The sequence below is a fragment of the Hippoglossus stenolepis genome, chromosome 2, assembly GCF_022539355.2.
Source record: "Hippoglossus stenolepis isolate QCI-W04-F060 chromosome 2, HSTE1.2, whole genome shotgun sequence".
NCBI lineage: Eukaryota > Metazoa > Chordata > Actinopteri > Pleuronectiformes > Pleuronectidae > Hippoglossus > Hippoglossus stenolepis.
The window spans coordinates 18,876,188-18,941,327 of record NC_061484.1 but is presented as its reverse complement, the minus strand read 5'-3'; the positions used below and the strand labels follow the sequence as shown (position 1 = coordinate 18,941,327).

Genomic DNA, 65,140 nt, shown 5'->3' with positions numbered 1-65,140 from the left:
GACAAAAAACGTTGTTGTGCATTATAGTGTCTTGTAATTTTTATTGAAGTTGGTTCAATATTTTGTACGTGTTGATGTGTTTAAATGTATGAGTTTTGTCTGAATGTACAGAACAACGTGTGCCTCACTTTGTCAAGTGATGACTATATAATATTCTTTGCTGTTTCTTTCAAGGGTAATTGGTCTATTTCAACCTGAGCCTTCACTACGTATTTTTGACCCTTTTTTTTGTGTTTGATCTGAACAGACCTCAAGTTGAAAATAACTTGAATTGTCCTTCAAACAAACACAATAAAATGATAATTGCTAAAATGACAATTATTTTGGTAATTTCAATGAATCTTTAAAGTTCTCTATCACACCTTTCTAATTGTAAGAAGGTTTTCATAGCTCTGCAGTGGTCAGTACTGATGTATTTGCTTCATGTTGCCTCATTGCAGCAGCCGATCCAGTGTCATGAGAGTTTACAGATCACTTTACGTGCTTATGATCTTTGATTAAATGTAGCTGTGGCTTGTTGCAAATGCAGTGAAGTACAGGAAAGAAATACTGAGCAATAGTGTTTTGTTTTGTGCTACTTGTCTGAGACAGTGCAGACTAATAATGTAATAATCCACAACTTTTCTATTGTTCGATTGTATGGAAGCAAACTGCCGTCATAAAACAAAGATATTTTACTGCCGTTACCCCGATCACAATTCATTGTGTGTGAGCATTTTTTGTTATTGTGATGTACTTCCATATCAACCTCTGCGCTGCTTGAGTGGGGTGTTGGCAGCATGTTACTGAAAAGAAATAGAAATGTGGGGGCAGATACTCGCCAGTGTCCCAATGTTGGTGCCGTTGGTAGCCTACTCCAGTGTCGCCATGTTTTTTACATTTTTTACAGAATTAAAAACAGGAGTACTGTGGTGTGTACTCCGGAAGAATACTCCAGTAACATGCACACTACATAGCACATACAAACACATGGGTAAAAAGGAAGTAAACTCTGGGCCTTAGAAACTTCAAATACTCAATAACTAATGTATATTTATATCTTTGCTCAGCAGCTGCTGTCAGACCACTGCGATGCTGTGGGATACAATTGAGATCAATACAAATGTTGTGGATTAAAATGTTACGTTGACCATTAAAGTTTCAGTATGTGTTGTTGTTTCTGTTTTGCTATTCAGAGTTGCTTAATAAACCATTAGCTCATAAATTCCCTGTGACAGTGTGAACACTGCAGCTGAAGGAGTCCCTGCAGGGGAACCAACCGAAGATTTACAATCACACAAACTAAATTACTTTCATGTCCAGTTAATCATTTATCCGAGCAGGCTGCAAGATTAATAAGCCTGTTACGAGTGAATTTCAGAAATGATCAGATCCACAAATACAACTTCAGCTACAAATACAAATACAGCTTCAAGATTCAGTGCATGAACACTGTATCAGAGGCCACATAATGTGACCAGGTACAGAATTAGAAATAACCTGAAACAGTTTCACCTGATTGACCACACAAAGAGTGGGTGAGCTAACTGAGTGAGGTTACCAGGTTTAATCAGAGACAAAGATGTAACGATGGACGACATGTCACCACTTCCTCCCGTTGCACCAAAATGAAGCAATACTATTCCGGTCATTTTGAGTCTGGGCAGTAGTGAATGTACTGTAGACTGTAGGATGGAGGTCCTGTCCATTCACACGCTTAACCAATCATGAGTCAGCCTCAGCTGTGGATCATGAGGTTTCACCCCATTTTCATTGCATCAAATAAAACCAAACTTACTTAAACAAATGTGCACCTGACCATATATCAGTATGATAACAACAATGACAGAAAGCATATTTGAGAAAAAATGTATTTGATGCATATTTTGACTTTTTAGTTTGGTCCATGTCCTTTCCACTTACATGGTTTATAATTTATACACCAACCAGCCACCAGGGGGTGTTAAAGATGTTTTGGCTTCACCTTTTAGGAGCTTTCATGTTGTCCACCTTTTTTCTGAGAATATCCAGGCTTAATCTGAGCTGGGGTTTTGTTTTTGTCCCTTTTTTAAATTACAAGCTACTCTTCCTACATAAAGTTTGATCTCACTTCTTCCTCATAATATCCATAGAGCATGACTTCTTTTTAAGTTATATGTTCAACAATAGACTCACATAAACCGTCATCAAACCACAAGGTCTATTTTCCCTTATCTGTCAGTATTTTTGAGAAGCATCAAGCTACTGCAGTGGTTTCACACTCTTCTATCATTTAAGCTTTACCGTCTTCCCAGTTGATTGAAATGAAGTTAATGACCAGAAACAGCAGGCAGCTGTTGTCATGTGGCTTCTCACAGGGAATCTGTCATCACTGAAAATAGCCCCATTTGGTGGCACATCTTTTTTTCCCCCCTTCTTATTAGTAGAAGAACCATAGACTGTATAGAACGCGGTTTAATTACTGCAGGTTCTTTATATAGAAGGCATCCTGGGAAATGTAAGAAACGACTAATTGAAGCCGAAGCAGACGACAAAGGCTGAGAGGGAGAAAGCAAATACAAGAGAGGATCAAAAGATTAATGACAAGACATCACACACAGGCATCAATTGTTATTAATGTCAATATTAATGGAGTGCATGAAAATATATGAGGGCATATTTTTATTTTTTGAGAGTAAACTGAGATTAAAGACCAACAAGAAGATGTCATGGAGTCTATAGATGTTCAATGTACAAAAATTGAATATTAAAATAAGAAATAAAAGATACATTTAGAAAAAATACATTCAATCACATTTAACACATTTTTTAAAATGTAAAGTAATGGAAAAGAAGGGATGATCAGACCTCATCCCTCAGCGTCTAATTGTTTAAACTAATTTTAGCGTATGTGGCAGGAAAATAAATTGCACGAGCACTTACATGCCAGGGTTTATAAATTATTCATTCTGGTTTTAATAAACTATTCTTTTACTCTACAGTGAACATCATTGATTAAAACAGTGGGCACTGTGTCCAGGGGCTTGTCTCTGGTCTGTTCGTTGACAATAAATCTTAGACATGGTATCTATTCTATTAGATTATATGAATGTGTGTGTAAGCACAAAAAAATATACATATATAAATATAAATGTGTGTGTGTGTGTGTGCATGTATATTATATATATAATATAGAGACTATTACATATTCAATGTCACCAGAACACTGTTGAAGCAGCTGCTACATCTTCACATCTTTTACATCACAGCAGTGACATGTTTGCAAGTGAATGAATACAAGCGAGGTTTTTTTTAGAATAGAATAAGATAGAATAGAACAAAAAGCCTTTATTGTCATTGTGCAAGAGAAAGCAGCAGTACAGCAAAATTAGAGATGCTACTTCTGAAAACTATGAACATTTATAAAGAAACAAGTTTAAAATCCGACACAACCAATATATACAAGACTTATATTACTTTGAAATTAAAGACTAGTTACCTATTAGTTATGGCACAGAATGTCAATATATCATATTTATGCATTAGTAGTTTTCGATGGCCCAATGAAAGACACTTTTTTTGTGTCTATTTGATCAGTTTATATTTTGATCAGTATCTTCGAAACAGTAGATAAGATAAGAACAACTTTATTGATCCCACGCGGGGAAATTCACTCGTTACAGCAGCAGATTGTCAGAATGACGTAGACAAGAGAACATGTGAAAGAATAAAAATATAAATACAATCAGCAATAAAATATAAAATAAGAAATTAAATTAAATAGAAATACAGATATGTAATATACACCAAATTTGTAGAGAAATCTACGCAAAGTGCAGTGGCTCAGGATGATGGCACGAGGAGGAAAAGTGTTCAGTTTAAAAAATTCAGACATGTCTTTGACACAGTGTCCTGCAAAATAGCAGCCTTTCCAAAGAAGTGCTGTTGTATTGGTTCTGCACCACTAAATAAGGTGATTGTCACACAGAGGTCCATACTACATATGGTGCAGGAGTAATGGTCTGCTGGTCTGTGTCAGACCACTTGGCAGGTCAGTCATTTTTATTTCAGCCTCTTCACCGGTGTAATGGTAGAGGAGGAAAATGTCATAAAGCCGTCGTTGTGGCTGAGCACTGCTCGTACACACAGTTAACGACTGGTGTTTAAAATAGTTTACTGCCTCTGTCCTTCTCAAAAGAAACATTTTTATAGATGCCAGTAATTTTTATGTTCACTCTAAATGAGCTGTTTGATTTCAATGCAAGGAATGTTAATTCCTCTAATGCCAGCAATTTATAACCAGAAGCTTTTTCCTCCTTGAGTAAAATCGCTTACAGGTTTTTTTAGTGCCACTTTTAACATTTTACGTTTGTCACCAATAAAGATTCTACTGTGTCACCTTATGTTTTTTTTTTACCTGTGCCCAATATTTCATCATATACTCCCATATGGGAGTTATTCAGAATTGTATTAATTCGATGTGTTGTCAAACTTCTCTTCCGGTATTTGTTGTTTTGCTTCTATGGACGTTGAAAACATTGAAATTTTATGGTGGATTTCAGACAGACTGTATGCACTTTAGGAAGTTAGCATTAAAAACCAATTAGCTAAGAGGCTAATTAATTCAATTCAGTTGTTTGACATGGTTGATACTCAAACAAGTGGATTGCGGAAACAACGCATAAGTCCCCGATCTGAAAGAATGTATATGTATGTCCGTTGTTTATCATATTTGTTATTTAGTTTTGTAATCTTTTTTTTATTTCCGCATTGAATCTATGTTAAAAAAAAGTTTTAAAAAGGCTTTTTAGTTTTCAAAGTTCATTCATTCATTTATTTAATTATGTGCTGTACTTACTTCAGGCTCCTGGTGTATTTTTGTTATTTCTGTTTGAGGTTTATAACTTGTCACTGAGCTTAATGTCACAGAGATATATCTAAAACCTCAACTTGTCATCCAGGATGTGTGATAGAGTTAATTTGAATCCTGTTTGTGTGTGTGAGTGTGTGTGTGTGTGTGTGTGTGTGTGTGTGTGTGTGTGTGTGTGTGTGTGTGTGTGCGTGCGTGTGTGTTACCAACATATCCTCTGAATCACGGCAAATATGCGATAATAAAAGTGACATTCCCTGCCTGATTTGTCTCTTGGATATGCTTTGTACTCTGGAATCTGACATATTAGATTCATGGCTGAGATGTCACTGAGCAGTGACGTGAAATCTATCAGGTGACTCTTCCCACTGACGCAGGTGGTTAGTCATGACAAGTTTTTCTCCTCCGATCTCACTCCCGAGGACCATTTTCAGAGGAATGAACACAACAAAAAGCCGTAGAGATCTCTTATTCTTTATCTACGGGGTATAACTCTGCATGAGCATACGTTACAAAATATATTATACTACAGGAGAGCATTAGCCATCTTGTCATTTGTTCAAAAAAGGGGATCAGTGAAGCTGTGAGACCACGATATGTGGAAGTGCCTCAGTTGCTAAACCTGTGATCATCCGCTGAAAGTGAAAAATGAAGTGATGAACTCGTCCTGACAGGTAATTTTCCTTTAAAATGAACTTTTGTGTTTCATTGTAATGGATCTTGATAAAAAGCAAATACGTGTAAATATTGACTTCATCTCTTCTAGTATTGACTGTGACTTCAGACACATTTATAAGGAAATGTTGCCGAGTGCTTTGTGGTTTTAAAAAGCATAAACACTAAATCAATCACCGTCAGCTTGAAGTCAAAATATGTAACAATTCTTCATTGAAATGTGTAAAAACAATGAGGACTGTGTTGAATATTTTGTTGACTTGTTTACTTACATTATTCAAAATGTTTACAACAATGTTCAAACCCAGAGAAATCCACAGTTTTATTCAAAGTAATGGGACATTTCATTTTAGTTGCTTATTATTTGTGTCACATCCTCTTTATCCGTGCTGTGCTCTGTTACAACATCCAGAGCAAGCAGCATATAACTAACCAAAGACACACTGAGTCTCATCAGGTAGATTTTCATCGTGGTGAAGACAACAACTCCCATGATCCCACGCTGCTTCAAAGTAACATATTGGAAGTTTAATGAGCTTGATGTGAAAGACGTGACATTTTGGTGAAACTAGAGGGTGCAACATGTGTGTTTTTGATATTAGTCTGACCACTGCTTCTCCTGCTGTAACAGGTCAGAACCTCTGCTGTGAAAAAAGGCCTGGAGGGACAGATGTAAAAACAAAAACAAAAAATCCTACGGTAAAACACAGACTTTGAACCTTCCTCAAAGACCTGCTGCTCTGGGGTTTCACCAGACAGCTTGTGAGTCAACAGGTCGCAAACACAGAGGCTTCAACTCTCTGTTAATAAACCAAACCTCCAACTCACACAGTGTAAACCCGAGGTGCAGACCTCCAGCTCCTGAGCTGGGTTTTTATTTCTGAGTGATGATGCAAGAAGGTAAGTCGATCATTGTTTGAAAAGGTTAACTTGATAAATCTCTTGCGTGTTCCCCAGTTTATAGAGTTTTTATGCTGAGCCAAACTATGCGGATAAGCCCATGAAGCTGCAGATGTGAGTGTTGTATGAGCCTCTGGACAAAATAAACCTTTCTCCGCTCAGACATTTGGACTTGTCAAAACAAAGATGTAATGAATAACATTAAAATGGCTCCATTCCACTTAGCTATTCTAGTTCCAGGGACATAGCAATTTACCTATGTGAGCAGAGCTGTCATTATTCTTATTAGTCACGCCTGCTTATGCTGCTGTGACAAGACAAAACGGCCAATGGAAGGAAGGGCTATTAATAGGGAATTTAAAGTGTGTAACTGTGTCTCTGTATGTGTGACAAAACCAGTGGTGATGAAGAGCTTAAATTAAACTGTCTGTCTTCAGAACTTTGTTTGGAGAAAAGTACTTGAGGATCTGCTCACGGGTTGTGGCCCCGGGAAGAATGTTTTAAGCTCTGCTGCTTCTTCTTGAGGAGCCTCATGATCACTTGACGTGAAAGTAGGAATGTACACACTTCAGTGTGATTTAACTCTTGCATGATGCCTGTGATTATTTTAAATTACTTGGTTTTGTCAAGTGAAGTTGGTCAAAATATAAAACTACAACTTTGAATCCTCCTTATTGAAAAATGGGGATGAATTTGCTTCACTTACGCCCAGTGAATATGGTACTTCTAATACCATAACAACCAGGCCCTAAGACATATAATTCATTTTTAATAAGCATTTGGCTCATGTATCTTTCCACGGTGAGATTTAACAGATCAAATCTCAATTTGTAAGAATGAGACGTGTTCTGTCCTGGGAGCAGAAGCGCTTCATCTTGGGAGTGTCTGCAAATGTGTGCAAACTTCAGCGACCATCAAAATGCATTGGCCATATTTCAAAACGACACTAAATGTAATAAGGAGATTGCAAAAGTTATGTTCATAAACTTCACAAGCAGCTTGAACGTCGTTATAGCTGCGGGGAAGAATAAGGGGATTACGATCATCTGTCTTCAGAGCCCATTTTACCACATACTGTGGAATGTGAATTTGTCATATACTGACAACTTTAAAGGATTCCTCACAAAGCTGTTGGCAGGCGTCATGTTGTACGGGTAAAGTTGGCTAACCGAAGCTCCTTTGACATTGGACAAAAAAAAAACAATAACATCCACAGACATCTTGTGTGTAATGATAGCCATCCAGTCCTCAATGGCCCTTGCAGGACTGTAATATACACAACCAATCATTTCATGTTAACCAACCTGCCTGTGCTTTCCCTGCACACGACAACACGGGCATACGATGCTGAAGTGGAGATTATGACCAGAGCTCAGCAAAGGGAGTTGTCACAGTTCAGTTGTCAGTCATCAGGCAGTTAGCTTTGACAGAGGGCTGAAGAGAGATATATTTTCAAAGTGAAGCATGCTCTTTCAAGCTCTTCCATGATTACCAACAGTAGCTTGAAGTGGTGAAAGGTGCATCAGCATTTGTTTCTGGTCAAATGACTCTGCAGGGGTCGCAGGGATGTGATGGAAAGTCACCAAGGTTCTTGATCTTCAGGCCAGACAACAGAGCCCTATTTATTGCATCAGGGAGGCTAAAGACACCCGAAAGAGAAAGGTCCCTGGTGGATGTGACAGGGCGTTCAACCCACCACCCAATTCTAGTGTAATTGTTTCTTTTGCACAGCGTGAGGGGAGGGACTGTGACAAGAGGTTTGCACTCAGAGCAATAAACACAAGGACAGCTGCCGGCCCGAGTGATGGTGTGACCAAAAGGTTTCTGAAGGAGTGTGCAGACCATCACATGAAAAAAAAAACTCTCCCAGACTGTTATACTATATATATTGTATATTATATTATATTGTATACAAGAATGGACGTCATGATATCGGTCATAAAGCCCCCCCTCCTCCATGTTACTGCCGTGGACATGGACCAAACTAAAAGTCAAAGAACACTTTACATACATCCTTCTCAGAGATGGTAACTGACATTTTAGGTATAGTTCTCATCACACTGAAGTTTCTTCAGTTTTTAATCAGTTATTTAGTGGTATAAAAACTGTGTGAAACGTAATGATTGACAGCATGTATCGGAGGGACCTCGATACGGTGGCTCTATTCTACTGTGCTCTATTAAGGACATGTGCAAGATGGCAGCATTCGTGATATTTCGGCTTCATGTCTGGATAGTGGGAGGAGAGTTTACTCAACAGAGCAGCCAGCATACATAAAAAACCCATCCCACTATGGACATCATCAGTTTGATAAGCCGGCCCCCTGGTAGCAGCCTCACGTCATTCATATCACGGACAAGCAGACTTTTTGCAGCAGAGATGGTTCGAACACTCGCACAGGCAAAAGTAACGCTTATCATTTTAAACAAAAGAAATGACTGACTAGGTCACTGGACTGCAAAACAGGCAAAAACATTTCCTGAGTGAGCAAGATCACTTCAATAATAGGGGTTTTAAGATAACAATAAAATAGTTGTCCTTGGTTTTATCAATGTGGGCGGAGCAAATCCGGCCATTGGGGCCCCACAAACAGCTGATCAGGTCAGTCCACAGAAACAAACATTTAGTGAGAAACCCCTTTAATTCTATGATCGGTTGTGAACAGGAGACTGTAATGACACCATGGTCGGAAACCCCCTGACTGGGCCCCATGCCACCAGCTTTCTGACTTTCAGTTTGTAGAAGTTGTACGGCTATCATATAAATCAGCACTACATTTTTCGTTGTCTACATACATGAGATATAATATGTGTTTAATAATCGGGCGGCAGAGCTGAGGAGGCAGAGCAGTCATCTAGTGATAAGGAGGATCCCAACTCGATGGCTCCTGCAGAGTCTGTTGAAGTGTCCTTGAGCAAGACATTAAAACCCCCAAACAGTGTGTGAATGATTGACAAACATTGTCCCCCAGTTGTAGGTTGAAAGAAAGAGCCAAATGAGCAAATGTAATGTAATAAAAAAAAAAAGACACTCTCCACTTAGTTTCTTATTTTTGCATTTTATGCGTCTGACTTTATTCATAAAATCCAAGGACTCAATCACTTCAAGGACCCCATCGCTACGATATTGATTTGCTCTTGCACGTGTCCGTTCCAGATCCAGTCGGCCTGCACTTGTGTCTTGGTTTGCAGCAGAGCAGAGGAAAACTTTTTTTCTGTGACCTTCTCGGCCGTATCAGTCTCGCCTGCCCGAGCAAAAGAGAGCTACTCCCTTATTCTGTCATGTTCATTATTAGCAGGGCTCGCGGTGCAGATTGTGCTCGACTCTGCCGGTGGAGGTCAGAGACGAGATGTGATGAGGTGTTGGGCTGAGCAAAGCATGACAGTTATTTCAAAATGATTTTAGAAGGAATCAAACTGGTGGTTTATTCAATGTCAGCTCTTTTTTCGGTGAATCGTGAATCGTAAATCGGGAAATAGAAACATGCAACAATGGAGGGATGTTGTTGATCCTGTCTCCCAAAAAAAACACTCTCACATTTTTAGATAAAAGATATATTGCTGCATTCATTATATGTGTTGAAAGTATTTCTATTCCTTGTTTTTAAACCATGTTGTGTGTCCCTCTTTGAATGTGGCTTGCCAGCGTATCCCTGGCAACACACTGAACCCTGTTTTGAACCTGATAGCTTTCCCATCCGTTTGAATGATGTGTGATAGAAAGGGTGGGTGTGAATGGGTGAATGGGACTTGTACTGTAAAGCAATTTGAGTCGTCGTTAAGACAAGAAAAGTGCTTGAATGTTGCACATTAAGGATTTTCCCTGTGACCATTTTATATCCAATTTGATTGGAAAATACATCTTATGACCCAGTTCTAATAGAGCATGTTTTACATCCTGTAGTGTGCTGTAAAAAATGTTTGTCTATGTCAAAGTTCTGCCAAGTTAAAAAGCCTGAAGCCTCTTCAACATCGCTTTTCTCATTTTATAAATAATTTGAAGACATTATTAACATCATAATTCTTTACCGTGCCCACCTTCAAGTCTTTCGATTTCATATATTTTTTATCCAGATTCTCTACACCCCAGATTTCCGAGCACCCAAACTTTCACCCTATTGCAGCGTGATTCAATACCTTTTTTGAATATGTTTTAGTTTTTTCATTTCATAGTTATGAAATCTGTTGTCTTCAAATATCACCGCCATTTATTCCTTGAACAAAGTGGTCTGAGGCTTATGGGAGAATATATTTCAGAAAGGCTGGGAAACAGAAATATGTGATGAAATACAGTAGATTGTTTTTTATTTTAAATACCATCCTTATCTCGATATATAGTTGTTAACGGTGACCAGGGCTGGATTTTTAGTCTTTTGTGTGATTATGTTCCTTTGAAGCAGCACTCAGAGATTGTGTTTACTCTTCTCTCTACATGACACCCCCTCCTCAGACCTGAGAGCTTCAGCCTCATCACTCTTCTCAAATAATACAGCTGCCACCCAAGTGTCTCATGCCGTGAAGACGCTGAGATGTTACAGCTCTGTGTGACCTGGTCGTTCTTCTTCTTTTCTTCTGTACCTTCCACTTGTCTTCTCTGCAAAAACAACAAGAAAGTCACTGGAGAATAAAACAGCGTCTCAAAGCTTTCTACGTAGAATTTTCATGTTTTCTGTTTGTCACTCATTCCCATTTTTCAATTTCTGAAATATGCTCTAGGAGCAGCAGTTTTAATTTGAAATCCACCCACTGAGTTCAGAGCTGCACATTTTCAGTAATTTGCCTTCATTCTCTCCCTTTTAGGAAATGAAAGGGATCTTTTCTTGTCTTGTGCTTTCATTTCTTTGGCTGATTGCTGTTGTTCAGCTTCCACGAGTCATTGCTCCGGCACAATGATGAAATCTGTTTACTTCAAACTTGAGACAGAAAATGAATTAGATTCATATTAGTGGGGAAGTAATAGAAATATGTTTCATGAAATATGGGAAGTAAACATGGAAATATTTTATGTGATGCTTAAATATCTTTAAGTTATATTCAATTTGTAAGTTATAGGTGGCGTAAATATTTCTAATATATTTCTAAAAGGAGATAATACTATTATTGTAAATTAGCCATAACATTAAAACTGGTATATTGTTTATTTTTTTACTTTGTGTATTCGGTGTATTTTTGAATTTATCAAGAAATGAACCAATGGAAAAAAGTTGAAAATACAAAATTAGTTTTCATCATGACAGGTGATTTTAAATTATTTTTTTCATAACAGGTCACAGATCAGCCAAGATGTCAAAACAAAGTGTATGTAGTTTTGAAAACATATATTGAATTTCCATGTGATAACAGTTTTTAAGACTTTCTTAAATCTAAGGAAGTAAAGCAGTATGTTTTTGGTTTTTTTAACTGTCTGATAGAAGGTGACTAATAAAGCCCAGGAGCCTTGTCTGATTTCTCACAACTGGAGCAGCATATGGTCTGACAGCAACATAAATCACCACTGGTTTTCTAAGTGATTACAATCAGTGTGATGAATAGACTCCAGAGTACAGAGACATTGATTTTTGCATAGAAGCTCTCAGAGTCAGGAGATGTGTTATATGTTCCCAGCGCTATGTGGAAAATGAAATGAAGGAGTTTATTAAAAAATATATATACATCCCTGCTCTTTTGGAAGTTTTCCACTTAACTTTATTTTTTCTAATAATTTTTTGCTTTTCCCTCAAAAAGTGTCAAGCTTGACTGATTGAACACAAATGCTATTCTTTAAAGACACAACTCAGCCTTGGACCCTCTCACCTTGAGCTGCCGCCTCTATTTTGGCCTCTTACCAAGATCCCTCAGTAATTGTTATTAAATGCCAAATGGCTCACAGACCAAATTTAACCTAGACTAAAGAAATGATCAAATGTTGAAAAGAAAATAATGTTTTAATATAATATACTCTACTAGGCAGCTAGAACTTCAGCGCTGATTTAAATACCATCCAGATACACACATTTGCATAAATATACAGACTCGCTTTCTTCCTTAAAGTTTATATGAGATTATTGATACCACCCTCGTGCCTTATTTAAAAACTGTAGAACGTTAGAAGTGAGATATTGTTTGTATATCTTTTGTCTGCCTTCCTAAATTGCACAGTCCATCCATGTGCCAACAACAGCACAGCTTCATTAAAAAGAAATTCACTGAAGTAAGGCTGTGACGCAATGAGAGAAGAGTCAAGTACAACATTTTCATGCTGAAATTCACAACTGGAAAAAAAGTGGATGGAACTAGAAAAAGGTTTATTCGTGGTTGTTGCAAGTTGAATATTTTTGTCTTTTGATTCTTTTAGGACAGTTTACCTGTTACATGTGATACAATGCATGAAAAAGGGTCCTTAAAACCACAAATTAGAATTTTTAATTGTTTAATTTGTGAATTGATTAATCAAACAAGATTTGATTTGTGTGCACTGTTGATAGTGGTCAGGGGATTTCAGGACAGAGTCAGAGCCCCTGTTTCCCCATTTTCTGTCTTTATGCCGAGTTCTCACAACCTTGATCCAGCTCCACCTTAAACGCCCACGGCAACGATCGTCCCTTCCAAAGCTAATCACCCAAAATGGGGCAGGATGCCTTCAAGTTCCTGACACAAACTTTTGTTGTTGTAGATTGTAGAAAGGTTCGTTTATCGCAGGTAACTGATCTGCATAGTCCACTCTCTGTTTCATAGAGCTGAAGCAGATGTGTGCATCAGCATGAAGATAGCCTGTCACATGGCCGTGTGAGGGGAAATGGCAAATAAGTAAAGGCCTGAATTGACGGGATTATTCATTAAAGCTGGTGGTATGTTTCTGTTTTGGCCAAGTGACATTTTCAAAGCTGGAATCAAAATCAACATTGCTCATGTTCCAAATGACCACACTGATTGAACCAAGCCTGCAAACAGTCGCTCTGTGACATTTGGGTGGTGATTTTAATGCAACAGGAGAAATACAAACAATCAAGCTTGACTACAGTGTTGACACAGACCTGCGCTGACAGAGTCCAGCTCTGGAGGATTAGAAATTGTTGATGGGATTTTCCAGAGAATCCATGGCAATCAAAGTCAGTTCTCATGGCCATGGACTCTGCCGGGTCTCCGGACGAGACACTGAGCCGTCAACGCTGACACTTACATAACCTGTCCTGTCTGAAACCTTTCAATCGCTGAGGTCATCCGAAATGGAAATTCATACGCCCTCATAAGTGAAACAGACTAGAAGGAAAAAAGCGAAAAAGATGTGAATGTATTGCATAATACAATTTATAAATTTGCTAATTTGTGCATGGATCAAATGTGAAACAGCATTTATGTGTGTACAGATACAGTTTTTACCAAATCCCAAATATTTACCCCCTTCTGTCACATCACGACCTAGAAAACATTTTACATTTGTTTGCTTGCTAATATTCTAAGTCCAGTAGGTGGCAGTAATGGCCCATCTAAGCTGATTTGCCAACTGCCAACAAATCCAGAAGAAGTCTTCATATATTTAAACACTCTTAAATGTTTCTCAATGCTGTATATCTAAATGTGCTATAAGAAAGTAGCTTTATATAAAGCCAAGCCATTTGTTGTGGCTGGGGCTCAGGAAGTAGAGCGGGTCGTCCACGAACCATAAGGTCGGCGGTTTGATCCCCGTCTCCCCCATTCTGGGTGCCAAAGTTTCTTTAGGCAAGATTACCCCTGACGGCGCTGCCAGCATTGTATGATTACTGTATGAAAGAGAAAGTGCAGCACATGTATGAATGTGTGTGAACGGGTGGATGGCAAAACTGTACAGTGAAGGTCTATGAGTGGTCATCAAGATTAGAAAAGCTCGATATAAACACAGACTGTTTAACATTAAACGAGAGGTGAGGTTTACCCAGCGTATCACCCGTCCAACATACAGAGACCAACAACCATTCACACCTACAGTCAATTCAGAGGCTCTGGACTGTGGGCGGAAGCCAAACAAAACCAGCGCAGACACAAGGAGAACGTCCACAACGCCACACAGATACAGATAGATCCTGAATTTGAACCAGGAACCTTCTTGCTGTGAGACGGCACTTCCGCCATGCCACCCCTGTGAATTATCTAAATTATAGCTGTACTTGCTCCCGGCTAAAATGTTCACCATCCTGAAAGTGTTATTTTTGCAGCTTGTTGTGTTTAATTGCATTTAATTACTATGACTCAGCACTTATGTATGAAACAGAATAACTGGGACATTTTCATTCATTTCCATTCGTTTCTTTTTACATATCACAGTAAAAGGGGAAAAGAAAAACAGAGACAAACAGATGCAGGAAATCTAACACATGGAGCCCAAGTCTCGGTCCTGTCTGAAGAGCCTGTTGCTGTTTGTTGTGTTTGCTCTGACAAAAGAAATATGAAAACGATGTGACAGATATTAGATTTATTGTGCATCTAGTTCACCTGAAGGAAGTTGGCCTCAACACAATGATTATCTCACGCACTAATCACTGTGTTTGCTCAAATTATCATTGTAATTGAATTTCATCAGGAGGAAATTATGTTCCTAGATTGTGCTTGAAGCTATTTATATACTTCATACTACTTCAGTGGCAGTGATAGCCTCCTCTTAATGTCCTTCCACCTTTTAGTCCGTGGGACAAATCTATTTAGGGAAATTAAAAACAACAGCTTCCTTACAGGTAGAAAATACACAAAAGGCCGGATTTCAGATTTGACTGATTATCAGAGAGGTATACAGCCAAAGACAATTACTAATTCATCCGCTTTACATCCCCATTTATTCACATAAAAGACCAAAAGGGTTGAATCCTGGTTCTAGGGTCAACATTCACACCTATACGGTTCATTTAGATTCTGTGATGCTTGTCCTCAGACTGTGGGAGGAAGCATCCACACGCAGAACCTTCTTACGCTGAGGTGAGGGTGAAGTAAAGTGAGTGTTATCTTGTTTTAGTTCGAGAAAGGTTTTAGTAATTTCAGACATTACTGACGGAGACTGCTCTCCACTGATCAGATTGAGATGCAGCCAAAATTAAATTCAAGCACAATAAGCAAGGCAGGAGAAGATTAAAATTTCTCTGCAGCATTTTGCATTAGTTTCTTTCTATGTGTTAAACAATAATTGTTCTATTGCTGGCAGCTCGCTTATCAAACCTGCTTCATAACAGTTTATGGATTTGGACATAATTATCTTTTACATAATATGTCTCAAATATTAAGATATGGATATTGTTCAGGCTTTTATACCCAAATAATTCAATTTTGATTTCCTCCTATGCTGCTACACAAAAGTGCGTGATGTATTCTGTGCTTGTGAACTAAAACTGTTTCAATATCACGAAAAGATAGTAAATAATAGAAAGACATTGTCCTGAAACATGTCAACGTGCAAAGCATCCCATGACATGTATCATATTCTCCGCAAGCGAGAGCTGTGAGCTCAGACTCCTTCCACTCATGGAAGCTGCCACCTCCTAAAGGAAAGGAGAGTAATAGCACAAAGTCCAACCTCCAGGTCAATGCAGGTGGCTTCTCACCCTTGTCCCACCAGAACACGACCATTTTTACAGCTGTCTTTTACACCTACTCTCCTGTGAGTAATACAGATATGTATTACCTCAGATAAGTCCGGTATTCATACTGCTTTAAGTGTACGAAAGACTCAAACATATATCCTTTCTATTATATTTGCTCATGTGTAACCAGGTCTCATCCTTAATTTTCACTCTCAGGAACAAACGGCTCAGAAAGACACCAAATTACCTTCGATCCCATGTTCAGATGAAGAAACTAAAGAGCTCTCTGGAGACAAATACTGTAGTTTAACCCCTCTTTATAAACTGTAATGGCTGTATTGTGTATTGACTCATTTGCTGTAAATAAAGAGTGTAGATCTTACACAATGTGTTGAGAGACTGTTTAGGATTACATGGATACATAGCCTTAAGGACAAAGTGCTTTCATTTTCTCCTCCAGCTCAATCAATAAGTTATTACAGGCTTTCTTCAAGTCTCTTACAAAGCAGGATCTGCAATAATGCAGAGATTGGAGAAAGGGCCCCTCCAGTGATTTAGGATTTGCAGTTACACAAACAATAGGTCACAATCAGTGCAAAGCCATCATCTCTGGCTTTGTTTAGCTCCCAGCATGGTTCCTCTCCGTCCCTCGAAAAGATGTTGACCTGAAGGTTCGGGGTGAGAGGCAGTTGAAAGCTCTGTAGAAAAAGAAAATTAACTGAACCTTGAGTTGATATGTTTTCCAGCATCTTCGACCATCCTTGAAGCCTTGACTGTTTCTAACTCACTTTACTACAAAGTCTTTCGGTTGCCTTCATAGTTGCAATGCTCAAACATCCTTGATGATATCATACGTCTGAGGCCAAAGCCGCGAGTGTCCAGAGATTTCTGGCCGTTATCCACGTTTGGAGAAATCCTCATACCTCCTCCATCTCTCCCGTATGACTGCAAAAGTTTTTCTTTGCCTTTCGCCTCTGAGAGCAGGTAGGAGGGTTTTTTGCATTTAGGCATGATTTTGACAAAACTTTGTACAAAATGGTTTGTAATTATTCCGTAGCATATTCCTCCAGTGCAACGAAACACAAAATATAACAGTTTCTGCCAGATATGTGAAATGATATCAATGTATAAAATCGGTCAAATGGTGCATGTTAAATTAAGAACAAAAATGTTACAATAAACTATGAATACATTATACATATATTTTATGTTTTGGGGTGTGGTTTGCACACTAAACTTTGCTTGAACAGTAGATTAACTTGTTGTGTCACAGTCTATTAGTTTCTTTCTTCTCTCTATCACGTACAGTGTTTTCATCATGAATTATTTCCTTGTCTTTTATATTATGAGGTGTACTATTTTAATCATGGGCTATTTACTTTACTATCTTATCATGGGTTTGTTGTACGGTTAGTTTGTGGGTTTATATGAGGCACATGATTTTTTTTGTAGATTTGTCATTATATAAGATTATTTTAAATTAAATTAAAATTTATTTTATTTCAGGTTGCGTTGTAAGAGCTGTGGAGGGACAATTAGCCTATACAGCTAACTGGCTCATTTACAGTATTTTGTACGTCTTCCCTATCAAAGAGATTATTAAGGACACACAGTATATAAAAAAGTCATTTGAGGCTCCATAGTCAAATTTGTTTTGAAGATATATGCATGATATTTTTTGATGGGAGACCTTGTTGGATATCTCCAGCTGAGAGCAGGAATCTGGACTCACACTAATACACATGTGTCACTCTGATGAAATACATAAATGCAAACTGTGTAACCCATTAGGACAATTTGCAGGAAAAACAATCAGCTCCTAGAAAATGTAATGTACCACATCAACAAGTGACCAGGCCACCCTGCTGTAATGGAGCCGGCACTCTCTCTGTGCACGTTATTGTCCACTGATTGAAGTGTATCCTCAGTGTTGCATCAGTCTGACTCCGAATCCACTCATCTGCGGTGATGAAGATGATAATGGTGACTTCACTCCCCCATGGCCTCGTTCAGGTAGAGCCGGCGGGTTGGTCAAGCCTGTGGCAAACCTTAAATTGTTTCATGCATATTTTATCATTCAGCGGACACATGCAGTCTTTCAATCGACCGTCTCAGATTGTTTGTCGTCGGTGTGACCACAAGAACAAGACACATCCACGAGCTCCCGTTGGTCTCCAGTGTGGTGCTTCTGGTTCCATGCACAGTACATTCTATTTCTATGATGACAGATTTGCATCGTAAATAGAAAATATTATTCTGGATCTATTCATTTATTTTTGAAATTTGCACTCTAACTAAACATGTCCATCTATTCTTATGCAGGTTGAAAATATCACGGAAAATGAAATAGGACTTTAATCTCATTAAATGTTTGCATATCTATCCTTACAACAACAGTTTTATACACGGTTCACCAAAATGAATGCACCATGCAACATCATTTCAATTGTAAAGACTGACATTTATGAGGCTGTTGAACTCAACTGTGTTATACAGAGATGCTTTTCTGTTACTTAGCCAACGCCCATTGATGTATAGGGACAAAATAGTAGACACTGCAACAAAATTAATTCAACAGCACATCAGGGAGGCTGTGGCTCAGTGGTTAAGGCGTTTGTCCTTTAACCAGAAGGTCGGTGGTTTGATCCCATTTTTCCCTTGGGCAAGATACTGAGCCCCAAATTGGCTTCTTATTGAGAAAGTGCGAGACATTGATGCACTGTATGGATTTTTGTGTGAATGTAAAACTGTACTGTAAAGCACGATATAGATACAGATCATTTACCATTTACATCGGACTGCAGCCTCCAAAATAACAGCAAAGAATAAACATTGCTCCACAACAGTGTCAATACAACTTGAACTGAAGGCAGGACTTATCACAGGACTTATCACAGGACTGTATGATAAAACCTAACCTGCCATATGGTTTCACAAATTCATGTGATTCTCAGCATAACACTAAGAAACTAGTGATGGCAATAACAGACATATATTCAGTTAAGAGCCGTAGATCTCTGAGCACAAAGAAGCAGTTTTGTTTCTATAAGTCAAATACTGAAAAACTTGAAGCCAATGATTATCTGACTTAGTTTTTTTTTTAAAGACAGTATTCTCAATGTATAAATGCTGAAGGATTTGCAGTTTACACCAAATTTAAATTAATTATTATGCTCAATTTTACATATGAATTTAATTTACTTTTAATATTAAAATGTTCTTAATATTAATGTATACAAAATGTTCTTTTCTTTTTCTTTTTTAACAAATCATTAAACAATTCAATAATTAAACAGGGCCCGTACATTGCAGACCTTTGTGCAGAACTTAAAGGTCAATTTCCAACGATAGGGGATTTTATCATTATCAAGAGAGTTCACACACACACACACACACACACACACACACACACACACACACACACACACACACACACACACACACACACACACACACACACACACACACACCACAATCATCTGATGCATGTTGACGTGCAGTGAAGTTATATAAACGGCTGCTGTTGCAAAAGAGAATGAAAAAAGAAAAGACAGGACAAGATAATGCACACATCATGGTTATTGTGGTTATTATGACTTATAGATCAATACCATTCTATAAGGCTGGAGCTTCTAAAATGAGCTGAACATTATGGAACAGACCATACCAGTCTTAAAGAATACACATGTATTTGACCGAACACGAGTTAGTGTCTAGTTGACTCAGAGAAGAAGCGTCTTCACAGTAAACAACTCAGTGGTGAGTCAAATAAAAACCGTCGGGTCACTATCTTGCTCTGTATTTCATCTTCTCACCGCACAGTCACGCTCACTTCCTGGTTGTGAACCAATAGCAGAGTCAGACCCAGGTCACGTGTCGGGCTCTGCTTGCTCATTGACGTGCACAATATCGAAGCTGAACCACACGGTGAGTTTCCTCAGTGAGTTTTTACTGAGTTTGTTCTCGACAAACAATCCGTGAATGTGACTTGTATCAGTTGTGCAGCACTTGTTAGATTGTTCACCGATAGCAAAGACAATCGATGACCGATTATGACCGACAGATTTTCTCTCAACTGCTGGAGCTGATAAGTTTAGAAAATATTTGTTCTGTCTGTGCTGTTGATAGACATCAGCTAAAAGTTGGTTTGCAGTTTCACACTCTTCCCTCTGTGGAGAAACTCATCATTTCATAATGGACACATGTTGATTTTCGCAGAAACTGAAGGGAAAATAAATAACTCATAACAATTGTGTGGGTAGAATTCATTGCTGGACTGTTGTACCGACCTCTATCCAATAAAACAGATATAGATTGAAAAACTGCACAGAGACAGTGTGTGAAACACAGAAGATCAATTCTGTGCTGAAATGACTGCAACTGGAAGATCTCCACTTGGTTTGTGTAACTCCGACTATGAAAGCCTCCTTGTTACCTCAGATATTTATATCACCCTGACTGGATTTGACAGCTGCCACTATGAACAAGTGGACTTTTTTTTCCCCTTCACTGTAAGGCATCAGTCTACTGTGCTCTGCTCAGAGACGTCCGTTGAGAAACAGCCTGTCAATTATTACATCCTGGTTGAACATTATTACAAACCTCAGGTGTGAAGTCAGAGGAGCTCCTCTCATTCTTTTCACTTCTACTTATGACTCAGTGTTGTTACTTTGACACCAGTCGATTTATTTTTGTTTCTTACATTGTTAAAGTTAGATTTTCTGGAGGTGGAGCTGTGATACTTTCCAACCATCGTGGCTTTGGTGACACAGTGTTACATGATGCGTGCTGTCCTTGCGTGGCCTGGGTTTATAATTGAACCTTGATATCTTACTTCCTGTTAAACACCACAGACATTTTTCTTCACGTAGAATTTCCTGTATTGGAATTTAACGAATTTTCTTTGAGCGTTTCTCGTTTCATTCGGACGAAAGAAACCTTCGTAAAACACACATTAGCAAATATCTAATGAATTCTCCGGACGTGTTCAATTTGACAAAAAGAGCTTTTATATTGGAAATGAACCTTTTTATTTCTTTTCTTGTTTTGATCACAGCAGCGGTGGAAGGAGCGCCATGGGCCGTCTGGATGGGAAAGTGATTGTGTTGTCGGCAGCGGCCCAGGGGATTGGACGTGCTGCTGCAATAGTAATGAGCTTCAATAAGCACTTCTCACTGATCTCTTTCATAGCAAATCACTCTTAGAAAGAGAGTATATTTTATGTGAATGCAAATTGAAGATTACAATGTCGCTGACACTGTGCGATGCTATCTCCTGCACCGAATAATCTGCAAATGACTGATTGTGTGTATGTGTACAATATGCTGTGACACCACATGGACACACTCTAAATAACTGAGCAGTAACAGTGATTTCTTGGGATCAGACAAACACGGGGTCAAGACAATCCTCCGGCCAAAGAGGAGGAAAAACAAAACACTCGTACATCTCCCACACGTACTCGTCAAGATTGGGTCATCATCGCCTCCATTCCCTTCGAGTGATGTCTTTATGTGTGCGTGAGACTGTGCCTCGTAGCACAGCGGGTGTCGTGTCACGTTTGCGGTGGAATTCAAATGTGTTTACGCTGCGTCGGATCATTAGTCGTTTAAATGACTTCCTGTTAAAGGCTTCATTTTGTGTCTCGTGAGCATTTTCCACCAAGACCTTTAAAATGTTGATTTTTTGGGGGGGGGTTCACTGTGTTCTGTGGTTAATGATGCATTCACTCCATCAGATACCAGCTGACCAGAAATTAAATGGATAGAAATTTGAGAGTGGAGAGATTAGATTTGAATATATTCTGTATCTATAGATAGTTGGTAATAAGTGGTGACCTGAATTATGCCTCAGTGACTGATTACAAATCAGGCAGCAATTCAGATTTGATGAGCAGAAAAAAACGACCTGCCTCCCATTCTTCAAAAACTATTTATTTCGCAAAATAGCCTCGGTGTATTTTCCTTGAATCAATCATCTTCTTTTTGAGGGAATGAAAAGGTCACAAGGGTCAGCGTTAGGGGTCAGCGTCATCATGCTCAGACGTCGTGTAACTGCTTGTAAGTGACTCATGTTTTTTAACTGTAGGCGTTTGCAAAGGAGGGAGCTCAGGTCACGGCCACAGACATCAACGGGGAGAAGCTGAAGGAACTGGACGGTATCCCAGGTAACATTATCCTCTCTTGGTCTGCAGCTGACACCTGCTGGGTGACCAGTGAAGTGCAGTCAAGATGGCCGAGCCAAACACGTCTGTGTTTAAAATCCAAAGATTTTGCAGTCTGCTAGAAGACAGAATTTGTTTCCCTTCAAAATGTATTTTTATTGATTAGTCGATTATAGATATATTTGGTTTTATTTCCTGTTGATTTGCTAATGTAATTAATTAACAACTATTTTTAGCTGCACCTTTTTTGCACTTTTTAGGTTATATCTGTGGAACGCCGTCAAGGAATCCTTTCACTTGGACTCCCATACATTATTATGATTTGCAGAAAAAGAAAACCCAAACAGAGTCACACACTCATACATATCAGGGAACCACTTATATATATCACACCAAGAATTATACAATCTTGAACTTAGACACGTTTCTGCAGACTTGCATCGGACACATAAAGAGGAGATATCGGTAAAGATTCTATGCAATTTACTTTTTGAATGATGAAGCCTGTGTATCACCTTGAATTGGATTAATCACTGCCTGACATTGACAAGTGATCACTGTTAAACCATAAAAACTAACGTCAACAGGATTCCTGATTTGGCAGACGTGGAGGAGCAGGTTGATTTCAAGAATTTGTCTCTACCAGTCCCTGCTGGACCAGGATTGAATAAACACTCTTCCCTCGCTCCACACCTCCATACAGTAACAAGCAAAGCCCTTCCCCTCTGATTGCTTTGTGTAGAGCTGTTGAGTGGTGAGCAGGAGAACACAGTGGTTGTAGGCAGCAGCTCGGTGTGAGTGGTTCTTATACCTCCCCTGGTTTCCTTAATTTAGAGGAACAGACCATTTACTCAAGGCTGCTGAGTGTAAGGAAGTGGGGGGAAATAAAAGAAATGTTAGGTGTTTCATCTAAAGTAAAGTATGTCTGTAGTAAAGTCTTGATTCAGATCTCCTCCTCATCAACAGGGATCAAGACCAAGGTGGTTGATGTGACGAAGAAGGAGCAGGTGGAAGCTTTGGCCAAGGAGCATGACCTTGTAGATGTGCTGTTCAACTGTGCTGGGTACCTTTTCATTCATTTTCATTTTCAGTCTATTCTTTTCATGGAGGTCCACAAACAGCAGAATACAATGAAAAGTAAAAATGAACATAATGGATAAATAAACACAATAAGAGAATACAATTGGAAAAATAGGTAATTGTACATCATAGAAATTACAGAAATAACAAAATATAAATCCTAACCACTGTGTTTCAGAAAGTAAAAACCCTGCCCGTTTATCCAGATCGGTTCCTAAATGTGATGGGCTCTTACTTCCCAACTTCTCCACAAAATTGAATGGCATTGGATTCAGTAGTTTTTGAGTAATTCTGCTGACGGACGGATAATTCAGTTAAATCCAGTTTAAGCCACCAAATCACAACATAAATCATGTCAAGACATTTTTAAATCATAATAGACCTCACAATATTATAGAGAAACCCGACAACGAGTGGACTGTGGAGAGAACAAACTCCTGTGTAAATGGCAATGAAAACATAACCTCCTCCATATCTCTGTATGCATGGTGGCTCCATCAGACAGAGGTTCCTTAACTACATCTCCAAAATCCCTGTACCATAAGGTTTAGCCTCGACTCGACCTTTCGTCAATCTTCTTAAAGTCTCTGAACTGGCACCTTTTAAGGCTCAGTAAAATGATGAGTGGGCTAATGCAGCATTTTGACCCATATTTATTTTTCTTCTGTGATTTGATTCTGATTGACGGATGAGGTCCTGTATTTTATGAACACACTAAATACTGTCATATATGTGTCAAAAGACTTTTTATTTGTCGTGCACCGTACACAGGTTTGTGCACCACGGCTCCATCTTGAGCTGCGAGGAGGCCGACTGGGACTTCACCATGGACGTGAATGTCAAGAGCATGTACCTCATGTGCAAGGCTTTCCTGCCTAAGGTGACCTTTGACCCCTTTACCCAATACTTAACACTGTTGATCCTGTTGTCGAGAGATTGAAATAAGGTGGCGTCGTAAATTGAGTGACATATGCTTTTTTTTTGTTCTCTTCCTTTGTTCGCTGGGATTAGCTGCATTACACTGAGCCTGTGACATGATGGGCGGCGACTGCCCGATCACTAATCCAGCTTTAGCGGCAAACTAACCAAACTGTCACTGTGGGGGAATTTAAAACTCGGATGATTTATCTTTGTGAAATAAAAATGTAAAGGCTAAGAATGTTATGTGATTTTAATCTTCATTTGAACAATTATAACCTTTTTACATGGCAACTTCCTAATTTGTCTTGTCATTCTAGATGTTGGCAAAGAAGTCAGGAAACATTATTAACATGGCTTCTGTTGCATCAAGTATAAAAGGTAAAAGAATAACCCACACATCTTTTCACTGTAGATGTCTGCAGAACAAATATCAAGCCTAATTAAAGGGACATTGAAGTATGACCAAGTTCAGTGTAATCCTCTTATCTTAGATAATTGCTTTCCGTGCGTGTATGTGTGAGTGACATGTGTTTCCTTGGCACAGGTGTTGTGAACCGGTGCGTCTACAGTACCTCCAAGGCCGCGGTAATTGGTCTCACCAAATCTATAGCGGCTGACTATATTGACCAAGGCATCCGCTGTAATTGTGTTTGTCCTGGTAAGTTTTCAGCACCACATAAAAGATACTGTTCTTTTATTCTCCTGCAGTTATTACTCAAAGTTGGGAATATTTGAAAGATAACATCCTGTAGACAGACAGAGGAAATTAAATTGATGTTTATAAGAAAACTCAAGGGCTTGTAATGTTTGAGAACTTTGTGTAGGAGATATAAACCTTGAGTTTGACCCTCCTGAACAATTCTAAAAAAAATGTACCAGGGGTTTTAATGAGTACTACTTCACTGACCTGAATTAAACCCCCTAATTAGTCAAAATGTATCTATATATCTGAATTCAGTTTTGTGTTTTAATGAGGGTTTCAAAAGAAAATCCAGCTCTCTCTTTTATATTTCCTCAGGGACTGTTGATACTCCATCTCTGAGGGGGCGGATCCAGGCCCAACCTGACCCCGAACAGGTGCTGTACACCGGGTACATCTTCCACTAGAATAAATCCTGATGTCTGGGTATTGAGGACAAATGTAACCCCTCTCTGCAGGCTTTCAAGGATTTCATGGCAAGACAGAAAACTGGCAGAATGTGCACAGCTGAAGAGGTGGCCTACCTGTGTGTGTACCTGGCCTCAGATGAGGTGAGTGTTCGGGGTTGGCACAGAAACGTCATGCATGCATGTGGTAAACTGGCAGTTATGGAGAGGACGTGCTCAATATTAATTTTTTTATTTTTCTCCTGTTTTTGCTCCTCCACAGTCGACCTATGTGACAGGGACGGAGCAAATCATCGATGGAGGTTGGAGACTGTAAAAAACATCATGTTACCATTGAAGCAAATCCCTTAACTTAAATAAAGTTCATAAAACTTCAATCTATGCTGCAGATGTATACGTGTAGTGCCAAAATAGTGTCACGCTGGCACATGTTGAGAGGCATTGTGATAAATTGGCTCCATCACATCTACATTGTAAGTGTGTGTAACACCTATAAAATAAACATATCCATTTAAATCAGAATCGTCTTTATTGCCAAGTATGTTTCCAACATACAAGGAATTTGCTTTGTTGTTGTGTGCAGAACAAATATATTAAGTCGAAAAATATGGGGGTTATTAAGCAAAATAATAATGATAATAATAATACATTTTATTTATATTGCCCATTTCAAGTTTAAGCAGTGCTTTCCTAAGACAAAAGAGTAAAAATTTAAATCAGAAACTCGTTAAAAAAATCCTTGTAGGACATTCAGGTGTTGCAATTTGACAGCATAGATATTACCAGCACTATATATCTCTGATACATCAATATATTGATAATATTATAAAACACATTAGATAACTAAAAAGATAATTTCATGTATCGAATATGTTCTGAAAGATTTAGTAAAAGCTTATAAATACAGACTATTAAACAAACAAGCACAATTAGATTTCTAAAAACAGACAAATTAAATAAGTGTATCATATGTAACTTCAAGTCAACAGTACATGAAAAGAGCACGTATTGGACTTGAAGGAGAAAGGTAAAGACATGACTGATAGTGAAATGTCTAAACATCTCCAGCAATACACTTTGATGACTTTTTAGAAAAATCCACGTATGAAGATATATACAAAATTCTGCTGATTGATTAATACTTTACAAAGTAATTTATGTGTAATCAGTATAATATATATATATATATACATATATAACATGTATAACATGTAATAAAACCCCTTCAGCAATAAACTTAGATGACTTTGTTTTGTTGAATTTTTATAAATATGTACAATATGAAAATATTGATGATATATTAATTAACATTTTACAACGAAATATCTCCCTCTCTGTGTGTGTGTGTGTTCCTGTACTTATATCTTTGTGAGGTCCATATTAAGCGTAGACCCCACAGAGTGAGGACATTTTGACCGGTCCTCATTTTGTCAATGGGCTGTTCGAGGGTTAAGACTTGGTTTCAGGGATAGGCATTTAGTTTGGATGGTTAAGGTTAAAGTAAGGGGCTTGGAGAATGTTTTATGTCAATGAGTGTCCTCACTAATACAGACATACAGACATACAAACGTGTGTTATTACAGTGACAGATAATAAAATGTCAAAACATCCTCAGCAATAAACTTGGATGACTTTGTAAATTATGTGTATGCACATAATGAAAATATGCAGAATATATTATGTTTATGATTTGGCGCTTTAAATTGAACTGAATTGAACACCTTTTATTTTATCTTTTTGCCATGGACTTTTGTGAGGAACTTTGTAACCTTGTTTAGATAAGTGCTACATAAATAAAGTTAATATTATTATCATATTATTAAATTGCATATTGATTGATCAATACTTCACACAGTCATCTGTGTGTGTGACTGATAAATAAACGAGTGTAAAACATGCAGCAACACACTTTGACTTTTCCATTGAACCTCATCACCCCCCCTCTCCTCCTCCCCCTCCACCAGCCTCCTGTGCTCGGTACACACTCATCACTAATCCGCCTCATTCCCATTCTCCAGCTGGTCTGATCCACCACAGGGACTCGAACACGGTACGGTTCACAGGAGGTGACCATGTTCGCGGTATGAGGTGAGCTGCTTGTTCTTTATTTCCTCTCGAATCCCCCCGGACTCGACCGTGTGACTCCCGTCAGGAGCGGAGGCTGCAGTTAGCCGCTGTGTTTTTAAATGGGAGTGGGGAGTTTCAGTGACAGCTGGCTGGCAGGAAGCGCTACTTCTGGTGCATCCGTTATCGGACAAACACTGATCATTAGTTGTGTCAGATTTAGTTTCACTTTTACTCTCAGAAATGAAACGGTGCGAGCCTCCCGGGTCCAATGTGCCGTTGACGTCAGTCTGCGTTAGAACCAATTCATTCATTTCAAGAGGGGATAAACCAACGAGGGGAGCAATGCGTCGTTTCCAGGGCAACGCTATGTCCCACATTAGCTTGGTGTGTGGAAACGGAGCTAGCTAAATGTCGGCTAAATATTTTAACTATTTTTAGCAGACATTAGTCAGCTAGCTAGCTTGTGCCACTGACATGTCCGATATTGGATCTGCTAGCGTGAGGCGAGGCATGGACTTCCCTCTTCGGCTAATTCCGGTATCGTTGGCGGTGGTTTCAGGCGCCTCTGCCCCTACGCGTGTGTGGGTGTGTGCGTGCGTGTAGCTTCATCATGACACTGAACCAACACTCCCAGCTCAACCAGCCTCCACACATGTAGTCTGCTTAGCTAGCTAGTTTGCCAGCTACTTAGTTAGCTACCGAGGGCTAGGTTTGTTGTTGGTTAATTCTAACCTACTTGAGCTAACGCTAGCTACATGCGCCATATGGTCGAGCTGTAAGCATTGATTAGTGTGGTCTGTTCCCAATTGGATTAACCAGCGTCTGTCGCCATATGCAACTGTCAAAACATTGTAGTAACGTTACTTTGGGCTCAATTCATCTGTGAGTGAACATAACGTGAAGTGAAGTTGATCAGATAATAGACGAGTCCGGTGTCAGAAGTAAACTTTACAGCCCAGGTACTTAGAGCTGCCACATCTTAAAGTAAACACAGGTCAAAGTATGCGCTGTTACACAGATCCTCAATTAGACGGTAGTCACGTGGCTTGAACTCAAATTAGGATCACTAATAGTTTGTGCTTGTGGAATAGTGTAGTTTGTACAAAGCTGTAAGTGTGAGCAAATTTAGTGCAGCTTCAAATTAAAATCTGGATCTAGTGTAGTAGTTGCAGTATTTTGTATCTCATGTTCAGAGCCAGTGCAGTATTTGTATGATTGATGTCAGGGCCAGACATTTTTTCAGGATAAAAGATTTACAAATCTTTAAAACATTCAAACCATTTTTGTTGAAATATTGATGAACATTATATTGCGATATTTACCCACAAAGCCATAGCCCCAAGACTGTGGAGCCTTGGCAGATGTATTTTTTTTTACCACCCAACCCTAGTTAAAGTAAAGACATCTTGTCTTTTAAACATGGACATCTTGGAAATGGAGTGGAAACAGAGCAGGGTATTAGATTGTACTATTCCACATGATGCCAATTTCCACACCTGCATCAACATTGCTTTTTTACATTATTAAGTCAACAATCATTTGTTTTCCTACTGATAAAACCCGCGCTGTATGAATAGGAGCCTGATGTCAGAGCTGGACATACAGAAGCAGAAGTGAAGGAACTGCCCATCAATGGCCAGCCCCGCCCCTCAGCTTGATGCACTGTGACAGAGAAGTGAGTGGAGCGCAGAAATATTGTAGCTAATTGCCATGGAAGACACTCAGGCCAAACCTGCCAGCCCGGAGCAGAGCCCAGCGCCCAGTCCTGCTCCCAGTCCTGCTCCCAGTCCTGCTCTCAGTCCTGCACCCAGTCCTGCACCCGGCCCACTGCTGGACAACACCGCGGTAACTGGAGCAAACCATGTGGAGGTGATATATTTTATTAATAAGAATCTCTTTCAATATTTGCTCTAGTGTGATCTTGTTTTTTCAGTTTTAATTGCTTTAACAAAACTATGCTGCCAAAATGTAATAGTGTGGTTCTGTTGTTCTAGATGATTTTTAAAAATGTTTTTTACACTCACTAAATAAGATATTTTTAGAAACGCAGAAACAATGTGACTCTTCTTCTTTCTTGTTGTTTTATTGCCACCATATTTAATTATATCCCTTTGTAGCCTTGTTAAATTAGTTTTCTGCCCTAAATCATTTGCTCATCATTTGTGAGAATATATAGAAATCAAGTCAGAGTCTAGACTTTGAGGCAATGTACCCACCTTTGCACTATGACAAATGGGGAGTTCTGTGAGTCACGGGAATCGAGCTTCTTGAGCAAGGTCATATCTTTGCTCTATTATTTGCAAAGGCAACAGTAGCTTGTAATCTGCTGGTATGACGTGCCTCTGTGTCACCAGTGCTGATTGGGCACAACAGAGGGATTTCACAATTAATATGCCTCATCTAGATCTTAAAGTTTTCTCATCTTTCCTTTTATATTTTTTGTCAGTGTGACACCATAGTTTTGATGTGCTGTTTAAAATGCTTCATTTATTTGGGTTATCTTCTTTACCCCAGTTACTTTTTAATCTGCATATTCTTACAGCAAGTGATAAGAACAGTTTGAAGCTTGTGTGCTAAAAATATCTTCAGCACACATTGCCTTTGTAGACATGGTGTTCAGGCCGCTACTAAAACATGCGGCCACTGACCCGTCCTCCTGATTCTTCTCCTCCAGCACCTAAATGTGAACCAGATCCAGGTGGTGGTGCGACGCTGCTCCAGTCCACATGTCACAGAAGAGACAACCTATTTTCTTCCCCGAAACCCGGTGGTGGATGCCGGCACAAACACAGACCCACCAGTGGTCTGCTGCCCCTTGCTCCACAGATTCTGCCCATGCCCTCCAAGAGGCCTCCTGGCTTCTCTCATTACCAAAGGTAACAAGGCAGTGGAGGTGTCTCCTGTTTGTTGCATGGTTTTCCTTTCTTTCACTGGAGATTTGGAAAAACTGTCTGTTACTCCCCAACTTCTTTCTTCATGTAATGTGTAAAAAATGAAAGATTGTATCATATCTATGTTGGCATTTACATCCCCTGACTTCAATGTCTTTCTCCTCTGTCCCCTCCAGTCATTTTGGCAGCTGTGCTCTTTGGAGTGGTTTGGTCCATCACAGAGGACGAATGTCTTCCCGGAGGAAACTTGTTCGGCATCACAATACTTTTCATCTGTGCGGTCATCGGTGGTAAACTGGTGGCTCTCATCCATCTGCCCAAACTTCCACCATTCCCACCACTGCTGGGTAAGGCAGATAATTCACTGTTTAAACCTCCACCAGAGTGATATTTAGTAACACAATATATTATATTGCAGTGTCAGGATAAAATGACTTATACACACAGAGAAATGTCAAGAGGATCAAGTCCCTCATGCTTCTGCTGCACTGGACCTTTTCTTTGTTGTATTATTTGTTGTATACCATATGATTATGGTCCTGTTAACTTTAAGAAGCCGATCAATGATCCTCCTTTTTATCCTATTTGTCTGTGGTAATGGTTTTAACATAACATAATGCAATGTGAATTCCTGGTGTTAATTATTAGGAAACGGAAGATGTCGAACTTCTCCCTATGAAGATAAAAATCACGGAAACTGGAGCCGCTCCTCATTTGTAAATAGAATCAAAGGGCAGATTGAAGTACAACTTGGAGTTTATTTCTCTAAACTTCACCGTCCTGTATTTGTTACCAGTTCAGTGTTTATTTCTATATTTTGAAATATCTTCTGGCTTCAACTGTTTGCATAGTATAACTATAAATATTCTTAATGGGTTTATTATTAGGTTTGTATATTGTTAAAACTTGAATTATCAGTGGTGTAACTGTATTTTCAGTTCACACTGAGCCTCCTGGTCTCAGGTGTCCAGTTTAATCACCGTGAGTTCAAAAAGCAACATGGAGGTTGACTCTTGTTCCGTAGGTGCATGAGACATCAAGAATAAACAGTGTTTCTTCGTGGTAGAAAAGCTCATCTTTCCCCTCACACCCTCTGCTGGGTCGTAGGTATGCTGCTGATGGGCTTCATGCTGAGGAACATCCCAGTTATAACAAAGGGGGTGTACATTGACTTCAGATGGTCGGCGTCCCTAAGGAACATCGCTCTGGCTGTCATCCTCGCCAGAGCTGGTCTCGGGTTGGATCCCACGGTATGACTCACACTCCACCATTGGAGCCCAGTGTATGCATAATAGAAATCTTTAGAAAGATTCAGTGACTAATCTCATCCCTGTGCATATGGCTTAACTATACAAGGTCTCATAGTATTGGCTTAGTTAACCAGTTTTTTTAAGTTGTACAACTTATCTGACAGTAAAAAAAAACACAGTATTACTGTTCCAGTGTCAAGTCTTTTTCTCCATTTGATTTGTTTCCGTCTCAAACTCCTGAATCCTGTCTGTGTTTGCTGCCAGGCTCTGAGGAAACTGAAGGCCGTGTGTATGCGTGTGGCAGCCGGGCCCTGCTTGATCGAGGCTTGCACCACAGCGGTGGTCTCTCACTTCCTCATGGGCTTGCCCTGGGTGTGGGGTTTCATCCTTGGGTAAATACACATTATTAAAATACATATATCAGCAGATATATTGGTATCAAAGTTTTCACCCCCTATAGAATAGGCGTCAGCTGCCAACAATCCATATCAGTTGGGTTCAAACTTCAACTTATTTTTTGTGATTTTTTTTTAACTCAGTGGTTTGATAGTAAGGACAAGAGGCCAAAGCTTTTCAGTTTAGTGTGCATTAGCCCCTGGGAAACTTCATGAGGTCTTATTTATCAATCAATCAAAGAAAAAGTTGGTCGGCTTTCTTAGACAGAGCAGGAGGCTGGTTACATACAAAGCAGTTATTTAATCAGACATACAAATGTTTATCTTGACCTTACAGGGTCTACTTTTTCTGTAATATTTCTTATATATCCCTAACAGAGAGAAAATAATTGTAAAGTTATTTTTAATATACATCTCTCTTAGTATTTCTATTATCTACTGTGTGAACAGACTGTTCAGCTCTCTGTGGTGCAGGAGTATTCACCGATAGAAGATGGTTATAGCATGAGCATGCTGAGCTTTAAAGATAAGATATGGAAGGTTTACTAACAGTGAAAACATTCTGCTTCCTAAGCACCACCAGATCACCCTCATATCAACACAGTTTATTGCTGATTAATGTTGTTTGGGTTTGATGATGGTACAAATACATCAACTCTCAACAATAAGATGTGTCTGGGTTTTTTTTGTCCTTGCAATAGTTAAAAAAACCTTATCAGCATTCGTGTGCCTCAGTAGTTGCAAAGCAACTTGTCACACGGGGCTTTATTCACCAATGACCTGTTCCTCCTCTGAGTACTTTGCTTATCGTTGGTTGGAGGGTGGATAGAGGCCAAAACAAATATTTTTTTAATACTGACCAACTCAAATGTCTCAAACTCAGTTTTGAGGCCACGTTTTTTTATGATTAGGAAAATCATGTGAATTTTTTAACACCCATGACCAAGGCGTCATTCATGAAGGATCATAACCGTTCTATTAAATTTGAAGCCTGTAACTCATGTCAGACACACATCCTCGGCTTCAGTGTCTCCTTTTTCTATCCCTCCAAATGTATTCAAAGGCTGATGATTTCTTTTGCAGGAGAAAGTAAACTGATAAACACTCAATCTCCTCCACTTTGTAGTTTTGTGTTGGGCGCTGTGTCTCCAGCGGTGGTGGTTCCCTCCATGTTGCTGCTGCAGAAGGACGGTTACGGCGTGGAGCAGGGCATCCCCACGCTGCTGATGGCTGCAGGCAGTTTTGACGACATTCTCGCCATCACTGGGTTCACCACATGCTTGAGCATGGCCTTCGCCGAAGGTAACCTGCGGATGTGTGTGTTTGCGTGTGAGGAGAAGTGAAGGGAAATGAATCCAGTGGGTTTTTTTTCTTTGAAACTTAACACTATCTTATCTCCAGGGGAGTGGCGTCCACTGTAGTATAGGTCGACACTGAGAGGCACATGAAATAAGTGACTTTAATCTGTAGTTTGCCAGGAGCTCAGTAGAGGGTGCAAGTGAGCTAGTACACAAAGTAAAAGTATATTTGTACATTTTGTACCACAGTGTAGAGTCTTTGACCTGCATATAAAAACCTTAAATAAGACCATATATTTTCACAATGCTTCTGCCACACATCTAAGTCAGTTAATTTTCTTTTGTCTTTTGTATATTTTGTCTGCTGCTACTTTCAGGCTCCACATGGTTCAACCTCCTGAGAGGTGTAATGGAGGTGGCCGGTGGGACGGTTGCTGGGATTATTCTTGGTTTCCTCATCCAATACTTTCCCAGTGTTGACCAGGTAGGCATGGTCTCCCAGCATGACTGTAATATTATCTACTTTTACAATTGCTTATCAAACAGGCTCCACAGTCTGTGTAAGAAACAACTTTGAAGAACCAACAAATGCTTGAGGAAAATTTAACAAAGTGTTTCACTTCTGATTATAATCTGTGAGGTCATCAAAAGCCGGCTCATGAACTCACATGACATTTTCTGGAGTTTGCATTTCAAGTTTGCAAGTTCAGCACGTCAAGATTATTTAGTATCAATGTAGGACGAACACTTAGATGTATGAATGTTGTATGTCTGGATTTCACCAAACTAAAATATTCAGTGTATAATCTCTTTCCCCAGAAACATTTGGTGATGAAGCGTTCCTTCCTGGTGCTGGCTCTCTCCGTCTTTGCCGTGTTCGGCAGCAACGTCGCTGGATTTCCCGGCTCTGGAGGCCTCTGCACCCTGGTGTTGGCATTTCTGGCTGGACTCGGCTGGGGGAAGGAAAAGGTTATAACATATGCATATGGCATCTTTCACACACATAGCGGTACTTATGAGGCCTCTTATTCACAGTTATCCATCTTTGATCATGAATTTTTACGTAAACTTGGCAGAAAAGAAGGCTACAGAATGAATTGTTAAAGCGTACCACTTTGGAACCTGTTGTTAAGAAAAGATATTAATCAGCATATTGTTTTTAATAACCATTGTTAAAAAACAACCTCGCTATACATTTTGTGTGTTCTGTGTTTCTTAAGGCACGTGTGGAAGAAGTGGTCGGGTGGGCGTGGGACATTTTTCAGCCCCTGCTGTTCGGACTGATCGGAGCAGAGATTCGAATCTCTCAGCTGGAGGGACACACTGTTGGTGAGATGAACACAAACAGACATCTAAATAAAACACAGTGCCATGGCTGTTCTGCGAGGGATTCAAATGTGACTGGATAATCACATTGAAAATGTGTTTGCATAATCAAAAAAGACTCTGGCAGAGTTTTAATCTCTCCATCTGTACATTCTAAAAGCTGAGCCTGTGTTGGCCCTCATGTATTGTTCTTCCATCGTGGTTCCAGGATGTGGGTTACTTAAGCAATAGATTTGAGGTGTCTTTTAGAAAATCACCTTGTTAATGCTGCTTTTTGGTGATCTATCTCTAATGTCAGTATTACTTACATTAGAAAAAACATGCTTTACTACCCAGAATTCACTATGATGAGAATTCAGAGCCTCAAGCTGATACACTGAACTTATTAGGAATGGTGCACATTATATTTGTGCTTATGGCTGTATATAAACTAAAGATTGACTAAGATCTAAGGTGGAACACAAGAACAGTTTTAGGGAAAATACCTCTTGAACTTTCTCTTTGGCTAATGTGCGCGTGTGAGAGGAGCAGATGTCTTGGACCTCAACTCCACACTTGAGACCGCAGGCTGTTTGTTCACCTTTCCCCAGTCACTTTCCCCGCTACACTGTGCTAGTGTTGCGCCCACGCTTCTGACGCAACATTAACATAACCCACTCATGACATCGTCATCTGACTCTTGCTTTGTTTGTGTCTAGGTCTGGGTATAGCCTCTCTGCTCATTGCCCTCGTGGTTCGACTCCTGTTCACCTTTGTGTGTGTGTTGTGCGCGGGCTTTAACATGAAGGAGAAAGTGTTCATAGCCATGGCGTGGATGCCCAAAGCCACAGTGCAGGTACGTCAGTGCTGATACATTTGTCAGCAGGAAAATGATCCTTTGGGAATGAGTGTCTCTTTTATAGAACTTATCAACAGATGTTTTCCTTTGTAAACACAGATTGCAATATAATAACATTTCAAGTGTTTCCTCATGGTGATGGTGAATTTCTTTGAGAATCAGCAGCGAAAAAAAAAACCCTGCTGTCGTCTTCTCCCTCATCAGGCAGCTATAGGCTCCACAGCTTTAGACATGGCCAGGTTAAGGAACGAAAAGCAGATGGAGAAGTATGGCATGGATGTGTTGACGGTGGCCGTGCTGGCCATCCTCCTCACGGCCCCGCTCGGAGCGCTTATTATAGGAATCACTGGACCGTACCTGTTACAGAGACCGAAGAACTGTGGTGAGCGAGTCAAACCCAATTTATCAGCATTTTACTTAGGTAGGTAAAGTCCTACGTTTCAACATTTCAACTCAGTTGATCCCGCCTCGCTTCCTAGCTGTACACGAGTAGTGAATGTGATTTTCCCTATAATGCTTTTCCCTACTTCTCCTTTTGTGATAGATGTGTCCGCTCACACAAGGATTTTTGCATAGGTATAGTTTGGCTGTTTACCCTGACGCTCACGCCTTCATGTCTTTTACATCTACACAACAGTGGCTTTGTTGATGTTAATGTGGGAATATCAGATTAACCTCAGTGCTCACGAGCGCAACTCATGAATGTTGACGACTCCAATGCTTGTTGTTTTGTTTGTAGTTCTTGTACGAATGTTATCAGACTTTTCACTTGAGCCTTTCTCATTATATTCTCTTCCTCCGCCTCGTCTTCACCCTGCAGGCACTGGAGCAGGAAGCGACGATGATAACGAAACTCCTATCACCTATGAAAGTACACTCTGACACTGCCAGTCTTGACCCAGCGAGCGAAAGGACATTTAACAACAACACTTCCGCCGTGCGCTCACACAAAAGCGGATATTTGAGCTTTCTTTTGTGTGTCTCTATACACTGGTCACCTCCTGATGTTTGCCATCCTGCAGGAGCACATCAATCACGCTGTATTTATAGCCCCTGGTGGTTTCCAGGCCTCGGGCTCTAAACAAATGACCCACATCCAAGCGTCTGCACTGTCAAAGCTGTAATGCTGTGTTTTAATATATGCAGGGTTACCTATCTGAATGTACTGACAGTAGCAGTATTTTATTTATTTTTCGTTTTAAATTAGACTTCTCGGTTACTGACCCATATTTAAGTCTTTTGTTCTTCTGCACTTATTTTTACAGCTACGTGTTTGTGTATTTTATTTTTATTGAAATATGTATTAGCTGTTTGTCTTGTGATGAGAAGGGTTTGTCTAATTTACTCAGGAAAAAGATCTAAATAAGCCGCAATACTTCGTTTATACATTATGCTGCTATCATGTGCAACATGGCAGTATTTCTGCTTACATCGTCATATGATGATGTCCACATTCAAAACAATCATGGTAACCCAACTTTTTATAGTTTGATCAAGAGTAGATTTAGATTTTTTTATTTCAGAAGAATGCAGTGTGAGTTGTTTTTGATTCGTTTGAATTTATATGGCCTCATTTCAAAGGTTCTCAAGTATTATTAGCCAGTTTGATAATTTTACAGAAATGAGCTTTAGTTTTTTACCAAATATTCTTTAAATAAATGCTGTAGTGAACGTGCAACATGCTGTATATTTATAGTTTGATGTATGTTTAAGAAAGATTATAATTTATCTCAGCGATCATCAAAAATCAGCACAGGCATCCAGCAACCCTGATGAACATGGTTTCATAAAGACTTCATATGTTTAAATTGTTGAATTGATTCCTTGACTCAAACTGTTCCCATTAGTCTATTTATATAGTATGTAACAAAGTACATTTACTTTGTTAATGTACTTGAATAAATCCCCATGTATTTGTACTTATTGTTTAATAAGTATATTTATTTTCAAGTACATATCAGCAAATCTCTGTACTTAATGCTTACTACATTTTAACAATGCATTGAGTTACATTTGAACAGTGTTTTTATATTAAAGTAATCAATGCCATGAGGGGAGTTGGTCCATTGTTCCAATCAAAGCTGGCAGGTAACATTGCATCCATATGGATTCAGAAGAGGCCGCCACTGAGATGATGTAAACTGTTGCATTAGTGAATAGGCTTCACTCGGCAACTACTTTTACTTTTAATAAAAGTATATTTAAAACATTTTTGTCCATTTATTCGTACTTGTATGTTTAAGAACTTCCTCCACCAGTGTCTGTAAATAAGCCTGAAATTGTCAGATCAAATAATGTAATCAGCGCCTAAGGGCCCGTCTGTCCTCAGTCGTCAGGTGAAAACAGAAGAGAGGTAACTATTAATTGCAATGTTCCTTATTGTGAATAATAAGTAGGGATATTGTGTTGTTAAATTCTTTATGCAAACCCACAACCCTAAGTTTATGAAACACTTGAGAAAGGAAAAGAAAGAAATGAATCTCTTGGTTTAAAGCTTTGCCTATAATAAGGAACCTCTGTGTAAATATGAGCCTGAATTTAAGTTTTACCTGGAAAAACATTCAGTAACAGACACATTTAAAAAAATAAGGTGTTCTCTGATTCCTTGACATTCATACATACTTATTTCAACTCCAGGTTAAGTGAAGTGTTCCCCAGTTGTAACAGATCCTGCTGAGTTAAACTATTGAGACTATTTCTTTGCACATTTCACATTTGTATTGCAGAATGAATGAATGAATGAATGAATGAATGAATTTCAGCCTTACAAAGGTTCATAAACACACACACAGTCATTCTCAGACATTATGATGAAAATACATATCTGACAATACAAGCACTTTATGTATAACATATTGCTGACGAATTAAAAAGTAGAAAGGCTCTAGCAGGAAGTCAACTTTATACAGAGGCTAGAAAAATAAACGGCGTTTAGAAAAAACCTTGGCGGGGCCGTGAGGCTAAAACTGGATATTACTCAACAGTGCAGTTGTTTGAAATGTTTGAAGGCAACAAAGTGTAAAACGTGTGTTTAGTGGCTATGAACAAAAATACATTTGAAGAATAATAAGTAGCTTCCCATACACACAATAACTTATAAGGACAGCGTTTCACATCCTGACAGTATGTAAATATTTGGCACACGGAAAAACGGAAGCGAAAGAAAGAAAGAAAGCTTTGTCCAAAATGAAAGCTTGCTGTGCAACATTTTGATGACAGGATGAACCAAGTTTGCGCTCATGGCTTCGAATCATTTAAAGTCGTCACAACGTTGCTGAAATTGAGCTTCAAGTTTTCCCCTCAGTGGTCCCGAGTCTCCCGATGGCTTCTAACTGATTCCAAAAAATCTGAGACATGACTTTAAGTGAGTTGACAGTCATATCACAACAGTGAACAATGGCCACAACCAAAACAAAACAAAACCCTTCCTTACTGCACAGGAAAATACAGTTTTCACACTAACTGACTGTGGAAGTAGGGCCACTTCACTCTGGAAGTTAATATTTCTACAAAACATGACACCAAAGCAAGATCAAGATATGTAAAAACAAAACAACGGAAAAAAAAAAACAGACAAAACTACAAACTGTTAAATGAAAACTAAAGACTGGGGAGGGGAAAGGAAAACTCCCATCAGCAGTTGATTATAGAATCTTCTTTTTGAGTATGAGCGGTCCCACGTTGTCCCCGGTCAGCTCATTGTGCTTTAAATGTGACTTGTCACAAACAGGAAACTAGAAACAGGAAACAACTTATTAGCCGATCAGTGGAGCATAAACTCCTCAAGATGACAAAAAAACATAACAGCAAAGTTGAGAAAGTCAACTCACAGTTTTGGAGCGCCAGCAGCGACAGTAACACACATTAGCGCTGTTCAGGTCCTCGATGTCTATCTCGTTCACCACCTTGGGGTTTTCTTTCTGGATCTTCAGGTTGATCAGGCTGTCTCTCTGCTTCTTCTTCTTGGGCAGGAATGGACGGATGGTCAGGTACCCCAGCAAAGCCAGGATGCCCAGGAGAGGCAGCAGCCGGAGCCACTCAGACACTAAACACAAACACACACGCACACACACACACACACATTGATTATTTGTTTGAGTCATTTTCAAGCAAAAAGGCCAAAATGGTTGCAGGGAAGATTTGCTGCTTTTCTTGTCATTTACTGTCGACTGTTGGTCGGACACACCACACAATTTTAAGGACATCTTTATGGACTTTGGTAAATAATAACAATAACATCATCAGCATTATTGTCATATCAACAGACTTAAACACACAACCTCACTTTTATTCCCACTCCTCACCCTGAACACCTGTAACTTTGTTGCACGGGTACGATCTCTTGTGAAAAGTGTCAAACTGACTGAAAGTCGCAGCGTAAACGCTCGGAATCAGGTCCAGCAAGTTCAAGAGCAAAGCTTCACTGTAGATCAGTGAGAAAGACTTCGAAGTCATTAAAAACCATATTTCGCATATTCAGGGAGGAAACGTTTATAATATGAAGAATTTCCAAACAGAGCTTGGTGGATTAAATGTTAAAGCAGCAGCTCTTCTGGTTCAGGAAGCCAGGGATCATGGGTAATATCCACTGTTCTGTTGTGTTTCTGTTCAGTGAGTGGGACTACACGCAGTGAGAGCGCCCATCAAGAGGTTGATAGACTTTGTTTTTTCTCTACATGAAAGGCAATTCACAGAATGAATCACCAAATGCAGCTGCAGAGGGCATCTCATGTATGTGTGTATCATACAGACACATCTTACTCCTAAGATATTTTATGACAAAAATGTGAATTAACCACATTATATAGACCACAAGCATATATAAGCAGATGCTCGTGAGTTTTACCTCTAATCCACTTGTCTCTGTTTTTCTCCCTGAGAGCTGATTGCAAGGTAACACACTGTATCTGCTGCACCCGCTATAGAAAACCATTCCACCTCTTGTCTGTATTTCTGCTCTCTTGGGTTTCATCTGACACCGAGCAGGCGAGCAGGCGGTCTTTGGGAAAAACCCCTCGTACAGTTCACCATACAGGGAGATGACAGACAAGTACAGCGCAGTGAGGATTAACCACAATTAGCTACGAGTTAGACCGCTCAGCTCCAGGAGCCTCTGATAATACTCTTATGGCAATTAAAATACTTTCACTAAAAAAGATTTTGATGTCTTATGGGACACTGCTAATCCTTAATCTCTTTGAGGAATTATTATATTCACTTTATTTTACTTGTAGAGGACTTAATACGTCTTACAGCTTCTAATCTGAACTGACTAGTACCGAGCAGGCAAGCAGTAATGGGTTTATCTACATGCAACACCACGAAACACTGAACTTAAAACTGAAGCCCACAATGTGAGGACTTGAGCAAATCCTAATAACTTCATACCACAGTGATTTAAATGTTCTTCTCTGTTTTCTGTTGGTTTCATATATGTCTAAATGAATCAGATGCCTCCCTTTCATACTTGCAATGCAGAAGTAGCTCTGCTGTTGTGACTTTTTTAGACTATTTGTAGTTAAATGTGACACATTCCAAATGTCTGCTTCGACCAAAACGTCAAAGTGAAACGGTCGATCAGCCCTAACACGGACTTCCACTGCTACATCAACTCACTTTCCTGCAACATCTGTGAAAACATTTAGTATTTTCTTATTTCAGTGTGATGTGTGATGACCCTTGCTGAGGAAGAGTTGTAAAACAGTGAATGCATTGGCTTTGCATTTTGGGTTACAGGTGCACGGTGCAATGTTATGTGATGTATCAGAACTTGGTGTGGTCCAGTAGATGTTTATCACCTAATCTCCGTTTTCCAAAACATGTCTCAACTGAATCATATTAATGTCAAGTGAAACAAGGATTGCTGGATAAAAACAGAGCGGCCAGTTATGACTAACTTCATGTATGTGTTTAGCAGAAAGCCTGAATTGGATCATGACTCTGATAACAAAACTTCGGAGGTTATGATTTCCCTGCTGTTTGTTTATGTGTTTGTTTGTCTGCCTGACAGCCGGATGACTCAACAACTATAGAGCTGATTTGCATGAAACTTTGCGGAGAGGTGTGGCATGGCCCAAGGAAGAGCACGTTACATTTTGGAGCGGATCCAGATCAAGAGACCAGGATTCTTTTTTACCACTTTCATTAACACGGTGAAATAAGGCCCAATTCATCAAGTCGTGGTTCATGTCCAGTCACCTCAAGAATGTTGGTATCAGCACAGGTAGCATTCCAGCACATCAGTTCAGTGCACACTTGAAAACAGGTGCAGCCATGTTTTTCTAAACTTTCAGAATCATTAAAAAAAATCCAACTGGACCTCCCTGCTGCGCTTTGCTTCATACAGGAGAATCACTATAGATGTTTTTCCTCATGCATTATCTAACGATATATTCATAAGTTAATCATTTGGTCTGTAGAGCATCAGTAAATCGTCATTACTTCAAAAACAGCCTGAGCCAGTGACATCTTCAAGTGTCTTGTTTATGCCTGACCACTGGTGCAATGAGGGAAAACCCACACATTCTCCATTTGAGAGGCTGGAACCGTTCGTCTTCTATGTGTAAAGAGTGACTTTAACCATCACTTGAGTTCCTGAATGTAGACCAACTAATGAATCATTCACCTGCTCCTTGCGGTTCTGCCTTAACTCCTACTTGTCTTTTGTAGGGACCGTGACTCCAGATGTGGAGAAGGTACAAACCGAGGAGAAGCCCATGCACTGTGTATCACGTGATGATCTTTGTGCTGCAGGTACACAGGCTTCAGTCTCCCAGTGGTTTCAGACGAGCAGGGTTAGCAGCAGGTCACATTTGCAGCGGAGGAGGACATGTTGATAGTTCTACCACACAGACACTTGGTGGTTAAGGTCACAACTGTGTGCACAGTTCAACACGTGTGCAGAGTCTCTGACAGGGACCACCTTAAGACCAGGACTGAGCTACAGTGCATCTGAGCACAACTACACAATAAAACCACTTTTAAAAGAGAGACATAACTCACGTTGAAGGGGACGCACACACACCAACAACACAACTGTGCCTGCTGTTTTCGCCTGTAAGCTAGCTAGCAGCCCTGTGGTGTGAAGTGTCCCTCTCCAGACATCTCCACAGGACAGTCACAAGTTCGAAACCTGCCAACTAACCTGTTAAGCTCGCGAAGCCCCCGATGCTCTCCGGCAGCGGAAGCCTCTTGAGATACGCTGGAAGTTGGACTTTAATTATCCTGGAGATCGTTTCCAGAACCATCTTGATGCGATGCTTCAGGTTTGACTTGTTTTAGTTCCTGAGGTTCGCTGGTGTCATTGCGCTGAGAATCGAGCGCAGGCTGTCACCGGTGCGTACGCTTCTGCCGTAAGAGTGCGACGCAGTCTATGGAGGCGACCGCAGGAACAGGCGGAAATGATTTCGTGAATATGCGTAACAGCGACCTATGACGGTGTGCGATGTAACCAATGAGCGTTGGAGGAGTTGGTGGCTCCTGATTGGGCAACTTGAATCCGGCGTGACAGAGGTGGTTCCTGGTACTTCAGGTGCTCCTCGTAAAATTAAATTTTATTCAAAAGACCTTTTAACATTTACATAATTCTACGTACTTCATTTGTATATTATTTCTCTGTCAACGTATTTTTAAACTTTCATTTCTTCCACCCCTGTAATCATTTAAAAAGTTTTATTCTTAACCGTTTAATCTTTTTAATTTTTCTCGAAATCGTTTTAAAGTATGCTTTCTGATTTTAAACACCTTTCTTTTAAATGTCTCTCTGTGTTGTTTTTAATGTCCCTCTAACGCACCTTGAATCTACCTCTGTGTAATTTAAACTAAACGTATTGATGATTTTAAGTTGTATTAATAATTTATAACAATATATTTATAATTTTTATTTATTTATACTAATTTATAATTTTTAGAAAATCAAACAATTCTAAAGTACGGTAAACACAAAGGTCCAAAGACAATGGGTGTTAATGAAATAAATAAGTATGTATTGAATGTTTTATTTGAGTTTACTGACAAACTGAGATATATACTTTATGTATTACCATAGATATTATCTTGTTTACATTATAATCCGTAAACTACAGCCAACAACCTCTCTGCAATCATTTGATAACTGCTACATATTCACAGTTATGGGTTTGGTTAATTTAGTTTTTCAGTTGATATAATTTTTTGTATCAATTGGACGAAGAACCATTCAATTTGCTGGAACGAATTTCTTCATGCTCAAACTGCCACAAACTCTCTGTGCCATGATATAGTATATCAATACTGTGATACACTGTAACATTACAGATGGACTTCATCTACATAATTACACATTCATATCTAGGATAAAAACCAGATGGACTGGATGGAGTCAAGTTTGTATGGTTTTTTTTATGGTTTAAATACTTATTACCAAAATGCAGTGTGGAGAAAAAAAAGTTAAGTTTTACTCACACAATGTGATGTGTTCTAAACACTAGTAGCTGAATCTACTTAAAACTTATATTAAGTGAAGTAAAAAGTTGGCTGTAAAACGTCCTTATGGTGGAAGAACAAACTCACTAAATATTAGGGAAAGGTCCAGTAGCTCAACCTGACATATTTACAGTAATATTAGTATAATATGAATGATAATATGAAAGTGACAGTATACATTTCACACAGGAAACACTTGTAAGGTAATTTGTCAAAGGAATTTGTCCTATGATTGTTGTTGTTTTTTCATTTAATATTTTATGCCTGATTGTCAAATGTCGGTTTATCCAAAGGTGTTCAATGTGACGTCCGCAGAAATGATTCTTGGGACTGATGCGCCCTCTAGTGCTGACAAAGGTTTCTTTCAGGCACACGCTGGAGAACTTCACTTCCCAGAAATGATTGCGAATTTAGGCAGCTCACTTTATCGCCTGGAGGAATGGCACTGCCTGTATTTGTTTCATGTACTAAATTCACAGCTCCCCCTCCCAAAAAAGAAAATTGAGAATAAAAACGAACCTCTTGGAGTTCCTTGTAAAAAAAGACATATTTTAAAGCAGATTCCACGAGGATATCTGTGGACAGCTAAATTCCAGAGGTCGGGTCCTCATCCTCCGGTGTCATTGGTGAATGACCGAAGATGTCTCACAGCAGGTTGTTTGCCAGGCTGCTCTGTAAGTATATCAAACTAATCACTGTGTTAACCACTGGAAGTGTCTGTCTGTGTTGTTTCTGCTACACGAGCTCATTCGTTGTCTCTGTGTTGAACACTAGCTGAGCTACACGGGCTCACATAGAGCTGCACCGGCTAGCAAAGCCCCCTCAGGTTGGCTGTCACCCAGCTAGTTAGCTACATTAGCCTTCCCACTGGACTACACTGAAAGCCAAGCTAACTAGCTAGCCTTTTTCGCTAACGACCAAATGTGACCTAAGTGTGCCCTGCAGTCAGCTTTACACTCAGGCCAAGTGTCTGTCTTTGACCTTGCTTGTCCTCTCAACTACATACATCATGTCCATCCACTGTGCTGTTGTTCTGTCAGTGAAACCTGAGCTCAGTTGTCCTCCAGCACTGATTGTTGTCTCCAGGCTTCTCACAGCTCCACAGATCTGACAACTCTAATTTTAGACGGTGCTTCGACAAGGGCACAGTTGGTGTGATTTGTTTTTAAATCAAGAGATGCGAACATGTGGTCCGAGACTCGGTCAGATTGTCCTGACAATGAGCTGAAGTGGGGAACTGGACTTTGCACTGTGTCATTGATAAATCGTCTCAGACTGAGGCACTGACAGAAGAGCAAAGTTCAGCCAGACAGGGGGAGACTGCTGGTTTGCGAGTCAGGCACTTCTGTCAGATAGTGCCCAGGTAAAATCACAATACGTCTCTGCATAAAGATGAGTCTGTGGAAACAAGTTACTTAGATTTGAGATCATACATGAACACTCACCAGACACTTTATTTTATACAAAGTACTTGTTGGTGATTTAAGTTGCATGTGGTTTTCTTTCAGAGGTGAGCCTACTCACATATGCTGAAGGACACAGCTATTTGAATTAATTGTATTTGTCGTCTTAAGGTTTCAAGACATGTGCAACAGAATAGTCAACTCAACAATAGCTGATGATGAGGTTGTTGCACCCAGTGTCCCCTTTGTTTTATTACATTCCTGCAATATCATCTGTTTTTGATGCAAAGTCTTGTTTTACAAGCCTAAGGCTGAAGCTAATCATTTTTCAATTACTGGTACATTTTTGTTATTGATTCAATTTAAGAATACGTGTTCACAAGGCTCTGGGTGAGATTTGAATAGCTAGTCAATGTTTGGCCTTTATGTAATCTATTACCTAAACCATTAATTGTTTATATTAGTGTTCTAATCTAATTATCTGTCAACTGATGTGTGGAGCAATTTTAGAATTAGCAACTATAACAAATTATGTTTAGTGAAGCCTTATATTGTGGATTTGCTTTTAACAATGTGTTAGATTAAGGGAAACAAATACTTTTAGCCATTTATACCAGTTTTGGCCCCAGCATGTCACAGTCTGTCTTGTCAGATGTTGTAATTGGTGCAGCATGTTCCTAGTTTTACATTTACTGCAGGGCTGCTATACAACTCTTTGTGTGTGTTTCATTTGTTTCCCAGTAGATGCAACACTCTCTATACAGTAGAGCCTCTTCATTTGCACTTTGACCTAAATTTGTCTTGTTGTTTTCTGAGCCTGGGCCTGTGGGACATGAAAATCTGTCTGCAACTGATTAAAAGAGTTTATAAAAGATGTGACAATGAACTGAACCCCACAGTAAATATACAGACCTGAGAATCAAAACAGTGAGATAAGAAAATTAGGATTATAACACATAGTCATTTTATGTAATGTCAGTGTAATAAAAATAAACCCTGTTTACCGCTGTAAACAATGTTTAACTGCTCCATTATGAAGCAGCATTGTTCCGCTTCCAAACATGTTTTAAATGCATGTAGTTACCCGGCAAGTTTCAGATAACAAATTTCACAAAAAGCTTGAGGAGACCGTTGCAGTTAATTATAGCAAAGTACTTCAGCAGTAACGTGACACCTTAACAGTTCCACAGCAGAAGCAACCATCTCTAATTAGAAATTATGCAAAACAAGAAAAACACAAAATGTGGTCACAGGTGCAGTAAAGTCTAAAGAAAACCTGCTGCTTAGCAACAATAAATGACATTGGAGCAGGAAAGACACTGTTGCCAAAACACACCAAGTATTGAGTCCAAAGGATAATTTTTAGTAAGAGAATTGAGAAGACTGCTGTTATTCTTTTAAAGCTTATACTATTTATTGTGAAAATAGAAAATGTAGAAAATTGACAAATTGCATTTTGACTTCTTTTTATTTTAGTCTTCAAATCATTTTCACAATATTTTTTTTATCTTCATGTGAATTTTCTGACCTTGATTAGTCTTTGCCAAGTTTGGTATGAGGATTTGATTGTATAATGTTTTGATGATTTATGTTGACATCTGCCCATCAGTGCAGCAGAGTGGAGTCAGGCACTGTTATACGGGAACAAGACAGAACCTCTACATCACCAAGGACACAAAGGTCATCTGCCAAGGATTCACAGGGAAACAGGTTTGTAAAGACAACTTCATCATTATCATCACGTTTTTTTTATGATTGCTTCACATTGGATTTGATTAAGGTCATTGTGAAATCTCAGAAAAACACACAATTCCTCTTTTTGTGTTCCTGCATGACTAAGGTCACAAAAGAAGAGAGATTTTTACAAGGTCATTATTTTCACTACGTTTTTACTCAAAGAAAGATGTTAGTTCAAGACCCAAATATTTCTCAGAGCACTTTAAAATATGTTCAACACACAGCACTCTCCACTCTTAAACAATCAGGTCAGATGAGGAAAACCTACTCCTCTGTTTCCTCAAGAAGAGCAACAAAAAGTACCAGAGGAAGTTTCATTTCCATGCATAACACTTGTGAAGGACTCCTTCACAAGTGAAACAAAGTCCTCCAGGACTTTTTTGTCCCTCCTCTCAGGGACAACAGTAATGAGAGTATATACAGTAAACTGAGTAGACACAGAAGGGTCACAATAGAGAGCACAGAGTTAAACATAAATGCATTTTAAGATGTTAAGAATCAAATAAGTGTTGAGTATAATTTAAGTAGTTTCATTCAAAGGGTAAAAGTTTAAGAGCTTCTTTTTATTTGTGGTATTTTTACCTCTACCAAAAGGGTTATGTTTTTACCCATTTGTTTGTTTGGTGGTGTATATACATGCATCAGGCATATTTAAGGCAATGAATTGCAGTGTTTCCCATTAATCTTCTAGACTGTGGTGGCTCTTCATGTTTTAATTTGTCCTGCAACAGTTTCCAACATGTTTTTAATCACCTCATAATAACATAAGAAATCTCAAACTTGGTGAGAGCAGCGCTATTTGCCACATGCTCTCGCTATTGTCCGTAGCATTTGTACCGTCCACGCAGGCAGTGAGTCAGACCTCAAAGTTTCAGCTGCAGTTGTGGCATCAGTGCAATTCTTTTGCTCACTCAAGGACTTCTCTTTCACTCTTTAGTCTGTGTACCTATCACTCGGAATCTGTTGCACGTGAGAGTCACCGTTGTGCGCGTGCAATCGCATCTCCGTTACCGCCACAGAGTGAGTTATTCTATGGGAAAAGCTGAAGTGTGTGCAATTTGCAGCACCTTGATTGAATTCAAGGGGACGATCAGGCCTTGGCAGGGATATGCGCTCTACTGAGTGCCGTTCCAGTTGATGATGATACTTGTGATCTCAATAAATGCTTTAAGCCTGTCATTGGATCAGTTGATAGTGTTGTACTTTGTTGTAGTTCACAGTTTTGAGAGTTGTTTGATTTAATGGCCTGTGAATCAGGTTTGTTCTTGTTTTTGGGTGGGGAAAAAGGAACTTTTCAGTTTTACTTTCATTTTCATTCATTTTTAAATTTCATTTTTCCCCCTTGACATCCGTTACTCATTGTTTCAGCCAATAACATCTTTGCATGACGGATTGTTGATCCGTCCAGTCATTTTTCAAGAGCATGAAGAGGCTCAGGTAAATCAGTTTGAACGGTGTCCAGTCAAGGAGAATAATAAAAAAAAAACTCTTGGCAAGCGTGTTCAACAAGCCAGAAACATGGACTTTGCAGATTTATATCCTTACCCCCCCTGTCCTTGTTCACAGTCCATTTTTCATCTTCCACTTTCTCTTCAACATAATAAAAGATTGTTAAATATAGTTCCAGTGAACACTCCGGGTAATTAGAAACGGATGAGAAATGAAGAAAGTGCTATTCAGTGCACATTGTCGTTTCTTGCTGGCTTGATAAGCAAGCCATTTTTCAAATTTATTGTCCCAACATTTGCGATAACGACTGGCAAAAACAGCAAAGTTAGCACGGGGAAGGAGTCTATTATGTTGGGATTGGGGGGGGGGGGTGCTGATTCATGGCTTCTTATTCCTCTTAATAGGCCAGTTAGGATTTTTACATTAGGATCATTTAATTGCACTTGTAGTTATGACCCTTTGCTACTTAATCTACATTGTTTCAGCCTCTATAACATAATAATTAACTGACGACAGAGTGACGGGATCTGAGCAGCTGAAAATCACTCGCATGATTTTATCTCCTAAATATATTATACTTCTTTCATTGTTATTGCTGCTTCATTTTATTATTATTTTTATTTCAAATGGGCCCTGATGGGGATTTGTACCAATTCCCAAACAAATAGGCTCTCTTTACTCATTTTCTTTGTATTAACATCACATGAAGCTACTTTGTGACGGACTGAAATGCTCTAACTGTGGCCGCCACGCCAGGTTCCCTCTTGCGTGGAAAACACAACGTCTTTCTTGGGAGATGATTTACCGTCACAGTTGGAGAATATCCAAAGCCGCTTGTGATTTGTTTTTCAAATGTTCTGCGAGGAGCTTAAACTAAGCCTTACATCATTATCCGTCAAGAACATTTTGATTCCTCCTCATTGACTATATTTACCCGCAGTTACATCCCTGGAAGAACCCCGCTATCACTTCTGTATCCGTCCCTTTTACTCGGGAGCACAGGTGATTAATCCTGGGTGGCAGCATATTTCCTCCTTCTTCTCTGTCTGTAATGATATTTCAAGGTTGACGCTGCAGAAGTGGCTGTACCCCACTTCATTACACACTCGTACCCACACTGTCTCCTCTTGCCTCCTCTTTCCTTGTAGGGAACGTTTCACAGTCAGCAGTCTCTTGATTATGGCTCCCAGTTAGTCGGAGGTGTCTCCCCTGGTAAGGGTGGTAAGACCCACCTCGGCCTGCCCGTCTTCAACTCAGTCAAGGAGGTATGTATGTGTGGGTGTCTTAAAATCTGCTGTAAGTGTAATTAGACAAGATGGTTTGGAGCAGATACATTTGCAGCAATATCTTTTAAAGGCCAGTGGGGCTTTTCAGATATTTTAAAGAAACATTAGGTGGCACTGTTTCATAACTTTAGAATTTCAATTTTTTAATACACTACCTATAACTTATATTCCTCGCTTCAGGCAAAAGAGGGCACAGGGGCACATGCTTCTGTGATTTATGTACCTCCTCCATTCGCGGCAGCTGCCATTATCGAGGCCATTGATGCAGAGATCCCCCTCGTGGTTTGCATCACTGAGGGCATCCCCCAGCAGGACATGGTGAGGGTCAAACATAAGCTGCTGCGCCAGGGCGCCACTCGTCTTATCGGCCCCAACTGTCCAGGAGTCATCAACGTAAGCACTCACACTCACTCACTCACACTGGGGCACATCCTTTCTTTTTCTGCAGTTTTCTGTTGTTGTTGTGAGAGAGAGCTGGAAGCACAAGCTCTCTCTCAAGGGTGTAGGAGTAATTCAGATCGACTGCATTACTATTCTACACAGACAAAGTGAAACCTTAAAGGAGCGCAGTTTTCATCCTCTTGTTTTTGTTTGTTTGTTTCTGTGCTGGCGGTAGCATTAATAATGTCAGTTACTGGGTTTGACTCACACAATATCTGGATTTTGAGATAAAACAAAATTTGCATCTGGACAAAAAACAGTTAAGAAAGTGGGCAAAATATTAAGAGAAATATTAAGAAAAAAGTTGAACTGGAGATTGAGTTTAAAGTTGGGGGCAGATATAGTGAAGTTAAATAAATACAATCGTATGAACACTTAATGGTCTTAACTTTAATTCAAATTCAATATTATGTTTTTGGCAGCCTGGAGAATGTAAGATCGGGATCATGCCGGGTCACATCCACAAGAAAGGAAGAATTGGTGAGTTTCATAATTTGTCTGTGAAAATACACTTTATCTTCTTGAATCTTTTAGTCATTTAATTTATACATGAAAATATAAGGCGCCATGAATGCTAAAGGTTTTTTAAGAATGTTTGCTGATCGACGGCTCACAGGTTCCTTAAATATTGACGAAGGCTTCTCCAACAAAAAAGTGTGATAGAAAAGAAAAACTTTATTCCTTAATATCTTTCTTGTCTTCTTTTGTTGCTGACAGCTTGATAATCAGAGTGTGTGCTGCTGCTGGCCAATGAACCTTTACAGGAAGTCCGTTTTTATAATGAATCGACTGTATCATTCATTCAAAGCATCGGCAGAACAGCTGTTAGAGAAGATAGTGGTCTTTTTTTTATACTTTCTCTAATGTTGACAAAGTTTCATTGAAAGTTGGACCAAAAAACCAGATGGATTTTCTGTCATATCAGTATTTTATTTATATTATGTTTTACCAAAGAATTATAACATCACAAAATGTTTTCTTAATCTGCCTTTCAGGCATCGTGTCTCGATCGGGCACCCTGACGTACGAAGCTGTACATCAAACTACACAAGTCGGTCTGGGACAGTCTCTCTGCATTGGTAAGCTTGCAATGATATGTGGCAAATTGATTTTAAACTTAGCACACAGTAACACAGATTGTTACCTAGAGGCTGACTGAGATAATTTGGGGGACGAAACTGATGTAGCGGCTGACACATATATTTTAAAAAATGGCAATGATTCCTATAATGTCGTTATCAAATCCTTATAACAAAGGATATTTTAAAATATTATTCAAACAAGAACCAATTAGCTTTGAATAAAGCAAGCTTTGTTTGCTTGTTTGGAGAAGATTGAGGAATGTTTCACAGAAAATATTATTTAAAAATAAATGAAGTGCTGCGTTTGACTTGCTGACCAGATTGTCCTTTGATACCAGACACTCAACATCACATACTGGCATTTGACTTGAACCTTGTAGTGAATGTTAATAAGACATAAGGCCTGAATCACAAGACATAAGAAAGTTGGTACCAAAGATATGGGTGTTTTTAATATTTACTCAGAGACATAAACTTGTGAAAGTTTTACAGGATTTACTGGTATTAGGAAAGTGATTCACCTTTTAAATAACACTCTTCAGATGTTGATGCTTTTCAACACAGACATTAAAAGTCCACTTACCAACTTTGTGATCACTGCTTAGAATGTCCTCCTCAGATCTGAGCATTGAAGTTGGGGTTTTCTTTGAAAGGCTTTTACTCAGATTGAACGGATGCAAAGAATGACGCAGGTGTCAGTTGAAACGTCGTCTTTGTCTTTTCAAAACGTCTTTGACCTCAGAATCTTGGGGAAAATGGGCATAGACAGGAAATGTCTTGTTTCTGAACAAACCAGACGAGATAAACCTGCGATTCTACATCACTTATCTGACACTTAAAATTCTGAACTGAATGCTCTTGTTACCATTGAAGTATTCTGTGAATCTTCTTATGAAATACCCGCCTGTAGTTTTCCACTTAATGTTTTGTTTGTAGTTGATCATGACTTTCATGAAGCAGCTTATTTAGATGGTGCCATTGCTACTGCAAACAGTACCATGCTATTATGACACATTGGGGAATTGAGCTTTTTTAAAGTGTTTTATAAGCTGATAGATAGTTACCAGGTGTCACTGTTTAAATTCCAGTAATACATTTCCACAATCCCTAAGTACAAACTGTATGTGGAACTTCCCATTCCTTCCATGTACTGGTTTCTACTGTGGATCAACAACACATACAGCTTCATAGCACAGCCTAAAGCTGGGACTTTCTATGGAACAGCCTATGTTTCTGTCTAAAAACTAATTTAACTAACTCAACATATTTATTCATCAATTTTGTACTTGTTTTATGAATGCAACCATACAGGATCAGTCTATATGTTTAAATTGTATCAGAACATTTGGGCACACTCTGTACCTGAACCTAACTCTGTTATTTCTTTGCAACACTGCAGATATAAGATTAACTTTTTTACAAGAAAACCTGCCACACGAGAAGGGCTGGTTGGACACTGGAATTAACTGAAGAACAACTTGGCTTTGGCATTATTATTATTCCTACATTTTAATTATGCCCTTTAACCAGACTTCATGCAGCCAGTGCCACAACCAAATTAAATATTGTAGAGTTCATTAAGGGGTTTATTGGCGCTTCTGCTCGCAACTTCTTAAGTCTGAGTGCGACCTAGAGGCTACAGCAAATTACATTTGTTACAATATTTAATATCACTGTCATCTTTGTTGCTAGTAATGTGGTTCTCTTTGATTATTATTCATGCAATTCTTTTTTTCTTGGTATTGCCAGGTTTTTTTAATGTATGAATATAAATTTAGGTGACATCTTGTCTTTGAAGATTTGTCTTGTGGAGGTTTGCCCAACCTTTTATAGATCCTGGAATCATTTTCCATGGAAATTATTTTTTTAAAGAAAAAAACAATTATTGGTCTCTTGTGATTTGAAAAAGCTTCGACAGTCATGTTCCCTGGTTATGAAAGGAGCAGGCCCATTAAAGTGCCGTGCGGAGATAAAGGCGGTTTGGGACAGTTAACAAACTTCTGAAGTGACTTTGAAGTCAAATTGAATAATGGGGTTCCTTTGTCCTTTTGTAACTTTATTTAAAAAATGTTTCTCATCTACAGTGACTTCAGAAAGTGGTCAAACTGGTGGTCACTTTTCCCTTGCTTTAAAGATTAACATTTTGGTTTTGACAATAAATTACATAACCAATTGTATGTGAAACCAACATAATTATCACATGACTCTGTATTTCCCTTCACCTCGGTGGATCTTCCTTTCAGCTCCTTGTTTTGGTTGTAACAGCCCACAACTTTCCTGTCCTGGTGTCCTTTCCATCTTATAGTCATTTTCCAGATACGGCTGTTATACTGCAAAAAAAGCCCCAGTTGCTCAGCAACAAACTGCAGACGGGCACAGTTAGAGACTGTCTGGTGAACATAGTGGAGATGCATTTGCCTCAGAAGTTTGTTAAGACCAAACCAGAGGTAAAGGACAGTAAATATCAGACTTGAAGTTGTCAGGACACCAGAAATATGACTTAAAATAAATCTGGATCAGCTTCAAGACATGCGACAGAAGCAAAACTGAAATAAATAAAAAATATATATATATCTCTGGATGAAAATGATTTGTCACATGAAAGATGTCAGAGAAAATGTCAACTTGGAAAGGCAACAAGATTCAAGAGTTTTTTACTGTCTGATGCTGGTGTCGGTGCTGTAAAGAAAAACACCTGATTTCCACAGTGGAAGTTCAAGGTTACGTCCTGCCTCCTGCACGCTCTTCCATGATGCCAACCCTTACTTGGACAGTCTGGAGATTTTCCTGTTGTTGTGAATGACACAGATTCTCCTACTGCATGTTTCATATGCGAAAGGCAAACTCCAGAATATTTCAGGACCCAATTGTCCTGAGTTTATCTCCGAAAACGACTCTAATGTTGCTCCATGTCTGCTTAATGTGTAAATACGCAACTGTTTACTAAAGCTGGTTTCTGCAGGGGATAAAAACAGCAATTGCACATTTAAAATAGATTAATTTAACTTTTAACCTTTGGGGGGAAAAACATTAACAGCGATGAAAAATGAAAACACATTCAAGTTTAAAGTTTTGGGGAAAAGCTGTTCTCAGGAGTTATTGATTATTAAGAGTTTAACTCTCAGAGGGTGAGATAATCCTTCTTACCAGAGCCGGGAATGTGTGGTCTGGTTTGATTGACAGTGGCCTGGGAACGTAAGCAAGCAACACGTTTTTTGGATTTTTGTTGTTTAACTGGGTTAAAATCTATATAATAATAGATCAACTGGTAACTGCTTGTGCTGGTGATGTGGACATTTTGAAAGAAAGGCTTGAATTAGTCAGTACAAGGGAATAAAAGGTGAGATGTGAAATTCACTAACATCCCGACACCAGTGAACCACTGAACAACCTCACTGCTGATTTTCAGACCATATAAACATAAATTTGAGTTCCAGCTGCTGATTTTCCTTCTCTCAGGCTCTGCAGCCAAGTCATGCTCAAATATGCACAGGTTTACCCTCCAAGAGACTTGACTCTACAACACGTGTTTGCTTTGTTTCCTGCAAGGTATTGGCGGCGATCCATTCAATGGTACAAACTTCATAGACTGTCTGGAGGTGTTCCTGCAGGATCCCAAGACGGAGGGCATCATCGTCATCGGAGAAATCGGAGGCGATGCAGAGGAGAATGCAGCAGAATACCTCAAACAGCACAACTCTGTAAGGAAATAACACACAGGACACCTGTTGGTTCACTTTGCTCTCCTCCTAATATTCTCTGCCCCAGCACGTCACCTCTGCAGATATATCGATTCGTATAAAACATTTATCCTTTCCTGAATTAGCTCGTAGTCATGCCCTTTCAAATCCATCAGATGTAGTGAACGCTGGAAACCATCGCAGTGCGGGAACAAAGTAGAAGTGTGAAAGTGCCCTTTCTTTTTGATCACAGCCTCAGCTGCCCGTCTCAGTTTTCAGTGTCCGTGTGATTTGTGTGATAAAGATAAATAGTGACAGATGGCGTGTGCGCCTGAGTCACGGGGCGTTTTCTGGAAATCTGCAGTGCTGATGAGCAGTGAACCTTTTGTGATGCATGCGATAAAGAGCAGTATGGTGATGAGTGACTTGTGAAGCCAAGTAGCTGAGAACTTGTAACTGGCCTGTACTTGGCACTTAACTCCCTGCGGACGACTTTTTAATCTGTTAATTTTTCAGTGTGCACGCGTTTGTTTCTGTGTATACGCGCACGCTTGTAGTTCTCTGGAGCTGAGAAATGGATTTGATTTGCCCTCGGCTGCTTTAATGCATGCAAATCTCCTGCTGGCGTCTTAGGAGAATAACTTCTCTCACTCCACAAATAAAGTACACACACCACCCCGCACCCCACCCGCCCGAGCACCCAGAGTTTTGACAGCGAGGGACGGCTCAATTGAAACGCGTGCATGAAAAAGCTCAGCAGAGCATGCGAGTAAGCTGCGGATCTTCTGTTGAAAGTCAACTGTGTAGAACATTGTCCATTAAACAGCGTATTTGAACCTTTTTTCTTAATAGTCAAAGCTCAAAAGCAGTCTGGAGACGTTGTTTTACTTCGGAGGAAACTTAACTTTTCCTGATTTGAATACATTTGAATTCAAGTCAGCAGCACACTCACCTAGGGCAGCTCCCATGTATTCCTGTTTTTATTATGTGAAGCACAGTGTTGCAGGAAATGAGCAGCAGGTGAACTCAGCCAAATCTCCCAATATAAGTATATTTTACAAAATAGTGAAGATCTCAACTTCATGATAGATTCTCTTTGTTCTCTCACGATCAAGAAGATTGAATGAATTCATGAGCTTCTTTGTTTTTGATAAACCTTTCTATGTTACTTGTGGTATGAATTTCGAGCCTGAGCTGAAAAACTCATTTACAAGTCACTTTGCTCTGGGTTTTAATGATAACAAATTTTCAAGTAGACTATGAATTCTGGTAAGAATGATCACATTATTCCAAATGAGTAATCTCTCATGTCACTGGGTCTTCAAAGCTCCTGAAAACTGTTTTCTAAATAGTTTCTGAATTTCTCTTTAACCTTCAACAGCTGGAATAGTTAAGTTTTTTAATCAATAAGTCAATCAGTCAATTATTTTGATAAACTGAACATCTTTGTTTGAAAAAAATCATTTACTGTCATTTTATAGACAAAATTATTAATCCGACAAACATTTGGCAGATTAGAGGATCAATATAATTCTTAGTATCAAATTTAAAGTTCTGGGGAAAAGCCATTCCTGTGAGTTATCAAGAGCTTAACTCTCAAAAAGTGACCTCATCAGGACATCGCATGTGTGGTCTGATCAGATTTGATTGACAGTGGCCTGGAAACATAGGCAAGCAAACTGCCAACAAGCTGTTTCTCGACCTCTACATTTCCACCCACACCTCCTAATTGGTTCAATAATTTTAAATTGGTCTGGCGTTTTGTGCACTGAAGGCTAATTGTGGCAGGAAGAGCTGTCTCGATGGTCACATCCATGATGGTCAACATCAACAAAAATGGTGACAAGCACGAGATCGCAGCATCTGGAAAAGTTGTTTTCAAATTGACTTGAAGAAATAACAGTAAAACCAACGCAGTTCTGTCATGTTTATGAAAACAATAAGTAGAATTATCCAAGCAAAGGTGGCCAGGGTGGCTGGCTGGACATAAACCCCGCCTCCTTCATGTTAGGGGATGGGACATGGTCCAAACTAAATATCAAGTTTATCAAGAGTTTTTTTTTTAAAGTAGTTCTTATCACACTGATGTTTGTTCAAGTGTAAATTTTTCTGGTCAGGTTGTTTTTAATTAGTTATTTGTTGCTATAAAAACAGTTTGGTCCAGCATGTCCCTTGGCAACGTCAAAGAAAATTAAAAAGAAAAATCCTGGAACCGCTGCTTTGTCCAGATTGGTGCCAACATTTTATAGATTTTTCTTTCTTAGCTCATCTCCCATCCTTCCACTAAATATTGTAGAAATCAGTTTAGTAGTTTTTACGTAAAATAAATGGACAGGAGTGAAAACATAAATATAAACATAAACAAAATTGGAACATTATAACTTTTAGAAGGAAGAATTTATTGCATTAGCTTCACTGCATTAGTTTTTATTTATCTAATACGCTGCCAACTATATGTCACCATTTTCCAACAGTCACTTAAAAACACGGAAACTAATATCTGGTGGAAAGAGTAAAACATTTCTAACCCCGGCAGAATATTGTTGGACCACATCACTCAGACGTTTGAAGAAAATAGTTGTTATTTTTAAAGACGCTTGACGTTTCACATTAACTTGACAAATTCTGCCACACTGGTCACATTATGTATTGAATGCCCGGTGAAATTAAAGGTCCGGTGTCGTGATTGATTTGTGTCATGCAACATTAAATATATTGAACTCCTGTTTGAGAAAGATGCATTATACCAGAAAGGTGAAGAGATATTGATTTCTGTATCCATCAGTGTTACAGCTGAGTTGCTGCAGACTGTTTATCTACCGACGCCTTAATTCAGTAAAATACAGGAAAACAAGCCGATATTTCCTACCGGCTCCTGCTGTCAGCTTTTATGATGCATAGCATATTTCAGGACTCAGTCTTCATCAGCGTCTGCGATGCTTGCCAACATCATATGGTCTTAAGAAGTCACCTGTATCAAAGGAGTGCCTATCATTACCACGGCTTCACAGGCTTTCTGAAGTCAGGAATAGGTTTTACACAGACAGACCAAATAACAATCTGCGTCATGCATAGCAAGTAGGTCGGACTGTTTGGCACCTAAGCAGCCTCGGAGGTTTATAGAATTTTTTGTATTATTTTTTTATTTTTCAGCCTCTTGACTTATAGCCCAGCCCGTCTCCGTTGAGCTTAACTAAACCCCTCGTGACTCTTGTGTAAACAACACTGGAAACTAAAGCTGGTCGTCGTCTGGAGGAAGCCGAAGATTAGAAAAAATAAGAAATCAGTTGGCTCCACATGTGTGCGCACACATGCCAGGTTTTATTCATGTCTACCAGTTTATAGAAGCGTATAATTGTCTCGTATTTTTTAAGCTTGTGAATGTGATTCCTCACATCAGACCAGAGTTGTTTTTAGTGTTTGCAGAACAAAGACCCTCCACCACTCATGTGAGCACACTGAGGGAGACAAACCACCTCATCGGTTCATAATTAAGGGAATACATCTGAAGTGCTTACAGTGGAAAACAAAATGAGGAGTAAAGCGAGCGGCGGTGTGACTCCCCTCCCTGTATGCATTAGTACTTAGTATCCGGGGAGGCAGGGTTTAAGAGTAATTAAACCCCTTTTCGTTGGAGGTAGATTTAAGACTCGATTCCCACAAAGGTGGTTTGTTTATTTAGAAACGTGATTTGACTTCTGAGTCGAGTTTGGCAGTAATTTGTTTGGTGCTGACACTTTTCAGCGCCAAGAACAGATGCTCATAACATATTAAGAGCACTTTAAAGGGATATTCCTTCTCTCGCGTCCCCATTTTCCTTGTTAACTATGCAAGTGTTAATATATCATTAGTGGTGCATTTCTAGCCAAAGTCCTTCACATTTCCCAGGTTGATGTTCGTCCACAGCCTGTGCGTGTGTGTGTTTTTTGTGCGTGCACACAAAGCCATCCTCTACAATTAGATTATTATTTCCTAACTGTGAAATATTAGATGCTGCACTCACACTCTCCGTCCCTCTCGCTGCTAATGTTATTGCAGAAGATGAAACATTAGCTCTCTTCACCTTGGAAATGATCTTAACTGTTGAACGTAACATCCATCAGCGAGCAAGCAGCATAGACAGGCGCTGAGCTAATCAGTGCCTGCATGACTAATTACCATCTCCCCGAATTGAGACGATATGAAATGGCAGCAGCCTGAGTCTCTATTTGGTCATACACCAACCCATGCAATTAAATGGCTTGATTGACCCTTTGTTTTAATAATGCAGGCTGAGACGGAGATGGCTGCTCAGACAAGCCTGTTATCACAGGGGCTCTGTAATGGGAGGACACGGCATGTTTGATTTCTCATGAATGGATAAAAAAACAGGTGCAGAAAATGTATCCTCTCTATTTTTGTACAACCCCCTCCCTTGCTTGTTTTGCTTCATTCCTTCCTCCCTTCTCCTTATCTTGTCGCATCCTCACACTTTGGCTTGAAACTTTTCCCCTCTTCTATTCTCACTCTACTCCTGTTTTTCTTTCTCTTCCTCCACGTCCAGGGTGCTAATGCGAAGCCCGTGGTGTCCTTCATCGCGGGGCTAACCGCTCCTCCTGGCCGCAGGATGGGCCACGCCGGGGCCATCATCGCTGGTGGAAAGGGAGGAGCCAAAGAGAAGATTGCAGCCCTCCAGTCGGCGGGAGTCATAGTCAGCATGTCCCCGGCCCAGCTGGGCAGCTCTATGTTCAAGGTGAGTCCCCGCCAGATTTTTATCACGGGACAAGGGCAGTAATAGTAATTATGGTAATGTGATAATTGTACCATTTAATGGGGTGTGGAAGAGGACAGGATCACATATTAAAGTTTATGGTATAGTTGTAGTAGATAACCTTTAAAAGACTTACCTAAACATTAATTATAATTAAAAATAAAAGCTTTCTCGATCGAGTTAATAATCCACTGTCAGCTAAAAATAGCCACCTTTTTTCTTCAGCCTTAAATGTAATTAATTATATTTTAGGTGGGCCTCAGGTCTGAATAAGTGTCTAAGTTGTACTGTAATATTTCCTGCTTCCATGATAATTCTGTCATATCTGAATAAAACCTGAACAAAGTCTCACGTAGCGTTCAACTGTGTCGTTGTGAAAGGTCTCTGACAGGGAGATGAATCCAGCGTTTCCTCGTCCGCAAAGGGATTTAAGAGGCTGGAATTATTCATATGTCACACCTGAATTATTCAGCGTATTTAACACTGTCACCATTACAGACGTGCAGAAGCTAACTTCCTCAAAAGTGATATTTGAACTCATTATACAAACATAATCCCAAATATATTGGATTCAGAATTCCCCCTCTCCGTTGTTTTTTTCCACCTTTTTCATCAATCTCGTCTTATCGCTCTTTCTCTGTCTCGCATCTTTTTTCGTGACCCCGGCTTCAGTCTTTTCAGTGTCGCTGCTGTCAAATACAAATGTCTTGAGATAATTAGAAATCAAACTTAATAACCAACAAAAAGTCAAATATTCTCTAATCCGGTGTTTTGCTCAGATTTGTCGAAGTTGATAAATGATAGAAAATGTGTTTAATTGAGCTTTAAAAATAGCTCACAAATAAACAAACACGGTGGTCGTGTTGGTTTTATACAGATTTATAAGTAAGCTAATAAAAGCTGACAACCAGCCCGACTAATGAGGAGGTAATATAAGCACTTTGTAATACCACTTTAATAATGCTTGGCTTTTGCCTCCAGAGAACAACATATCTTGCGCTGGTGGTCATTCGTAGAACCATCGTTCATCCCCGAACAGTTACAAATGTGAGGAGGATCACTGGAAACAAGAATGTATTTTATTTTCTGGGATCAGAAAGGTTGAGATTGAACTTTTTACTATCCTGTAAAGACGGGCAGAAAAAGAAGGGGCAGAAATTAATAAGAGCGTGTTGACAGTGGCGGAGTTGGCGTCACTGCTTCTTTATTTCAGTTTATCTCGGGGAAGCATTGTTAACAAGATGTATAAAAAATGAAAGCATGTATTACACCCATTCATCATCTTAAACTTTCATTACCAACTGCCGGCCCGACTGCGCACGATTATAGATTAACACGTGTTTTGTGTGGTTTTTCCCCCGCAAAGTTTAATTCATAATCATTGTCCGTAATGATGAAAAACGTGCTAGCTGGTGGCTCATTTTGCTGCGTATCGTGTTCATACATCCCTGTTAATCTCATTGACCCCTGTAATCAAAGTAATGACACGTAAGAGACATAACGCTTTGGCTGTGGGAAACAATGACGACCCCGGCCGCAGCTGTTCCAGTGGTGAGAGTGAATCTCTGCTGCCGCCGACCTGTAGGAGCCTCGACACGAGTGTTGAGGGGGAAAAATGAATTTTCCAAAACGGGATACATGCGTCATCGAGTTTAATTGGAAGTTTATGAATTATGCATATTGCTGCAGCAGATGTTTTTATGCTAAAAACATGATAAGTTAAGCAAAACGACCTCCTTGTCTAGATTCTGCATTCTGTCGACAGCAAGTTTACTCTCCCAACGTGTGTTGAGGATCAGAAAAGGTACACTGTGTGTTTCCAAGATGTTCCCAGTCAAATTAAATGTGCAATGGCAATAATAACACATTTCCTGCCAGAGTGGTACATCGTGGAAAGAAACAAATACTGCAGAAGAAGCTTCTGTCCTCACAGTTACTCAAGCTCTTGCTGGTACACTGTTCATCATCATAGTAATTACAGATACACCCTGACAGTGCAGTGGTGGTGTAAACAGGATGCACTATGCTGATATCGTCTCTGCTAAAAGGTGGAACATTTTCATTTCAGGCCATTTGACAATTTGCTTAAAGTAGAATATTGCAGAGGAAATTATGTCTTTTTATCTCATATCTTGTTTCGTGCATTTTATCCAATATCAAGTTGTCTAACGCTCATCCAGTAAACTGGTGCATTGGAAAACTGAAACCATGAAATAGAAACTTTGGAATTTGAATCCCTACACACTGTCAGCTCCTAGTTTATTAGAAATATTTTTTCCGTCGTGGTCCTCACTGTGAACTGATGACTTTGTTTTTATCAAAAGGAGTTAAAGTGGCGTAAAATCAGACAATAACCAGTCTGAAGTCTGATTTGAATCCTCCAGTGTTTGTGATTTGACATCCCTTACTGCAGCTCATGGCTTCATTAAAAATATATTGAAGTTTCAACCCTGTCATACACTGACATGTTGAACTTCTGATATGACAGTGAAACTGGGAAAGTTCAGCTACTTTTTCTCCCTTTTTAGCAATTTTAGCTTATTCATTAAATATTCAAATTGGTTCTAGCAGAAACATCCTTAACAGTTTAACACACAAAGCTCATGACAGGACTCAACTCAACCACTGCCATAATATTAGTTAACATTTTCAAACTCAGCCTGTCCACTTTGTTAAAAGTTTTCCTTTTCCGATCTCTGAGCCCATCAGCTATTGTCTGGCAATGAATTAGCCTCTGGGGGCAGCAGCCAGTGTTTTGGGGCGTTCCGGTGTAGACAGGAGTCGTCTGGGCCAAGATTTACAGCCTGACTCGTTTGTTTTAGTACAAGAGTTGAATGTTTCTCCACACTTTAGTAGCTGTTTTAGGGTCCAGACGACATTTTGGCTCACCTCTATTTACAATCTGCGTATGAATGAAGATTAATTAAAAAGCTGATTGGTCAATATGTTCTGCTTTTTTTGCTTCCGTTTACCTGCAGGCAACCAAAACCTGCTCAGACATGGTCAAACTAAAAATGAAAACCAGGTCTCTGGCCCTTAAATCTTGTCCTTCGCCTCCAGATGCATATTCACCCACAGAATCTGTTCACAGAGATGAACTAGTTTCTAACAACTAAACAAGGACAGAGACACCAATACAGAAAACAGACAATAAAAATAACAGAACCCCTAAATACTGCTGGGACGTCTGTGCTCATGTTGGTCCCCGTCACAGAAAGATATGTATTGAGAAAATATGAGCTCTGGGCCTTTAACAATTAAAAAGAATAATAAACACTACGTTGAAACAGAATTAAAAATGCAAGACTCTCAGTGATACGATACAAAGTCATTTTCAGTTCCACTGGTGCATGGACAAGATAGTAGAAAACTTGTTGTTTTTTTCCTGAGAAAGACTTAATTCATATGCAAGGTAGAATAATTATGACCTTTTAGTTGTTTACAAAATATCAGAGACACGTAGTCGCAGCAGCAGACTGTATTATCCTGTTCCGCTCAATATCCATGCACGCACATGTACAGATGTGTCCAGGAGCTTTAGATCCATTGTTTTAATGAATTCCAAACCCGGCTCCCAGGCCATATTTACGACGCCTGCTCCTCCTCGTATACATCCGTCCCTCGTCGTGTGGAAGCCGTCGTCGCTTGTAAACGTCTTCGCTGTTAGTTCACGTCATGTTTCCCTCCGCTCGCCACTTCAGTTTGAATCCAGATGTATTTTCACCCGTCCTATTTGAGTGGCAATCTCTACTTTGCTCATTTCACTCCCCCTCTTCCTCTTGACTTGTCAAGTGTCTGAGTCTCGCACAAAAAGTCTGCAGTATTTTTCTTTTTTTCTTCTTCTCCCCCTCTGGCACAAACAACTCTACTCTTACCTAGGATTCCTGTCTTGTGTCCTTGAGTTACTCTCTTGTCATGCACCAACAAAGAGTGGGTCTGGTTACAACCGCCCCCCCTCTTTTTTTCATGTCGCTCTTTACATCCCATTACTCTTTCTTTTGTTCTTTTCCTCTCCACTCTCCTCTTTTAATTACTGATCCCTTTGTCACTCCCTCTGCTACCTCACCTCATCTGTGAAGTAAAGATCTAGTGAACCAGTCCACAGCTCTCTGATCCACCCGCCTATCCAAATTTCTCCCCGTTCCCTTCATCCTTCCCAGATTATCGAGCTCAGGGAGGCCGAGCTTTGCCTCAGCAGGATTTCACATTTCAGAAACAATAAAACCATTTCCCCCTCAAGGTGGCAGTAGACCTTCAGGTATTCACAAGCCGAGGAGGGACGAGCCAACATGTGCATGAGCACTTGTGGGTTCTGTAAACCTGATAAACGACATTAGCATTAAGTTGCTTTCCCCCTGTGCAATGGGGAATTCTCTGTGAGCGACATATTCTATCATCCTACAGTTTGTGTGATATTTTCCAAATTGAATATGTAAATAGCTACAACCGTTTTAATGGCCAATATAATGCGTTCTCATTTATAGTCACATGGTCGGACCGTGCTGATAACACACAGCGACTGCAGCTTCACATAAATCACATTCTTCCAGATGCTGTCGCCCGGATGAATCGGAGGAAGTGAGCTGTTTTAGTGTTGACAACTGGAACTTACTGACACGTACACGCTACTTCATTTGCACTTACCAGGAAAAACAGGCTCCCCAAAGCTCTTGCCGCCTGATTCCCACCCCCCTCCTCAACAGCTGATCTCACACACAGGATCATAACAGAGCTATGTGAATTCCGCATGAATAAATCATCCAGCTCTCTCACTTCATTTCACGTCGTTTCTTTTCTTCCTCCTCTCTGTTGTCCGTCTCCGTAGGAGTTCGAGAAGAGGAAGATGCTGTAAATTCTGCAGGAAGGCGCTCAACCTTTCATCCCCTGCCCTGAAATTTAGATGAACAGCCTGGTTCTGGAGGTGGACGTGCCCTACACTGTCTGTACACCCTGAATATTACAACTACCAAGCGCACACATAGTGTTTATATTGTAATTTCTGCCATGAAGATATACCTTGCACATGATGAAAGACTAAAAGATAGTGTTTTAATGGTATGATAAAGAACTCATTGTATACAAGTCAAAGCTTTATAGATGTTTTTCTCCTCCTCCTCACAATGAAGGGAAGATGTCATAGTAACCTTGGTGATCTGTCGGGTTCTGATATACTCTTGTAAGACATATTCCATCACATCGTTCACTGGCTGTCCACCTGAATAAGAAATATTTCTCATACCCTTTCCTCTGCTGTGTTGTGTCAATACTTCTTTCAGCATTGAAACAGATGCGGTCTCATTAAAGAGTCGATCACGTCTGTCTCCAGGTTTCCAGCTTTTTGAACCAACTCAGGAGGATTAAACCTCCACGAGAACAGACAGGGAGACAAAGGATATCAAATGTTGACTGGTGCTGATGTTTACAAGCTCGCCGGCACAAACTGAGCCTGTTATATAATGTGTGTGGAGAATCAATTACCAGGTGAGGAGCGAAACCGAAGGTGCTTTCAAGCTTTACATCTTAAGGTTACAGTTTTCTGGAAACCCGCTTTTCTCTGCTGTATAGGCTGTAAAATCATCACACACGA

At 39.6% G+C, this 65,140-nt stretch overlaps 4 protein-coding genes across 8 annotated transcripts; 3 read left to right on the top strand and 1 right to left on the bottom strand.

Annotated features, from left to right (window-relative positions):
* Positions 1–19,761: 19,761 nt before the first annotated feature.
* On the top strand, positions 19,762–25,713 carry bdh2 (3-hydroxybutyrate dehydrogenase, type 2). Of its 4 annotated transcripts, none has more exons than XM_035168847.2 (10): positions 19,762–19,853; positions 20,983–21,073; positions 22,014–22,092; positions 23,056–23,152; positions 23,941–24,049; positions 24,408–24,468; positions 24,635–24,748; positions 25,109–25,167; positions 25,249–25,341; positions 25,460–25,713. In XM_035168847.2, the coding sequence occupies exons 2-10, from the start codon at positions 21,002–21,004 to the stop codon at positions 25,511–25,513; spliced, it is 738 nt and encodes a 245-aa protein (XP_035024738.1). In that variant the 5' UTR covers positions 19,762–19,853; positions 20,983–21,001; the 3' UTR covers positions 25,514–25,713. The 4 variants fall into 4 exon arrangements, with proteins under 4 accessions (XP_035024738.1, XP_035024747.1, XP_035024755.1 ...); XM_035168856.2 differs by having other exon boundaries at positions 19,768–19,853; positions 20,986–21,073; XM_035168864.2 differs by having other exon boundaries at positions 19,832–19,866.
* Positions 25,714–27,136: 1,423 nt separating this feature from the next.
* si:dkey-162b23.4 (sodium/hydrogen exchanger 9B2) lies at positions 27,137–37,471 on the top strand. Of its 2 annotated transcripts, none has more exons than XM_035168821.2 (13): positions 27,137–27,285; positions 28,842–29,133; positions 29,939–30,140; positions 30,332–30,502; positions 31,263–31,405; positions 31,670–31,797; positions 32,927–33,102; positions 33,476–33,582; positions 33,918–34,067; positions 34,319–34,427; positions 35,123–35,259; positions 35,467–35,644; positions 36,083–37,471. In XM_035168821.2, exons 2-13 carry the CDS (start codon positions 28,975–28,977, stop codon positions 36,142–36,144), a joined length of 1,722 nt encoding a protein of 573 aa, XP_035024712.1. In that variant the 5' UTR covers positions 27,137–27,285; positions 28,842–28,974; the 3' UTR covers positions 36,145–37,471. The 2 variants fall into 2 exon arrangements, with proteins under 2 accessions (XP_035024712.1, XP_035024703.1); XM_035168812.2 differs by having other exon boundaries at positions 35,467–35,683.
* Positions 37,472–37,666: 195 nt separating this feature from the next.
* On the bottom strand, positions 37,667–42,644 carry cisd2 (CDGSH iron sulfur domain 2). The gene is made up of 3 exons (XM_035168884.2): positions 42,407–42,644; positions 39,093–39,307; positions 37,667–38,996 (listed from the first exon to the last, which is right to left on the bottom strand). The coding sequence occupies exons 1-3, from the start codon at positions 42,507–42,509 to the stop codon at positions 38,907–38,909; spliced, it is 408 nt and encodes a 135-aa protein (XP_035024775.1). The 5' UTR covers positions 42,510–42,644; the 3' UTR covers positions 37,667–38,906.
* Positions 42,645–44,256: 1,612 nt separating this feature from the next.
* On the top strand, positions 44,257–64,798 carry suclg1 (succinate-CoA ligase GDP/ADP-forming subunit alph). Its single transcript, XM_035168834.2, has 9 exons — positions 44,257–44,399; positions 46,738–46,838; positions 49,463–49,579; positions 49,781–49,993; positions 50,464–50,521; positions 51,037–51,120; positions 54,673–54,824; positions 59,347–59,535; positions 64,379–64,798. The coding sequence occupies exons 1-9, from the start codon at positions 44,366–44,368 to the stop codon at positions 64,403–64,405; spliced, it is 975 nt and encodes a 324-aa protein (XP_035024725.1). The 5' UTR covers positions 44,257–44,365; the 3' UTR covers positions 64,406–64,798.
* Positions 64,799–65,140: the final 342 nt, after the last annotated feature.

Bases quoted from the DNA above. Each gene is read 5' to 3' on its own strand.
- bdh2 (XM_035168847.2), top strand. From the start codon at position 21,002: ATGGGCCGTCTGGATGGGAAAGTGATTGTGTTGTCGGCAGCGGCCCAG. The intron at 23,153-23,940 runs GTACCTTTTCAT...CACCGTACACAG, and splicing joins GTGCTGTTCAACTGTGCTGG to GTTTGTGCACCACGGCTCCA. The intron at 24,469-24,634 runs GTAAAAGAATAA...TCCTTGGCACAG, and splicing joins TGTTGCATCAAGTATAAAAG to GTGTTGTGAACCGGTGCGTC.
- si:dkey-162b23.4 (XM_035168812.2), top strand. From the start codon at position 28,975: ATGGAAGACACTCAGGCCAAACCTGCCAGCCCGGAGCAGAGCCCAGCG. The intron at 31,406-31,669 runs GTATGACTCACA...GTTTGCTGCCAG, and splicing joins GTCTCGGGTTGGATCCCACG to GCTCTGAGGAAACTGAAGGC. The intron at 35,684-36,082 runs GTAGGTAAAGTC...TTCACCCTGCAG, and splicing joins TTTATCAGCATTTTACTTAG to GCACTGGAGCAGGAAGCGAC.
- cisd2 (XM_035168884.2), bottom strand. From the start codon at position 42,509: ATGGTTCTGGAAACGATCTCCAGGATAATTAAAGTCCAACTTCCAGCG. The intron at 39,308-42,406 runs GTTAGTTGGCAG...GTTTGTGTTTAG, and splicing joins GGGCTTCGCGAGCTTAACAG to TGTCTGAGTGGCTCCGGCTG. The intron at 38,997-39,092 runs GTGAGTTGACTT...TCCTGTTTCTAG, and splicing joins GCTGCTGGCGCTCCAAAACT to TTTCCTGTTTGTGACAAGTC.
- suclg1 (XM_035168834.2), top strand. From the start codon at position 44,366: ATGTCTCACAGCAGGTTGTTTGCCAGGCTGCTCT. The intron at 49,580-49,780 runs GTATGTATGTGT...TCCTCGCTTCAG, and splicing joins TCTTCAACTCAGTCAAGGAG to GCAAAAGAGGGCACAGGGGC. The intron at 59,536-64,378 runs GTGAGTCCCCGC...CCGTCTCCGTAG, and splicing joins TGGGCAGCTCTATGTTCAAG to GAGTTCGAGAAGAGGAAGAT.